This window comes from Nyctibius grandis, chromosome 26 (genome assembly GCF_013368605.1).
Source record: "Nyctibius grandis isolate bNycGra1 chromosome 26, bNycGra1.pri, whole genome shotgun sequence".
Lineage (NCBI taxonomy): Eukaryota > Metazoa > Chordata > Aves > Nyctibiiformes > Nyctibiidae > Nyctibius > Nyctibius grandis.
This window is the reverse complement of record NC_090683.1, coordinates 2,008,600-2,076,263: the sequence shown is the minus strand read 5'-3', so window position 1 is coordinate 2,076,263 and position 67,664 is coordinate 2,008,600. Positions and strand designations below refer to the sequence as shown.

General features: G+C 56.7%; 5 protein-coding genes across 6 annotated transcripts in view; 3 read left to right on the top strand and 2 right to left on the bottom strand.

Moving 5' to 3' along the window:
• The window catches only part of C1QL1 (complement C1q like 1), a 7,697-nt gene extending 4,216 nt beyond the window's left edge, over nt 1-3,481 (top strand). Inside the window, exon 2 of the mRNA XM_068418842.1 lies at nt 2,675-3,481. Within this exon, the coding sequence (XP_068274943.1) occupies nt 2,675-2,854 (180 nt within the window). The 3' untranslated portion in view covers nt 2,855-3,481. The remainder of the gene's footprint in view (nt 1-2,674) is intronic.
• Nucleotides 3,482-17,872: 14,391 nt separating this feature from the next.
• On the top strand, nt 17,873-22,648 carry GFAP (glial fibrillary acidic protein). The gene is made up of 9 exons (XM_068419028.1): nt 17,873-18,339; nt 18,993-19,053; nt 19,380-19,475; nt 19,542-19,703; nt 20,590-20,715; nt 20,930-21,150; nt 21,368-21,411; nt 22,205-22,290; nt 22,607-22,648. Exons 1-9 carry the CDS (start codon nt 17,873-17,875, stop codon nt 22,646-22,648), a joined length of 1,305 nt encoding a protein of 434 aa, XP_068275129.1.
• Nucleotides 22,649-25,994: 3,346 nt separating this feature from the next.
• On the bottom strand, nt 25,995-27,239 carry FAM187A (family with sequence similarity 187 member A). The gene has a single exon (XM_068419027.1). The coding sequence runs from the start codon at nt 27,237-27,239 to the stop codon at nt 25,995-25,997; it is 1,245 nt and encodes a 414-aa protein (XP_068275128.1).
• A 4,674-nt stretch (nt 27,240-31,913) lies between these two features.
• CCDC103 (coiled-coil domain containing 103) lies at nt 31,914-36,581 on the bottom strand. Its single transcript, XM_068418928.1, has 3 exons — nt 36,439-36,581; nt 34,402-34,534; nt 31,914-32,387 (listed from the first exon to the last, which is right to left on the bottom strand). Exons 1-3 carry the CDS (start codon nt 36,579-36,581, stop codon nt 31,914-31,916), a joined length of 750 nt encoding a protein of 249 aa, XP_068275029.1.
• A 620-nt stretch (nt 36,582-37,201) lies between these two features.
• On the top strand, nt 37,202-65,404 carry EFTUD2 (elongation factor Tu GTP binding domain containing 2). Of its 2 annotated transcripts, none has more exons than XM_068418482.1 (28): nt 37,202-37,225; nt 37,583-37,688; nt 39,001-39,166; nt 39,653-39,731; nt 43,656-43,731; nt 43,999-44,064; nt 44,319-44,354; nt 45,256-45,346; nt 46,985-47,067; nt 48,039-48,205; nt 49,836-49,960; nt 51,613-51,676; nt 52,048-52,138; nt 53,414-53,549; nt 54,289-54,416; nt 55,365-55,558; nt 55,702-55,813; nt 56,031-56,171; nt 56,565-56,666; nt 57,820-57,902; nt 59,008-59,094; nt 59,819-59,945; nt 60,416-60,503; nt 60,973-61,091; nt 61,571-61,665; nt 62,483-62,636; nt 63,613-63,720; nt 64,911-65,404. In XM_068418482.1, the coding sequence occupies exons 2-28, from the start codon at nt 37,584-37,586 to the stop codon at nt 65,004-65,006; spliced, it is 2,919 nt and encodes a 972-aa protein (XP_068274583.1). In that variant the 5' UTR covers nt 37,202-37,225; nt 37,583; the 3' UTR covers nt 65,007-65,404. The 2 variants fall into 2 exon arrangements, with proteins under 2 accessions (XP_068274583.1, XP_068274585.1); XM_068418484.1 differs by having other exon boundaries at nt 37,223-37,254.
• The last annotated feature ends 2,260 nt before the right edge of the window (nt 65,405-67,664 follow it).

The window sequence follows — 67,664 nt, the reverse complement described above, 5'->3', positions numbered from 1 at the left end:
AGCCTGGCGCCAAATGGCTTTTCCTGGTTCTCCTTCCCCCCCTGCTTCTCCCCCCGCTCCTCTTCCTCGGCACGAGGGTGAGGCAGCAGCCCCTGGAGGTTGGGGTGCTGGGACTGAGCTTCACCGTGTCCCCCACCGGGGATGGGGACCCTCGTGGTAGCGGGGTAGACACGGGGTGACTTTTAATGGGGTGACAGTGCTGGTGATGGCACGAGGGACATGGCTGCGTGGGTGAGAGCGAGCCCTGGGCTCACCTGCAGGGCCATCAGTAGGTTCCAGAGTTAACAGCGTCTGCCCACACCATCGCAGGCTGCCCGTGGGCTGGGGGAGCTGCAGCTGCATTCCCGGGGAGGAGAGGACCCCTGAGACCCCCATCTTGGGGACAAAGGACAGGAATCCATGGGGACAAAGGACAGGAATCCATGGGGACACCCCGCTGGCTCCGGGACCCCGCAGCCGCTCGGCGGTGCCTCCCCGCCCGGCGTGAGCCAATTAAGAGCCCATTCTCATCGGTCATAATTAGGAGCATCTTCTCCCCGGCGCGTCGCTTTCGCATTTCACTGGGGATTTTCTCCGCCAGCTTGTCACTGTCACCGTCCCCCAGCGCCGCGCGCTCTCCCTGCAAGGCGCCGGCGTAGATTTGATTACTCAAATAATTCCGCAGCGGCAGCGGGCTCCAGCCACGGAGCTGCTGTGCCGGGTAGTTACGGCACCTCCGGCTCTGCCGGCACCTCCCGGCCTCGTCCTCTGGCACCCAGGAAATATTTGTCGGGGGGAGCATCGTGCCCCGCAGCGGGTTGGGATGCGGGTGAGCAGTGAGGCTGGTTTTTGGGGGGGTTTGAGCTCAGCCCCCGCCACATGCTCGTGGTCCCCGTGAAGCTCGTGGGAAGACGCGTGGGGATGTGCCGGGTTCATCCCGTTGGTTTGGGGCTCGGCTGGGAGATGGGGTCTCGTGTCTGAGGTGTGGTCCTGCAGCTGAATCCGGAGCCAGGGTCCCGTGTCCAAGCCCTGGTCCCATGTCCAAGCATGTGAATCTGGAGCCAGGGTCCGGGGCTGAGCCATGGTTTGGCTTCTGAATCCAGAGCTGTGCTCCCATGTCCAAGCCGTGGTCCTGCATCCAAATCCGGAGTCGGGATCCCGTGTCTGAGCTGTGGTCCTGCATCTGAACCAAGTCAGGGTCCAGTGTCTGAGCCGTGGTCCCACATCCAAATAGCTGAGCCATGGTCCTACATCCGAACCTGGTGTCAGGGTCCCATGTTGGAGCTGTGGTCCCACATCCAAATCCAGACTCGGCACCCCCTGTCTGAGCCATGGTCCTGCATGTGAATCCAGACTCGGGACCCCCTGTCTGAGCCGTGGTCCTGTGTCCAAGACATGATCCTGCACCCGAATCCAGAGCCAGGGTCCCGTCTCTGGATCCGGAGCCGTGGTCCCATGTTTGATCTGTAGCCCCTCACTCAAATTGGGATGCAGGGTCCCATGTCTGAACCACGGTCCTGCACCCAAACCTGGAGTCAGGGTCCCGTGTCTGAGCCGTCATCGTGGATCTGAATCCAGAGCTGGGATCCCGTGTCTGAGCCGTGGTGCCCTGTCCAAGAAGTGGTCCTGCATGTGAATCCAGACTCAGGATCCCATTTCTGAGCCATGGTCCCACATCCAAATCCAGAGATGAGGTCCCATATCTGAGCCGTGGTTCTGTGTCTGAACACAGAGTCGGGGTCCCATGTTGGACCTGTGGTCCCACATCCAAATCCAGAGATGGGGTCCTGTGTCTGAACCATGGTCCCGTGTCTGAGCCATGGTTCTGCATCTGAACCTGGAGTCAAGGTCCAGTGTCTGAGCCGTGGTCCCACATCCAAATCTAGAGATGAGGTCCCATATCTGAGCCACAGTCCTGCATCTGAACCCAGAGTAGGGCTTCCATGTCGGAGCTATGGTCCCACATCCAAATCCGGAGGTGGGGTCCCGTGTCTGAGCTGTGGTCCTGCACCTGAACCAAGTCAAGGTCCAGTGTCTGAGCTGTGGTCCCACATCCAAATCCAGAGATGAGGTCCCATATCTGAGCCACAGTCCTGCATCCTGGAGTTGGGCTCCCATGTTGGAGCTGTGGTCCCACATCCAAATCCGGAGATGGGGTCCCGTGTCTGAGCCATGGTCCTGCACCTGAACCTGGAGTCAGGGTCCGGTGTCTGAGCTGTCATCGTGCATCTGAATCCAGAGCTGTGGTCCCATGTCTGAGCCGTGGTCCTGCGCCTGAACCAAGTCAAGGTCCAGTGTCTGAGCCGTGGTCCCACATCCAAATCCAGAGATGAGGTCTGAGCCGTGGTCCTGCATCCTGGAGTCGGGGTCCCATGTCAGAGCTCTGGGCCCCCATCCGACTCCAGCGATGGGGTCCTGTGTGTGAGCTGTGATCCCGTGTCTGAGTCGTGGCCCACGTCTGAGCCTACTGGGTCAGGGAGAGGCTCTGGGCAATGCTCGGAGAAGCCACGTCCATCGGGGCCCTGTTCACCCGTGGGTGGGGATCCAGGGCACCCCACGCTCCCCCAGAGCTGGCGGGTGGCCTCCCTGGCTGCGGGTGAGCTGGGACCTCGGGTGTCCCACGGGACCCGAGGGCTGAGCTGTCCCCTGAGCCCCCCGGGGCCGGGGGCAGGTAACGCGGGTGTCCCCTGCGCAGGTGCGGGCCAGCGCCATCGCCCAGGACGCCGACCAGAACTACGACTACGCCAGCAACAGCGTCATCCTGCACCTGGACGCGGGGGACGAGGTCTTCATCAAGCTGGACGGGGGCAAAGCCCACGGCGGCAACAACAACAAGTACAGCACCTTCTCCGGCTTCATCATCTACTCGGACTGAGCCTGGACCCACGGCATCGCCCCACTGCCCTCCAGCCCCACGGCATCCCACTGCAGATGTCCAGCCCCACGGCATCTCCCCATGGTGTCCCCCAGTGACTGTCCAGCCCCACAGCATCGCCCCAAGGCATCTCCCAATGACTTTCCAGCCCCATGGCATCTCTCTGACTTGGTTCGGCCCCACAGCATCCCCCCACAGATGTCCAGCCCCACGGCATGTCCCCATGGCATCCCCCTGCTGCCGTCCAACCCTATGACGTCCCCCCATGGTATCCTCCAAGGACCACCCAGCCCCATGGCATCCCTCTGCCATGGTTCGGCTTCCCGCTGCCATCCAGCCCCATGGCACCACCCCACAGACGTCCAGCCCCACGACATCACCCCACTGCCATCCAGCCCTATAGCCTCCCCCTGCTACCATCCAGCCCCACAGCATCCCTCTGCTGTTGTCCAGCCCCACGGCATCCCCCCACAGTGGTCCAGGCCATCTATGGGGCTCCAACCCCACACGCTTTCCCATTATCTCACCCCACAGTTGCTGATTTGAAGCTGGGGGGAGGCTGCAGGGGGCTGGGGCCCCCCCTGCGCTGCCCCACTGCACCCCCATCCCCTGGCTGCGCACCCCACTTGACCCCATGGCACCCCGCTCCCCGCTGCCTCCCCACACCCAGAGTGATGCCGGGGGGTCCCTGCTAGTGTGTACATATGTACAGGACGCGCAGATGAAGACATGGGTCCCCTGGGTGTCCCCTGTCCCCGGCAGCCCTGTCCTGGGGGGCTGCGCTGGGCGGGGGGACACACACGCTTTGCTGCCCGACCCCGGGGCGACTCCATGGTAAAGCAGAGCTGTGACCTCTCCCCGTCTGCTGTCTGTGTCCCCGCGTGGGGCAGAGCCGGTGTCCCCCACCCTGGGGACAGGGTCCTCCTGCCACGCCCCCACCACACACACACAGACCCCGCTTGGCTTCCTGAATCGGCCCAGCCGGGGGGTGCTGGGAAGGGCTCCACTGTCCCCAAGCGCTGGTGTCCCCTCTGCCACCTCAGTGGGGACACTGGGGGTGCCCCTGCTGCCATGTCCCTGCCCCCAGAGCCCAGGTGGCCCCATGGCAGGGGGTGTCCCCTTAGGGACATGCAAGGGGAGGGGACACGGTCAGCCATGGGGACCCTCCAGCACGCTCACCCGTCACTGCTGCCTCGGCGCGGGCAGGACGTGGCCCAATTAGAGCTGACAGCGGGTGCCCGGGGCCAGCGGCCGCCTCCCGAGCGTCTGCGGTGGAGTCAGAGGACAGGAGCCATTGGGGACGCACGGGTGGCCCTGGGGACAGGGCAAGGGGGTGGCTGTCCCCTGCCCAGGCCCCGGCGGGTGCTCGTTTCTCATCACTAATTAACGGGGACAAGGCAGCAGCCGGGCAGCGGGGGCTCGTTGGAACTGTCCACTCAGAGCTGTGAGGAGACGGCTGCCATTGAGGCCTGGTGTGGCTGCAGCCACCACCTGCCTGGCATCAGGGGGGACCCTGGGCCCCAGAGCCCCTCCGGGGCCCTCGGCCGGGCTCTCTCCGCCGGGCAGCGCCGGGGCCGCCGCTTCTGCCGCCCTCAAGGGCCGGTGCCCGCGGCAGGGCCGGGGCTGGGGCAGGGGCTGGGGCAGGGCAAGATGGCGGCCGGCCGGGCCCGGCGGGACTACAACTCCCGTGGGGCACCGCGCGGGGCGGGCGGGGCGCGGGAGAGCCAATGGGAGGAGGAGGCGGGAGGAGCGGCCAATCAGGAGAGAGGCGGAGCCAATGGGAGGAGGAGGCGGGACCAATCAGAGCAGAGGGCCGGGCCTGCGCGCCTGTTCAAAGCGGAGCGGCGGCAGCGGCGGGTCAGTGGCGTTGGGGGCGCTGCGGGGTCGGAGGGTGGCGTGTGGGGGCCCAGGGAGGGGGGCCCGGGTATCCGGAGGGCGGGGGTAGTAGGAAGGGCCCGGAGGGGGCTATAGAGGCTTGAAGGGGTCGGGGTCGGGCTGTGAGCGGGGCTATAGGGGCCTGAAGGTGGGGTATGGTGTGGAGGGGTGTCTATAGGGTCCTGAGGTGGGGCTATGGCTGTGGGGGGGGGGTATAGGGGCCTGAGGCGAGGGTACACCTGGGGGGGTGTTATAGGGGTCTGAAGGGGGGGTATTTCAGTAGGGGGGTGGGCTATAGGGGCCTGAAGGTGGGGGTGTGTCGGGGGGGGGTTATAGAGGTCTGAAGGGGGGGTATTGCAGTAGGGGGATGGGCTGTAGGGGCCTCAAGGTAGGGGATGGCTGGGGGGGGTGGTTGGGCTAAGGTGTGGCCCTATAGAGGTATGAAGGGCAGGTATGGCTTGGGGGGTGGGAGCTGTGAGAGGGGCTATAGGGGTCTGGAGGTGGGGTATGGCAGTGAGGGGGGTCTATAGGGGCCCTAAGAGGGGGTGAGGCTCTGGGGGTCTATAGGGGGTCTATAGGGGCCCTAAGGGGGGGCATGAGGCTCTAGGGGTCCAAAGGGGGATGTAGGGTCATTGAGGAGGCTGTGGGGGCGGTTATAGAGGTGGCTATAGGGGCAGGGAGTGGGGGTGTGAGCCTTGCCCAGCCTGCGGCTCCCCCTCAATTGATTTAACCCCCGCACTGACCCCGTCCCTCCCACCCCCAGAGTGCGTGAGGTTCCTCGGGACGTTCGAGCCCAGAGCCGTGTCCTCCAGCCAGCACCGTGCTCCCCCTGTCGCCATGGCACTGGGCCCCCTGCCCGAGAAGGGCACTGGCTGTCATGGCGTGCATGCGGCACCTCCCCCCGCCCCTCCCCCCCCCGCCCCGAGCGGGCCACAGACCCCGTCCTGCACGTCGTTCACCAGGATGTCCTCGTCTTTGACCCTGAGGAGCCCTGTGGCCCCCCCAACAGCGTGCTGCTCGCCCACGGGCCCAAGCACCAGGGCAAGGCCATGAAGTTTGTCTTTGACCCAGTTTTCAGGGAGGGGGCCACGCAGGAGGCGGTGCTCCAGCACAGCACCCAAGAGGTGTTGGACAGCGTCCTCAATGGCTACAGGTGCTCCAGTAAGTCCCGGGAAACACCTTTGATCCTTGCAGGAGCTTCTGCCCCATCTGCTCACGGGCTGGGTGGGCTCAGCAGAGCTGTGGATTTCTTTTGGAGGCCTGGAAGCAGTTTTGGGGAGGCGGGGGGAGAGACACACAACAGCAACGCAAAAACATTTAGATTTAAACTCGTTGGTGGCACCAAGCTGGGGTGATTGCAGGTGTGACCAGGACAGGGATGATCCTGACATGGAAATGTTGTCTGATCTCAGCAGGTAAATGAGGCGAAGCAGAACATGAAGTGCTCTTAGAGAGTCACAGGATGGTTTGGGTTGGAAGGGACCTTAAAGCCCATCCAGTTCCAACCCCCTGCCACGGGCAGGGACACCTTCCACTAGACCAGGTTGCTCCAAGCCCCATCCAACCTGGCCTTGAACACTGCCAGGGAGGGGGCAGCCACAGCTTCTCTGTTGTCTTGTCAAGAAGGACGTGGACAGAGAGGAGAGGGTCCAAGCAGATGATGATTCAAGGGCTGGAGAACCTGCCCTAGGAGGAAAGACTGAAGGAGTTGGGGTTCTTCTCCCTGGAGAAGGCACAGGGGCGACCTCATCAGTTTTTGAGTACTTAAGGGGTGGCTACAGAGAGGATGGGGTTTCTCTCATCGTGAGAAGACAAGGGGCAACAGGTACAGGTTGCACCAGGAGAGGTTTCATTCCAGGAGAAGACAGACATTTTTCACAGTGAGAACATTGACTGGAACAGCCTCCCTGGGGACATAGCGCAGTCCCCACGGCTGGAGGGGTTCAAGACGCCACTGGACAGGGTGTGAGATCATCTCATCCGGGCTGCCTTGCCCACAAAAGCTTGGACCAGATGATCTCCTCCAGTCCCTGCCAGCCTGGGCTGTTCTGTGGTTCTGCGACGCTGGGGGTCGTGGCAGTGCTTGGCACTGTAGGAGATGGGACGTAGAGGATGGAGGTGGGCGTTGGGATAGAAAATGAAGCTGGACAGGTGCTTTCCAGGCATGTTGAGGGATGAGGATCACTCGCTCTCCCGGGGTGGGAAGGATGGGAAGAAATGAGGTGGATCCGTGGCACAAAGAGCACCTTGGTTTCACCAGCCCTTCCTGGAATCGCTGCGATGGGCAGAGCTTCGGGCGGTCGCTGAGTTTCAGAGCGGGGTCTGGGGTGAAGCAGACGCATCTCGGGGTGCTTTGGGGGCTGCTGTGCCCCTCATGAGCATCTCCCAGGCTGGCAGCACCGCAAAACCAGGCTGGAAAGCTCCTTGCTGGGTCTGCAAAGCTCCTTGCCCCGTGCCGTTCGCGGGCTGTCAGCAGCCGAGCGCCTTAACGAGCACATCACTGCGGCGAGGCAGGCACCGAGCGGCAGACGACCGTGCTCACGTCTAATCATGTGCGGGGCTGGACGCCGGGACCAGAGGATGCTATTCCTGGCTCTGTGAGCCGCTGAAGGCTGCCTCTGTCAGCGTGCCCACCTGGCAGGCGCATCTCGTGTCTCTTTATCTGCATAAAATAACTCCAGAATCCTCAAATGAGAGAGGTGGGAAGCGCCGAGTGCTGCTAACGGGGAGAAGGGCTGAGGCTGTCTTGATTAGTGTGTCCTGCTCTGATGGTGATGCTTCAAAGAGGGTGTTGAAAGATGGGGAGGGGGAAAAAAATGAGATGAATTATGAGGTCTGGAAGAAGAAACACCTTCTGGGGAGAGATGGGGGAATGTGGCTGCTCGGCTTGTTAAAGGGAAGGTTCAGGGGTGACTTGAGCGTGGCCTCCGAGCGAGTGATGGTTTGGGGACTCGTTCTGTCTCTGCTAAATTAGGGAGGCTGAAACGAGGAGGAAAAAAAAAATGCACTGAAGGAATGTGCAGCCAGCACGGAGGGTAATTGGCTTTGCCTCGTCTGCGCGAAGGCTGGGAGCAACCCCCGCGCCGCAGGGGTTGCTGCGGGAAGCTCTCCTCTCCACTCCCCCGTTAATTAACGATCGTTTCAACCGTCCACCCTTTCTCTTCCCAGTGTTTGCCTGCGGCGTGACGTGAGCAGGAAAACCTACACCATGATGGGCTCGGAGAAAAGCCCCGGCATCATGTACCTCACCGTGGTGGAGCTGTACAAGAGGATCGAGGCCAGAAAGGAGGAGAAGAGCTGTGAGGTCCTTGTCTCCTACCAGGAGGTACGTTACGGCCAAGCCACGTCCCCTCCTGTCTCTGGGTCACCTTTGGTGAGATTTGGGGTTCATTCAGACCCTGTAGGGCCACGCTCAGGGTAGCTGCTGTGCTGCCCGGTGTTCCCAGAGCTGGACTGGAAGCAGGCTCATCCACCCAGTTGGGTGAACTGGTGCTGCTGGTTTTTCTCCAGTCTGGAGTTGGGGAGGTCTTCTCTTGCTGTGGTCCACGTAGCAACGAGGGCTTCCCGGCTGAAAGGGCTTTAGGGGAGCGGTGCTGCAGGACCGGTAAAGCCCTCCTGTTCTCTGCGCTTAGAGCATCATCAGCTGCTAACAAGGTCCTGGAGGTGGTGGTGAGGGGGGACACCAGGTTGTGCATGACCCTGGGGTACAAAGCTCCTCTCTCTGCGGGTGAACCAAACCTCAGCCTGACCTCGAGTTCTCTGCTCCAGGTGTACAACGAACAGATTCACGACCTGTTGGAGCCCAAGGGCCCTCTGGCCATCCGGGAGGATCCCATGAAGGGAGTCGTGGTCAGGGTCTCTCCTTTCACCAGGTGGGTATAAAAATAGGTACGAGGTCTGGGCAACGCTGCGCCTACACTAGGTCTGAAAGCGAATGTTGGGGGACATGGGGGTGTGAAGACATGGGGGTGTGAAGACACGGGGGTGCCACCTGTGTGGCAGCAGATGTGACCCCAAGCTGAAACCGAGCCCTGTGGAGCTGTGGATGCCTCAGCTGAGCCGCTGTGGCTGCTTGGTGTCGGGGTGTCTCGGTGCCCGCGTACAGGGTGTGCTGGTACCGACCCTCTGCCCGTTCTCTCCCAGCCCACGTCGGTAGAGCAGCTCCTGGAGATGTTGGCCAACGGCAACAAAACCCAGACGCAGCATCCCACCGACGCCAACGCCGCCTCCTCCCGCTCGCACGCCTTCCTGCAGGTGGGGGCTGGTGGTTGCGATGTTGCTCGGGATTTGTGCTGAGAAGGGGGTGAGGGAGCAAGGCTGTGCCAGGACCAGCATCGCCGAGTTCCTGCTGCTACTCCTGGTGTGCCACAGGGAAAATCAGAGTGGTTGTGGCTCTGAAAAGAGGGCTACGGGGCTGAGCAGGCCACTAGCCAGCACTGCAGCAGGCCAGCGCGTACTGGTCACGCTGGTGGCCGCGTCTCCCGGGTAGCCTTGTGCTCCCAGCTTGGTGTTACATCTCCCAAGGGCTGAAATTTCACTTGGTGCTTTTGATTCTTGTCGACTTAACGTGTGGGAGCCGGACCTAAAACCTGACCCAGAGCAAAGCGGGGCTGATGATCGCTGGCCCGTGCTTGTGCCCCCCCGCAGGTGCCATGGGCAGGCTCTCTCCTCCATCGTGTCCCCCTTGGCACTGAGCCGGGGATTCCACTCTCCCGGGGCTCTGTAAATTTGCTCCCCCCTTTCTCGGTGCTCTCCTACGCAAACCTGCCGGTTTGATTTCAATTCCAGCCAGGCCCTTCCTCGAATTAGCAGGGCCGTCACGGCTGCGTGGGGAGACGGAGGCCTTTGTAATTTCAGGCCGAACCTGGTGCCTTGCCCAGTTGCTGCTCGCAGGGGGAAAGTCCAGGTGTCTGGATGCGTTCCCGGCCGGGCTGTTGGTGGGTGCTGGATTCCTGCCGGCCGCGAATCCATTAGCTGGGCTGGAAACCTGCCCTTCTGCTGCCGGCGACGAGAGGCGGGAGAGGGAGAGCGCGGCCAAGCTGCGGGCCCTGCGCCAGCGTGTCCCCTCCTACGAGGAGTTCAGGTCCGACGGGGGATGCCGGGGGTGGGGGCGGATTCGGGGGCTTCCCTACCCCAAAGGGCTCAGTCAACGCCGTCACCAAAGCTCTACTGGGTGCCAGGTGCTCCTGCCACGGGGCCGACCCACTCCTGGGTGGTTCTGGGCTGTTTTGGAGCTCTTTTGGGACTTCGGTTTTGGGAGCCCTTAGAGACAAGGTCACCAGCGGGTTTTGAGCTCAGACCTTGCTCTGAGAGGGGCTTGCACCGGTCATAGAATCCCAGAGTGGTTTGGGTTGGAAGGGACCTTAGAGATCATCCTGCCACGGGCAGGGACTGATGGTGGATTTGAGATCCTGCACATCAGATAGAATCACAGAATCGTTTTGATTGGAAAGGACCTTTAAGATCATTGAGTCCAACCATTAACCCAGCACTGCCAAGGCCACCAGGGCTGGGGACTCCACCACTGCCCTGGGCAGCCTGTGCCAGTGCTTGACAACCCTTTCGGGGAAGACATTGTCCCTGATCTCCAATCTAAACCTCCCCTGGTGCAACTTGAGGCCGTTTCCTCTTGTCCCATCACTTCTTCCTTGGGAGAAGACACTGACCCCCACCTCGCTACACCCTCCTTTCAGGCAGTGGAGATACCCCAGGTGAGGGAAATGCTTTCCGTGACTTCACCCACATCTGAAAATTATTCCAGAAGAATTTGGGGATGATTTCAAAGTGCGAGAGTTTATTCAGAAATATCTCTATGTGTGATCAAGCCCTCAAAGTCCCTGAGAACGGAGGTGTTTAGACAACCACAGGGCTCGGTCTTGGCTCCTACTTCATGTCTGATAAGCTCTTGCACCGGTTGCTGCAAGAAGAGTCTGCTCCAGCCCTGTGGGAATCTAAGCCCAGCTGCACCACGTCGGACCAGAGCTCCCAATCCCCTGCCCCTGCTGGTGGCCAGTAACGATTCTTGGGGCAGGGAGCCCTCCCCTGCCTGCGCTCCTCCAGCCGGCTGCAGTTGAGAGACCGAGAGCCAGGCTCGTGCGTTGGGATCGTCACGTTCAATGGCCGCAGCCCGTGGGTCTGTGAGCGCAGCCGGTTCCTTGTCACCCCGCGGGTTATTGTGCCCGGTGTGGAGAAGCGCTGGTTTGTCTCAAACCTGCTGCCTGGTGAGTTCCCTGGATGCTCCTGAGTTCTTTGGTTGTGGGAAACAGTGACTAAACGTTTTCTACCCCGCTCATTTGTGATTGGGGTAACTGCTGTCCTGCCCCTGATACCAGACGGTTTAGTAAAAGCAGGCCTCAAAGTAGGCCCTAAAAGCCCTGCTCTGTGGCACCTTCAGACAGAATCAACTTTCCTTTCAGCAATTTTCCTTTCAGCTACAATAACGGCACGTTCTGAAGCCAACGGCATGTTTGCAGACAGGGTCTGCTTCTGGGACTGAGAACACTTAGAGTTATGGTCATCACTGACTCTTGCTTGTGCTTAGTCTTAGAGGATCCAAGGCCTCTGTTCAATTCCTCACTAATTACAAAGAAGGGCCAGAGACAAACCAGACTGTGACCCACCAGCTCTTTTGTTGTTATTTTAACTCAAACAGCAGGGCATGGGGTAAACCTCAGAGATCCTGTCACCTCATGGTCTTGTGATCTCGGACACCAATTTGCTGAAATTCCACATAAATTGAAATGTAGAAGGAACTGACAGACATCAGTCCAACAAGGAGACTCTCCAGAGCTGCCTAATGCTGTGTCTAAATTGAGTCACACAAACCCATTTTTTTAAATTGTGGTTTCAACATTTTTCATTGTTGAAGGGAAAAAAGCCATTTCCAAACGATCTGGTGGATTTCTTCAGAAATTTCTCTGGTTTGGGGTTTTTTTTAAATTTACCTGACTCAGCACAGACTTGTGAGTTGATATTTATGCATGACAAATGATGTCCTCCAAAGAGGACGGCATCTCTGCAGGGTTTGGGTGCCCACTCGCTCTCTCCTCGGCGTAGAGCAGGACTGCCTCCCGGGGCTCATCTCCGCTACTTTCTTCAAGGACGTGGCTTGGGGATTTCAACTTTCCCAAGAGAAATCCCACTGTCCAGGAGGGCAGCACTGAGGGTCCCAGCGATGCTCAGGCACTTGAGCCATGTAGGGGGTCTGGAGAAAAGGAGGCTGAGGGGAGACCTTCTCGCTCCCTACAACTGACTGAAAGGAGGGTGTAGCGAGGGGGGGGTCGGTCTCTTCTCCCAGGTAACAAGCGATGGGACTTGATGATCTTAAAGGTCCTTCCAACCAAAACCATTCCATGATTTCAAATGTGTTGTGAGTGCAGGTCAGGTATTTTCTTCCATTCTTGTTGTATCAGAAAGAAGCTGGGTGAATTCTTCCAGACCAAATATGACTGGGATTTGCTGGCTGCCCGTTCCACCTGGGCCTTTGGGCAGACGCCACTGGCCCGAACATCCTGGTAGACGATACGCTGCCCTCAGAGGTGAGAAACACGGGCAGGGGGGTTATTAGGAAGAAATTCTTTCCTGTGAGGGTGGTGAGACACTGGCCCAGGTTGCCCAGAGAAGCTGTGGCTGCTGGTAAGGATTTTTGGCTGATTGTTCCAGGTTCCAGAGGAAATGCCTCCCAGCAGCCCCAGAGCAACCCACCAGCTTGATCTCCTCCAGCTGGAACCGAAGAAACCAAGCCGCCTTCTACAGGGGTTGTCTGGCAGCAGGACAGAGACGTGAGTATCCTCGTGCCGTCCCCATCCCCAAATCCTCTTGTTTGCCCATGGAGGACGGGTTGCCCACCCTGCTGTTGCACGGGGCCATCCGAGGGATGGTCTGGGTGGCCGTGGGAGCAGGTCTTTGCTTGCAGACTACTGTAAAATAAGGGATTTGGCTCCCGGGGATCTAATCCCATGGGATAATCTCTCCTGGAAATGCCGACAACGAAGGTTTCCAGGCACAGCAACTGGGCGAGCCTTAAGTGCAGGTTGTTAGTCCTGAAATCACCTCGGCCAAGTCTTTCCTCCTGCCTCGGCTCCCCCAGGTCCTGCCCTGGCAGGGCTCCCGCGGCACCATCTGCTGATGTCTCTGCCCCAAACGTCTTGGCAGAAGGAACCTCTCTAGAAGAGGTCTCCTGAGGGAGGTTGGCCTTGATGTGTGCCTGGATCTCTGGCTGCCTCTAGCCGAGCTAACGAGCATCTGAAGTCTGGCAAAAAAGCCTGTGGCTGCCGTTTGGTCCTTGTAACCCCCGGGTGATGCACCACTCGCAGCTCAGGATCTCCAGGATGCCAGCTTGGGCATCTCACAGCTTGAAAGTTTTGCCTCTTTTCCCCCAAAACTCTTCTACCAGGCTCTGCCTCACCCGAGGAGGTGTCTCAGAGGTGATGCTGGTGGTGCTGAGCCTCTGTTACTGGTGACACTGGCTCAAGCTCACCTACTAACTGGTTTGGGGTCTGTCTGTCTTGATCCCAGGCTTGTAGCCACCGTCCTGAGCGTTGCCCGCAGGCGGCATTCCCTCCTGAAGGCTGCCAACCTCCTCACTCCTGACATGGTCTTGGAATTTGAGGACCTGGAGCGCTTGGTCTATCAGGAGGTTGGTGTAAGCCTGGAGCAAATGACATCTCCAAACAGACCCACCAAGCTCAGCGGGGCCACCCCAGCCCAGAGGCCGCAGCAGGACTGTGACGGTGAGGGTTTGGATTGGGGACAGTCGGTGCTGTCCCCTCTCCTTTGTCTCAGCGTGCGCTGGAGGTGGTGGAGGTGGGGGGCAGCTGCCAGCCGCGGGTGCAGGGCAGGGAGACGAGTTTCTGCTGATGTGGCACCCAGCGGGTTACGCCGAGAGCGGCTCCAGCCTCGGTTCAGGCCAGCCGGCAGCCCGGGGCCCGGCGGAGCCGCCAGCAGCCCCGGTCCCCGGGGAGCTCAGCGCGGGTGTGTGCGAGGCAGCTTCAACGCGAGGGATGTTTCTGCTCCAGGACACCAAAGCAGCAGTTTTGATCCTAATTTTTTCCTCATCTTGTTTACTCCTCCATGGTGCATTTGCCCGAGTCAGTCTGGCTGTAGCCTCGTCTGAGCTCGTCCTCCTCATCCTCAGTGCCAGCACACAAACCCCACAGCGAAGCTGTGCGCTCTGCACGCCCCATTTTCTGGGGGGACAGACCAGGCACCGCCACGGGGGACACTCGCTTTGGGGCCAGGCGGTGCCTTCAGGCTGGCGAGGCGCAGGAGTCTTTGTGCTGCCTCTTCTCCTCTGGCTTTAACGTGGGTTGATGGAAACACCCGACTGCTGTGGGGCTCGCTGGGCAGAGCTCTGCTGGGACAGAGGGGGATGCCCCGGGGTTTGGGGAGCTGCAGACACAGCAGTGACTGTTCCTTCTCTGTTCCTTTAGCAGAGGCGTATGTCGCCGTTCCTGGTGCCCCTCTCAAAATGCAGCGCAAACAGCAGAGAGGTGGGAAAGAAGCAGAGACCAGACGCTCCGTGTGCCAAAGCAGCAGCTCAGGCACCTCCTTCCTCCCTGGAGCCATCGTCCTGCACCCCCAAACCTGCCTGCTGGTGGGTACCACAAGCCACGTGCCCTCCATCCCGTGCCCTCCATCCCGTGCCCTCCATCCCGTGCCCTCCATCCCGTGCCCTCCGCGGCTTCCAGAGCATCTGCGCGGAAGCGGAGGCAGGTGAAGAGGTGAGAGGGCTGCGGGCACCCCCGTACCCCTGCGTGCGGGCAGCGAGGGCTGGCAGCTCCTGCCTGGCCTCCGCTCTGGGGACAACGGGGGGCCCTGAGCCTCAGGGTGGGGGGGGTTAAAATGCCCCTTTCTCTTTCCCAGCACCGCTACCCCCTCCCTGAGCGGCTCCGGAGCCACAGCACCCAACTCCCCAGCAGCAGCCCTCCCGCATCCTGGGTGAGCCCTGTGCCCCTCCGCACCCCCCAGCCCCCCTGGGAACCCACCATGATCCCTGCCTCAGGGCTAGCAGCAAACTGGTGCTGTGCCAGCACCATTCCAGCTCCAAGGGGGGAAAACATCCCTGGAATTGGGATGTTTGGTGCTGGTGGAAGGTGCTGTTTGGGGTTTGCTGCAGCCTCGGGGAAGGGCAGTGGGTACTTGGAGAGGGGGGAAAGGAGGAGGGAGCTCCATCAGGAGTGGACCTGGGTTTGCTGCTTTGACCCAGGAGCTGTCTCATCCCCTTCTCTCCTCTTTCCGTCCTCAGAACATCCTTTGGGCCCTCTGGCCTGGAAGGGTGGCAAGAGGACCACCAAACAGCTCCCAGCACTCGGCAGCGGCCCCCCACTCTCATCCCCCAACCCATGAAGCTTTTATGCTGATGGCTCCCTCCCCATGTCCAAACCCAGTTGCCCAACGCCTTCCTTTCCTCTGGTAGCCCTACCCCAGCCTTCCCACCCCACAGGGAGCCCCTCAAGTCCTTCTTGTACCCCTAAAGTCACACCCAGCCGCCTCCTACCTGGGGTCCTGGCTGTGTCCCCCTGTTGTTTGTAGCCCCTGTGGGTTTTTTTGCATCAGATGTGGGGGGTGGTTGTGGTGGTTGTGGTGGGGGGTGGTTGTTCTTCTAACAGACGGTTTTAATAAATCCCTTTTCATTTCAAACCCGAGGGCAGACGGGCACCTGGTTCTTCTCACCTCCCCCTCACACGAGAAGCTGGCATCGGGTAGCGGCTCCCGTCTGAGCGAGCCTGGGACAGGCTCTTGCTCCTGGGGGTGGGTTCCCTTGGGGTTCCCCCCTCCTCACCCCACATCTCCCAGAATCGGGGGGGCCCCAGGGCTGCTTTCTGCCCCTTTGCTGTGCTGGGGAGGGCTCTCAGGTGGTGGCAGCAGCCCGGGGGGCAGGCGAGGGGCCGGGGGGGCTGCCTGCCCATCCCGTAGAGAGGGGGGAGGGTGTTTCTGCCCTGGTTTCCCCCTGTCCCTGCCACCCCAGTCTCCTTGTCCCCCTTGTCCCCTCGCTCCAGCTGCCTGCACACCCCCCACTCCTGGGGCTGAGAGCTCTGAGCATCTCTCCATGGGGACTGTGACTGTTCCCTGACACCCCCATGCCCCCCCCCCCCATCCCAGGGCACATCTGGGGCACATCTGGCTGCCTGCACCAGCTCCTCGTAGCCACCCTCAGAGGTGACAGGAGCAGGATGGGGAGGGTGGCCCCAGCACCAGGCGTGCTGCTGTCCCTGGGGAGCGGGGTCACCAGCTCCTCCTGCCCCACTTTCCTCACCTTTGTCTTCTTGGAGGTTGGAAGCTTCTAATTAAAACTTCCAGCCGCCTCCTGCTTCGTTTGTCTCATTAAGAGAGGGCAGAGGAGGAGGAGGGAGGGCCCAGCTCTGCCTCCCCGCAGCCGCTGGCGGTGACAGCGTTCCCTGCTTTGATCCCGGCTGTGGAGGAGCCGGGAGAAAATAAATCCCTGGGGACCCCGAAGTCCCCGCTCTGTCCCCTCCCCGTCCCCACAAGGCTCCTGTACCGCAGGGGACTTCAGAAAGTCTATAGGGCCGGAGGTCCCCTGTCACCATGGGCTGTCACGCAGCACGTGTCCCCGAGGGCTGTCACTGTTCTGGCAGGCTGGGGAGGCCAAGCCTCACGTGGGGGGTACGTGGGTGCCCCAAAGCAGGGGTTTCTTTGGGCAAAACCCCTGCCCGCTGCTGGTGACATCAGTTGGGGACAGCACGGGGGGACACGGGGATGCCCAGCATAAGGACAGGTCTGGCTGGGGACGAGGAGCTTCTGGGGAGTAAAGGGGGATGTGGCAGCAAGAGGCTGAGCGCTGCCCCAGTGCCACCAGTCCCACCACTGTGACCCCCCCAGAGGCTCTGGGTCCCCACAGATAGCACCCATGGGGACGTGGCTGTTGCCACAACCCCCCTGGCCGGCCGCTGTTGGTGGCCCAGCGATGGTGGCCATGGTCCAGCGGGGCCTGGCCATGTGTCCCTGTCCCTTAGTGGGCAGGGAGCCTTTCCCAGCCATTGGCTGCCACGTAGGTGCCAGCCGGCGAGACCTGTCCCCACAGCACCCCCGCCAGCACCCAGGGACTCCCCTGTCCCCGGCTTCATCCCAGCTGCCTCTCAGGGCACCCACCCCAATGCCACCACGTGTCCCTTGTGTCTCTGAAACACCCCTGTTCCCTGCCTGGGCTGTCCCCAAGGCCTGGCCCTGCCCCAATTTGTGGCCACGGCACCGTGGCTCGGAGGGGACAGGGCTGGCGGTGGCCCCGTGCCTGGATCCGTCCCCCCATGTTTCCCAGCAGCGCGGTGCCCTGGCACAAAGCCCCTGGCACCCGGCCCTCGCTCCCCCTCCGCCATGGGCCACCTGGGGGCAAAAGACCCCCCAAACTCAGCGCATGTGTGACCGGTGACGCAGCCGTGGCAGGATCAGGCCCCCCCTGGGCTAAGGGGACCCGGTGCCCTGAGCCCCGGCTGGGCTCCAGTGGCCATGGGCCAGCGCTCGTACAGACCTGCCGGGCCGGGAAAGCCTTGGGAGGCTTCAGCCACTTCATTAGCAGCCTGCTTTAATTAGCAGACTGCCTTAATTAGCAGCCTGCCAGCACTGCCAGGCTGCCTGCAAAGTGCCTCAGCCCCGCGACAGGGCTTTAGTGGCCGGTGCTGAGCCGCTTGTGCCCCATGGCAATGCACCCAGCACCCACAGTGCCCCACGGCATCGCACCCAGCACCCACGGTGCCCCACGGCATCGCACCCAGCACCCACGGTGCCCCACGGCATCGCACCCAGCACCCACGGTGCCCCATGGCATCACACCCAGCACAGACAGTGCGCCATGGCATCGCACCCAGCCTCGCACCCATCACCCACCCACCGGCTGCCCTGTGGGTGCCCGTGGCCACCGCTCTCCCTCCCACCCTGGCGTGTGCCCCAGGCCCCCCCGGGCCCTGGCAGTGCCCGCCGGGGGGGCAGGCAGTGGCCAGGGCCGTGCCGCGGTGCCCAGGCTGGGTGCCAGGGCGCATCCGCCCCCGCCAGGCGCCACAAAGGGCGGCTTTTGTGCCAGCCCTCTGGCTCACTGGCCAGTGGCCAGCGCCGGGGTGGCCAGCAGGCCCAGGGGCTCCCGGGCTCCATAAAACCCCTGGGCCGGGCACATCGCGCCACCCCTTTGGCATGGAGAGCCAGCGACTGTCCTCCTACGGCCACCGCTTCGGCTCTGCCACCCCCGTGTACCGGGTGCTCCCCGCCAGCCCCCCAGCCCGGCTCCGGGCCCCCCACAGCACCCAGCCGGGTCCCCACGCGGGTGCCCGCCTGGGCTTGGGCAAGATGGACCTCTCGCTGGCTGCGGCACTCGACTCGGAGCTCAGGGAGACGCGCACCAACGAGAAGGTGGAGATGATGGAGCTCAACGACCGCTTCAGCAGGTACATCGAGAAGGTCCGGCTCCTGGAGCAGCAGAACAAGGTGCTGGTGGTGGAGCTGAACCAGGCGCGGGACCAGGAGCCCTCGCGTCTGGCCGACGTCTACCAGGAAGAGCTGCGTGACCTGCGGCACCACGTAGAGCAGTTGGCCACCGCCAAGGCCCGTCTGGAGATCGAGAGGGACAACCTCGCTGAGGACCTCGGCAGCCTCCAGCAGAAGTAAGGTGCTACCCTGCTTGGGGTAGTCCTGGGGACCAAGGTGGCCACTGTGACCAGGATGATGATGGGAACTGGGATGGTGATAGGGACCAAGGTGGCCACTAGGAGCAGGATGGCCCTGGTGACCAAGTTGGCCACCAGGACAGGATTAAGAGTGGCCACTGGGATGGGTGTCAGGGTGACTACCAGGACCAGGATGGCCACTGGAATGGGGACCAGGGTGACCAGCGGGACCAGAGTGGCAGCAGGGACCAGGATGGCCACCAGGATGGTGATCAGAGTTGTCCTGGGGACCAGGGTGGTGGCAAGGACCAAAGTGTCCTCTGGGCACCAGGATGGGGACTGGGTTGTCCCTAGGGATCAGGGTGGCCACTGAGAAAGAGACCAGGGTGGTGACGGGGCCATGGGTGGCAGGGCAACCCTTGGGGACGGCGTGGGACGGTGGCGGGGGGGTTGTGTGGGATGGGCACACGCATCGACACAGGGTGAGGGTGCTGGTGGTGTGGGGCTGCATCTGCCCAGGGGGGTCAGTCCCTGGGGCTGGGAGTGATGAGTGACGGTGCCTAATGAGTGACGGTGCCTAATGATTAACGGTGCCTAATGAGTGACGGTGCCTAACGAGTGGGTCCCGCTGTCCCTCTGCTCCGGCGCAGGCTGCAGGACGAGGTGACCCTGCGGCGGGGGGCCGAGAGCAGCCTGGCTGCCTACAGACAGGTGAGGGCAGGGGCCGGATCCTGCGTCCCCCATCCTGCACCCCAGGGGGCTCAGCCCCCAGCTCAGCCCCCTCAGGGACGGGGCAGGGACGGGGCAGGGACGGGGCAGGGATGGAGCAGAGATGGGGCAGGGATGGGGATGGGGCAGGGATGGGACAAGGACAGGCAGGGACGGGGCAGGGACGGGGCAGGGACGGGCAGGGATGGGCAGGGGCGGGCAGGGATGAGCAGGGGTGGGCAGGGGCGGGCAGGACCAGGCAGCTCAGGAGGGCACAGTCCCGGGTGACCAGCCCTGGGGACGGTCCGTCCTGTCCCCCGCGGTGGCAGGACGTGGACGCCGCCGCCTTGGCTCGCCTGGACCTGGAGCGGCGCGTGGGGCTCCTGCAGGCTGACATCGCCTCCCTCCACAAGGCCCACGAGGAGGTAACTCCAGTCGGGGAGGGGGGCCCGGGGCTCGGGGGGCCGGGCTGACCCCCGCTGTCCCCCCAGGAGCTGCGGGAGCTGCGGGAGCAGCTGGCCCAGCAGCGGGCGCACGTCGAAGTGGATGCGAGCCAGGTGGACCTGGCGGCCACCCTGTGCGACATCCGCGGCCGGTACGAGGCCATGGCCACCAGCAACGCCCAGGAGGCCGAGCAGTGGTACAAGTCCAAGGTGCGGTGGGAGATGGTCACCCAGCGGGTGGGTGGCCTGGCTGTCCCCTCCCAGGGTGGCCAGGGGGGTTGGCTGGCTCTACTCGGTCATGGTGCATTGGGGTTTGGTGTCCCTGCTCGTGTCCCCTGTCCTGGTTTGGTCCCTGTGGGGAGCAGTGACGTGTCCCCCGTGGTGTGTCACGCAGGCACGGTCCCTAAGGAGCTCTGTTCACAGTGACATGGCCCACGTGCACCGTCCCACAGGAGCAGGGACCTGTCCCCTCTGACATCCCACAGCACCATCCCTCCCACCCGCAAAGCAAGGACATGTCCCCAGCAACACCTGCCATCAGGGGTGTGGCCCGTGTCCACTGTCCCACACTGTGCCTCCACGACATGTGCCATCGGCCACAGCCCCACGTGCTCTGTCCCTTCCACCCACGAGAGCCAGGACACGTCCCCAGCACCACGTGCCATTGAGGGGACATCCCGCGTGCACTGTCCCTCCCTCCAGGATGTGTCCCCACGACACGTGCTGCTGGGGCCACGGCCCCCTACGGGAGCTGGGATGTGGCCCCAGGACACGTGCCTCCGGGGCTGTCCCATGTGTCCCTTCCTGCTGTGGGAACAGGGACATGTCCCCCAGTGCCACATCAAGTGCACGGCCCGTGTGCATTGTCCCTCTCCTGCCACGGGAGCAGGGACCTGTCCCCAGGGACACATGGCACTGGACACATGTCCCACGTGCACCATCCCACCGCCCTGCAGTAGCAGGGACATTTCTCCATGCCATGTGCTACTGGGGCCACGTCCCTCCCGTGGAGCAGAGCTGGGTCGTGTCCCCACGTCACGTGCCACCAGGACACATCCCTGCCACGTGGTCCCATCCCACGTGTCCCCCCCCCCAGTTTGCTGACCTGACGGACGCGGCTGCCCGGCACGCGGAGGCCCTGCGCGCGGCCAAGCAGGAGGCCAACGAGTACCGGCGCCAGCTCCAGGCCCTCACCTGCGACCTGGAGGCTCTGCGGGGTTCGGTAGGTGACGGTCATGAGGTGCAAGGGGGGGCACATGTCTTCGGGGAGCTGCCACCACCATGGGGTTCCCTGGCACAGGAGTGGGGACCACCACCCAATGCTGGGGGGGATGGCTGGTGCCCAAGGATGGGAGATGGATGGGCATCGTGGAGACCCCCCCGCTCCTGGGAGAAGGTGGCTGTGAAGGGTGTCACCTCCCCTTGTGGCCCCCCAGAATGAGTCCCTGGAGAGGCAGCTGCGGGAGCTGGAGGAACGCTACGCCCTGGAGACAGCTGGCTACCAGGACACGGTGGTGCGGCTGGAGGAGGACATCTGCAGCCTCAAGGAGGAGATGGCCCGGCACCTGCAGGACTACCAGGATCTGCTCAGCGTCAAGCTGGCCCTCGACATCGAGATCGCCATGTACCGCAAGCTGCTGGAGGGCGAGGAGAGCAGGTGATGGCAGAGCGGGGGTTCCATCCTGCCCCTCTCCCCCTCCCCAGCCATGTCCCAAACCACCCCCAAGTCCTCATGGTCCCTCTGGGGTGTCTGACCTGCTTGGGGACCATCCTCCAGCCCCCCTGCCCCAGCCCCGGGCAGGGCTGAGCTGGTGTGCATGGCAGGGGCGGCAGGACCCCGACGCTCTTCCCGACACCCACCATTGCTCCTGCAGGATCACCATCCCCGTGCAGAGCTTCTCCAACCTGCAGATCCAAGGTGAGGCCGTGGTCACGTGTTGGGTGGCTGGGCTGAGCTGGTGGCACAAGCAGGGGTGGCTTCTCGGGGCTCAGTGGGAAGAGGCATCTTCTCAGCTGTTCCTGCCCCATCCAGAGGGACCGGGAGGTTTTTCCTCCAAATCTCAAGGAACCAAGACTCCCAAGTTCTTCCAAGATGGAGGGAGGAGTGTGCCCTGGCCACGTCCCCAAAGCCGAGCATGTCCCCAAGGCCAATGATGTCCCTGAGACTGACGACCACATCACCATGTCCCCAGTGCCAACCACATCCCCCACGGCCAATGACATCCCCATGGCCAATTGTGTCCCCAGTGCCAACTGACCCCCCAAGGACAACCCTGTCCCCAAGCCCAATCACATCCCAAAGCCACTCATGGCCCCACGGCCAACCACAGCCCCAAGGCCAGTCATGTCCCCAACCACATCCCCAAGGCCAACCACGTCCTCAACTGCATCCCCAAGGCCAAGAATGTCCCCAACTGCATCCCCAAGGCCAACCACATCCCCAACCACATCCCCAAGGCCAACTATGTCCTCAACCGCATCCCTAAGGCCAAGAATGTCCCCAGCCACAACCCCAAGGCCAACCATGTCCCTGAGGCCAACAGTGTCCCTGAGGCTGGTCATGTCCCTGGGGCCACTGTCTCCCATGGTTCAGGGTTTTCCAGCACAACCTGTTCCCTTTGGGCCCCTCCACTTGAGTGTGGCTGGAGAAGCCATACCCTGGCCATACCCTGGGCACTGGGTCACTGCCACATCCTGCCCATGTCTCCTAGAAACCAGCCTGGACACTAAATCCATGTCAGAAGCCCACCTGAAGAGGAGCATCGTGGTCAAAACCGTGGAGACCAGAGATGGAGAGGTGGGAAGTCCTCATCTGTGTCGCCCACGCTGCTTCCCCTCCACCCCTGCCTCCCCATGGGGTGTCCCCATGTCATGCACATGGGGCCACCATCCCTCAGTCCCAGGAGCAGCCTGGGCAGGGAGCCAGTGATCCCAGTGCCCTGAGAGCACGGCATGAGCTGGCTCTGGACCATGGTGGAGCTGAGCCTGGCAGCTCATAGAGAAAACCATCCCCGTCCCTGTCCCTGTCCCCAAGCATGTTCAGAACCCAGGCAGGCTCAGCCAGGGAGGAGAGCCTGAGCCCAGGGTGACGGCCCCTCTCCCTCTGCCCCCAGGTGATCAAGGAGCCCAAGCAGGAGCACAAGGAGGTGGCATAGGGCGGGCGAGCTGCAGCAGCCTCACGCTTGTAGCCGTAGCTCCGTAGGTCCCGTCCGACGCTGCGAGGGAGCCCCGTGGCCAGGCGTGGGCCGCAGGAGGAGCCAGCGGTGCTTCGGTGGGTGGCATCTCCCTCCCGCCCAGCCCTTGCCTCTCCCACATCGCCCCGTGCTCCAGGGAGCTCCAGGGATGGGTGCTGGCAAGCACCCGTGCAATGGGCAATACACCGGGGGGGCAGAGCCGAGCTCCCCTGCCAGGATGCTGGAGGGCAGTTCCCATGGCACGGAGGGACTGGTGGTTTTGGGGTCGTGCCCACGCTCGCTCTGGGTCTCCAGCTCACCAGTGCCCAAGGAGAGCGTCCGTCCTATTGCAATCTCCGTGCACCGGTTGGACAAGGTGATGGTGCCAAGAGCATCTCTCCCTGCATCCCACCTTGCTGATCTCTCTCTGGTCCGGGAGGCCACCCCGAATGTCCCCAGAGCACCCAGGCCGTGAGCACCTTTGGGGGGAGCTGCAGGGGACAAGGTACCAGATGGTGAGGGACATTTCCCTGTCACCGAACATCAAGTGGGCTTAGCCAAGAGGCACAGGCGGGAGGAAGGGGAGGATGGAGAGGCAGGGTGCTGTCGGGGTGGTGTCAAAGGGGGATGAAATGGGGCTAACGAGGGGTTCCTGGGGACGCTGAGGAGTCCAGGATGGTTTGTGGGGCCGGAGCAGTGGTGGGCACAGCAGGCTAGGTGGCCTCAAGGGCTTCTCCTGGCACAGAGCTATGGGGCTGTCCTGACCCCCACTGGGTGTCTGCCACCAAGGTGTCCCTGTCACCATGGTGGGGAAAAACAGTCCCGAGGGGCTCATGGCAAGGGGTGACCCACAGCCGTGTGCCTGGCCCCTTGTCTGGGGCGTCCCATGCAGGTGAAAGTGGAGAGGAGGGGAGTGCAGAGGAGGAGAAGGAGGAGGGTGTCAGGGCACCCGTGGGTGCTCTCGCAGCAGGAGGTGCCTCCCGTGACCCAGGAGTGATGGGGGAGGATGGACGGAGCCATCCTCATCCTGCCTGTCCCCCCCAGGGCCTCACTAGGAGCCAGGGGGGCTGGGGACCGGGGCTGCCCTGGTCACAGTCCTGCCGCACATGGAGCCCAAGCCCACCCCCGCCTGGGCAGTCAAGATGGGGTTGGAAGAAATCCCTTGTCCCTGGGCTCCACGTGGCCCTGTTCCCCCATCAGTCCTCCCGTGCCCCCCCGGACCAGCACATGCCACCAGCCCCCCCAGCGCCATCACCCAGCCTGGTGCTCACCCGCAGCCCCTGTCCCCACCTTTGATTTAGCTACTGACCATGAGCAAAGCCTGCCCTGATGCCACCTAACGTAGGAGCAACGACCCAGCAGCACTTCTGATACCCCATAAGCCCTTTGGGATGAGCACACGGGATGCCACTCAGATGCCACCCCCCTTGTCCCCTAGCTCAGGTGCTGAGCATGCTTTGCAGCTACCGACTCCAGAAGCACCTTATCTGGGGCAGGAGATGTTACAGGAGACCCGGGTGCTGCCCAGGTTTGGGATGTGGGTGGCCCGGGGGGGCTCAGTCCCCTCTGAGCAGCCTCCGGCTGGAGCTTTGCAGCCCACGTCACTACTGAATTAATGCACTAACGAACGCTCGTGGCAGCTTGAGATGAGAAATAAAACTAACGCAAGCGCTGTTCCTCCATGGTCGTGCCCGCAATCGCCTCTCCACAGCCAGCGCCGGGGGTTACTGGGGATTCGCCGGGGCAGCGAGGCTCTTTGGGAGCACAAACCGAGCGCCAGGTCTCTGGGGGGTGCAAGCTCAGCGCTGTACCCCAGGGCATGGCCAGTGCTTCATGGGCCAACACACGTACAGGGCTGCAACGCAGGGGAGGTGGGTGCAGGAATAACCCCCCTGCAGCTGGCAGTCAGGCAGTGGGGTGGGAGAGATCCTCATCCCAGGAGGGAGGGAGGGGACGCAGGGATCTGCCTGGGGGTCTTCAGCCCCACACCCAGCTCCTTCCCCACACAAACCCAGGGAAGCTCCTGGGATCAGCTGCAGTGGTCAGGACTGATGGTGGATTTGAGATCCTGCACATCATATAGAATCATCTAGAATCACAGAATCATGGAATGGTTTTGGTTGGAAAGGACCTTTAAGATCATCGAGTCCAACCGTTAACCCAGCACTGCCAAGGCCACCACTAACCCATGGCCCTCAGCACCACATCTCCATGGCTTTTAAATCCCCCCAGGGCTGGGAACTCCACCACTGCCCTGGGCAGCCTGTGCCAGTGCTTGACAACCCTTTTGGGGAAGACATTGTCCCTGATCTCCAACCTAAACCTCCCCTGGCACAACTTGAGGCCGTTTCCTCTTGTCCCATCACTTGTTCCCTGGGAGAAGAGACCGACCCCCCCTCGCTACACCCTCCCTTCAAGCAGTTGTAGAGAGCGAGAAGGTCTCCCCTCAGCCTCCTTTTCTCCAGACCCCCTACATGGGTCAAGTGCCTGAGCATTGCTGGGACCCTCAGTGCTGCCCTCCTGGACAGTGGGATTTCTCTTGGGAAAGTTGAAATCCCCAAGCCACGTCCTTGAGGAAAGTAGCGGAGATGAGCCCCGGGAGGCAGTCCTGCTCTACGCCGAGGAGCGAGCGAGTGGCCACCCAAACCCTGCAGAGATGCCGTCCTCTTTGGAGGACATCATTTGTCATGCATAAATATCAACTCACAAGTCTGTGCTGAGTCAGGTAAATTTAAAAAAAAACCCAAACCAGAGAAATTTCTGAAGAAATCCACCAGATCCGTTTGGAAATGGCTTTTTTCCCTTCACCAATGAAAAATGTTGAAACCACAATTTAAAAAAAATGAGTTTGCTCCAGCTAAGGAGCTCAAAGGAACATTGAATGTTTTGAAACGTTGGCACTCAAAGTTCTCAGCACTGAAAAGAAGTAAAAAACCCAAAAAGGTAAGAAAAGCCAAGATTAATTGGATTTAAATAGTTTGGTGGATCTTTTTAGCAGCCTCTTAGAAAACCAGCTCTAATAAATCATGGATGTAGTTTGAAAACTCTGTAGAGCTTGGCCAGAAAAACCTGCAACAACTCCAAGTATTCTTTTGAAAAGGACTATATTGAGCTTAAAACCCTACTGCAAGCCAGCAGCAAGGCCAGGAACAAATCGTGGTGCTGTGAAATCCTCGCCCGTCCCTACCAAGGTGCATCAATCTGCAGCTCGCGGAGTTTTCTGCATCGGTCCTCACCATCGTGCTCTCGACCCATTCAGAATATTAGAAATTTCTAACAAGAATGATCCAAGGTGTAAGAGCGAGCTGTCGGGGCCGTGGTGGAGATGCTACATCGCGGCAGGGCCCCTCAACGCCCGATAGCAGCAGCGGCACACGTGGATGACGATGAACATGATGCTGATGATGGTGTAGCTCATGCCGATGACCTTGACGGCGTAGATCGTCTCAGGATCATTGAGCTTCCGCCCACGCTGGAGCCGGTAGGTCACGCTGACCCTCAAGCCGGCCACCATCTTGCCCTCCTGCCAGCAGAAGTAGGTGCCTCTATCGCTGACCTGGATCCTCCGGATGTGCAGGTGGTTTCCATGGTCGATGAAGACCCGCATGGTCTTGTTGACACCGATGAGGTAGCGGGAACGGTAGAGCTGGACGGAGTCCTTGTCCCAGCCCACGGCGTGCTCGGGCCGGGCTCCCGGGCATGCGATGACCAGGTCACTTCCAGTGTACTGATTGTGAAACTGCACGGGGACACGGGGCTGCCAGGACTTCTCGCCCAGCTTGGAAATGACATTGGCGATGGCCTGCGCTTCTTCCTTGGGGGCCTCCTTCTTTGGGCAAGGGGTCAGGCAGCTTCGGATGGCCACCTCGGGTCTCCGGAGGCGGACGGGGCGCCGGAAATGAGAAGGGACAGCCCTCGAGCCGCAGGATGTGACGTTGGGCACGGCAGTGCGATAGCGAGGGTTCAGCTGGGCGCTCTGCACGTAGCAGAGCCCGATCCGCCGCTGCTCGCCCGGCACCCCACAGCGGTCGCATGTGGTCCAGTCCCAGAAGGTGGTGAAGAGGCTGAAGTGCTTCCCCGTGAAGTCGTCCTGGACGGGCTGGCCTCTGTCCACAAAAGCCACCCTGATGCGATTGGTGGGCTGTATGTCCACGTCGTAGCCATAAAAGAAGTCCCCTTTCTTACTCCCACACATGTAGTGGCCCGAGTCCATCACCTGGGCTCGGAAGACGATGAGACTGAACATCCGGATACTGAAACGCTTCAGTATGTTGCTGCCCAGCTGGATATGGCCCGAGTCGACAACCACTGTGCCGGCGAAGTCCGTCAGGACTGTGGTTTCGTGCCTGCCCATGTTCTTTTGGAAGTACCAGACGACAGAAGAGACCTCTTTAGGCTTGCAACGGCAAGGGAGCTCGAAGGTCATGTCAGCCATGTAAGCAACGTTGTCGTACAACAGGAAGGCGGAACAAGCCATCGTCTTGAACACATCTTCTTTCTCTTCAGTCGCAAAAGCCTGGAGAACACCTACCAGGCAGAGGAGAATGGCAGCTCCCAGCAGCCTCTTATCCATCATGCCAGGCAGTCTCTGCAGTCAGCAGAACCAACCCAGCCACCGTGTCCTCAGTGGGGACAGCAGGACCCTGCGTGTGTGGCTAGCAGTGCCAGCACCAGGCAGGGCCAACACACACACACCAGCTCGCTCGCCAAAGGTGGGGTTTGCAAACGCCCCCCCCGCCCGCAGCGCCCGTGGCTGACAGCAGGGATCAAACAGCGGCTGAAATACCCCGTCCCAGCCAACCACCTGCAGGGAAGCGCTCTCCGTCCTGCTGCGGGGCAGGCTGCTCCCCGGGACACGGACTCTAGAACCTCTCCCCTAGTGCAGCTGCTCTAGAGCACTGTTACACGTGCGCCTGGCAACGAGCGGTGCCCTGGCAACGAGCAGGCGGGTCGCTCGTGCAGCACAGCCGCAGAGGGGAGACGCAGCGCTGGAAAGCGTGGTGGGGTCAAGGGAACCACCAATGTCTTCTTGAAACACTCACGTGCAGTAAATGTTATTTATTTCTCTGATCCCTCTGAGCACAGTGAATGCAGAGAAGACCCTCCTCTGGTGGCAGCTGACCTCTGTAGCCCAGAAGAGGTTTCAAACACGGTATTTAGACTTCTGCATCCTCCCTGTTGGCTTTCCAAGGGTTTGTGTGCTGAAGCCCCTCCTGTGTTTGAGACTCCCCCTCTCTGCGTGATCAAGTGAGGGTTTTTGTTCAGATCACCCTTGCCTGGGCTGGTGCTGGAACCAGCCCTGAAGGCCTTGAATGCATCTCTCCTACGGTGAAGGTGAGCTATTGGCTCCCCACTGACTCTGGCCAGACCTTCAGCTCAGCTTTTGGCACTTCTTGAGCAGATGCTCAGCTCAGACCATGAACTGATGGATGGGGAAACTGATCCCAGCTGATCTAACAGCCCATCCTCCCATAAAAGTTCACACAATCTCTCCTCTACTGCGTTTCTCCTAAGTCTTCTCACCAAACCACGGGGATTTTGCCCTTTCCCAAGCGATGGGGATGCAGCAGGCTGCTCCCATCCTTGACGTAGGATGCCAGCGCAAGCCCTGAGCCTCGGGACTGCTGAAAGCACTGCGGCTGTTCCCACCAGAGCTGTAACTGTCATGCCGGAGCTATTCCTGCCTCAACACCCTCTATCCTGACCTTGGGAAACTCCAGGATCTTGTTTTGTTTAAGACTTCAGCTGGCAGCTTTCTGCTAGTCCTCAGGTTTGCAAGGGTTACACAAAGAGAAGAGGAATGGCACCCACAACAGATTGCAGGGACACAGATGTCCCCAAGATAGGTGCCACAAAGCCCAACATTCAAGTGCCAGGCCTCAGAGAGGAATCAATTAGGTGCCCAGTGGTTTCTACAGAGAAGGTGGGAGACGGATGGTTATAGCCTGCCAGGGTGACTCTACCTCTTGCTCCTCTAGCTGGGGTTTGCAACAAAACGGACCTGACAGTTGTTTTTGAGCTGAATTCAAGGGATTCATAGAATCATACAATGGTGTGGGTTGGAAGGGACCTTAAAGATCATCCAGTTCCAACCCCCCTACCAATGGACAGGGACACCTTCCACTAGACCAGGTTGCTCCAAGCCCCATCCAACCTGGCCTTCAACACTGCCAGGGAGGGGGCAGCCACAGCTACTCTGGGCAACCTGGGCCAGTGTCTCACCACCCTCACGGCAAAGAATTTCTTCCTAACAACTCAACTCAATCTCCCCTCTTTCAGTTTAACACTGTTCCCCCTCATCCTGTCACTCCATGCCCTTGTCAAAAGCCCCTCTCCAGCTTTCCTGTAGCCCCTTCAGGCACTGGAAGGCTGCTATGAGGTCTCCCCGGAGCTCAAGATCAGAGCATCCCAGCAGGTAGGAAGTCAAGGAAGGGTACCAGGAGACCTGCATGGTTAAACAGGGAACTGCTGGGCAAACTCAAGTGGAAGAAAAGGGTGTACAGATGATGGAAGGAGGGGCTGGCCACTTGGGAGGAATATAAGTCTGTTGTCAGAGGATGTAGGGAGGCAACTAGGAAAGCTAAGGCCTCCTTGGAATTAAACCTTGCAAGAGAGGTCAAGGACAACAGAAAGGGCTTCTTCAAATACATTGCAGGTAAAGCCAACACTAGAGGCAATGTAGGCCCACTGATGAATGAGGTGGGGGCCCTGGAGACAGAGGATAAAAAGAAGGCGGAGTTACTGAATGCCTTCTTTGCCTCTGTCTATACTGCTGGAGGCTGTCCTGAGGAGCCTTGGACCCCTGCGGCCTCAGAAGAAGTCAGGATAGAGGAGGAATCTGTCTTGGTTGATGAGGGCTGGGTCAGGGACCAATTAAGCAATCTGGATGTCCATAAATCCATGGGCCCTGATGGGATGCACCCGCGGGTGCTGAGGCAGCTGGCGGAAGTCATTGCTAGGCCACTCTCCATCATCTTTGCTAAGTCGTGGGCAACAGGAGAGGTGCCTGAGGACTGGAGGAAAGCGAATGTCACTCCAGTCTTCAAAAAGGGCAGGAAGGAGGCCCCGGGTAACTATAGACCGGTCAGCCTCACCTCCATCCCCGGAAAGGTGATGGAACAACTTGTCCTTGGTGCTGTCTCTAGGCACATCAAGGATAGGGGGATCATTAGGGGCACTCAGCATGGCTTCACCAAGGGGAAGTCATGCTTAACCAACTTGATAGCCTTTTATGAGGACGTAACCCGGTGGATAGATGATGGTAAAGCTGTGGATGTGGTCTATCTCGATTTCAGTAAAGCGTTTGACATGGTCTCCCACAGCATCCTCGCAGCTAAACTGAGGAAGTGTGGTCTGGATGATCAGGTAGTGAGGTGGATTGTGAACTGGCTGAAGGAAAGAAGCCAGAGAGTGGTGGTCAATGGGACTGAGTCCAGTTGGAGGCCTGTGTCTAGCGGAGTCCCTCAAGGGTCGGTACTGGGACCAGTTCTATTCAATATATTCATTAATGACTTGGATGAGGGAATAGAGTGCACTGTCAGCAAGTTCGCTGATGACACCAAACTGGGAGGAGTGGCTGACGCGCCAGAAGGCTGCGCAGCCATTCAGAGAGACCTGGACAGGCTGGAGAGTTGGGCGGGGAGAAATTTAATGAAATATAACAAGGGCAAGTGTAGAGTCCTGCATCTGGGCAAGAACAACCCCATGTACCAGTACAAGTTGGGGGCAGACCTGTTGGAGAGCAGCGTAGGGGAAAGGGACCTGGGGGTCCTAGTGGACAACAGGATGACCATGAGCCAGCAGTGTGCCCTTGTGGCCAAGAAGGCCAATGGCATCCTGGGGTGTATTAGAAGGGGTGTGGTTAGCAGGTCAAGAGAGGTTCTCCTCCCCCTCTACTCTGCCCTGGTGAGGCCGCATCTGGAATATTGTGTCCAGTTCTGGGCCCCTCAGTTCAAGAAGGACAGGGAACTGCTAGAGAGAGTCCAGCGCAGAGCCACGAAGATGATTAAGGGAGTAGAACATCTCCCTTATGAGGAGAGGCTGAGGGAGCTGGGTCTCTTTAGCTTGGAGAAGAGGAGACTGAGGGGTGACCTCATTAATGTTTATAAATATGTAAAGAGGAAGTGTCATGAGGATGGAGCCAGGCTCTTCTCAGTGACATCCCTTGACAGGACAAGGGGCAATGGGTGCAAGCTGGAACACAGGAGGTTCCACATAAATATGAGGAAAAACTTCTTTACGGTGAGGGTGACTGAACACTGGCACAGGCTGCCCAGAGAGGCTGTGGAGTCTCCTTCTCTGGAGACATTCAAAACCCGCCTGGACGCGTTCCTGTGTGATATGGTCTAGGTAATCCTGCTCCGGCAGGGGGATTGGACTAGATGATCTTTCGAGGTCCCTTCCAATCCCTGACATTCTGTGATTCTGTGATTCTGTGATTTGGAGCACTGTAACATACATTGGGCTCCTCAGCACACTTGGGAGATGCTTGAGGATCCTCCCAGACCAGAACTGCAAGACAGCTTGGTGGGTAGGTGCTGAGCTGTGCCACGTGAGGGCCTCTCCGGTCTGCAGCCAAAACAGACGCGCAACTCAATTTAGACACAGTGTTAGGCAGCTCTGGAGAGTCTCCTTCTTGGACTGATGTCTGTCAGTTCCTTCTGAATTTCAGTTTATGTGGAATTTCAGCAAATCAGATAGTGTCCAAGATCACAAGACCATGAGGTGACAGGATCTCTGAGGTTTACCCCATGTCCTGCTGTTTGAGTTAAAATAACAATGAAAGAGCTGGTTGGATAGTCCCAGATACACCACCTTGCACAGCACTTCCACCTCCATCAGCCCATTCTAACTTCAGTGGTCGCATGGTTAAACATGAACTGTCACTGACTACATTTCTTAAATCGCCTGAGTGACAACGGACAGAGATAAAAAGGGGAAGGGACTATTTGGGGTTTGGTTTCTCCTTCCAAAATACCAGCCCAGTTTTATTTTGTTCTCATCTAAGAGATTCTCACAGAGCTGTTCTGTGAGGACACCCTGCCCCAGAGATCACAGCACAGTCCTCGCAGTAACTAACCTTTATTTGTGCACAACTATTGCTCTGGGTGGCTCCCAGGTACAGAGAAATGTATAGCAACACTCTAGAAGTATGTATCTAATGTAGGCGTCTCACACAGCGATGCCAAAGTCAAGCTTTGAGCCTCTTTTGCACTCTTGTTTCTGCACGACCGGTGCTTCTGCTCCCTCAGTTGACCTGGTAACATCTCATCAGCTCCATCACTATCTTTTCTTCCTCGGCTTCCTTTTGCAGGCTGGTGTTCATGACGTGGGCTTCCCCCTCTGCTTCGCAGCCGGCCGGGCCACTGGCATGGCCACCGGTCCAATAATCCCTGCTCATGCTCTGCAGCTTCTTAAACAAACTCCTGCTGCTCTCCTTCTCTGCCTCGCTCAGAAGATCCACGTTTAACCCGAAGCGCTTGGTGCCCGAAAGGCTCTGTAAGATCTGAAGGATGGCAGCTCTGTCTTCATGACAGACGTACTCTGCCAGCACCGTAAGGAATTCACCCAGGAGGCCAAAGCCCAAGTCAGCCTCAAAGATTCTGCCCAAGGCCTTGCCTCCGAGTTCAAGCAAAAACCGGTATTTTTCTTTTCCGCTTTTTAAGCATCTGCGCCAATCTCTGTAAAATTCCGCAGAGGTTCCAGGCAGCTGATCCAGTTCCTGTAGGAAAAAATAGTTACCCCGTTCCTTTTGTTTTGTTCCTACTTGAAGATTTTTATCCCACCCCCCCAAAAAATCAACCTGTGGATGGCTGAGATGGTTTTAATACAGGATTTGATAGCACAAAGGGCTGCTTTATGCCTGTGAGGTGGCAAAACATAAAGACAAAGAAATCCCAGGTACCTCAAGCCCCAGAGAAACCAGAGAACTTCAGGGGAAAATAATGGAAGAATGGATCAATTTATCAATCAATCAATCAATCATGTTGGCAGAGCCCTCTGGGATCATCGAGTCCAACCATTGCCCTGACACCACCATGTCAACTAGACCAGGGCACTAAGTGCCATGTCCAGGCTTTTCTTAAACACATCCAGAGATGGTGACTCCACCATCTCCCTGGGCAGCCCCTTCCAGTGTCTAATGACCCTTGCTGAGAAGAAATGCTTCCTAATGTCCAACCTGAACCTCCCCTGGCGAAGCTTGAGGCTGTGTCCTCTTGTCCTATCGCTGGTTGCCTGGGAGAAGAGGCCGACTCCCACTCTACTACAACCTCCCTTCAGGTAGTTGTAGACTGCACTAAGGTCACCTCTGAGCCTCCTCTTCTCCAGGCTAAACACCCCCAGCTCCCTCAGCCGTTCCTTGTAGGTCAGAACCTCCAAGCCCTAAGGATGAGACAGGAAAACTCAGTGTGGATGAACACAGACCAGCAGTGGAGTAACCCCAGCCCTAACCAGAACCAGACCCTCTGCCTGGTCTGGATCCACCATCACTGCTCAGGAAGGGATCTCCTGGAGGCCACGGTAGCTCAGTGAAAACCTCTGCTCCATCTCAAGCACCATAAGGCAAATCAAAGGTGTGAGGCGAGAAAAGATATGAGCTGTAAAACTCAGAAAATACACAGATGGCTCTAACACAGCGTCTCGTAACGTACTGCATTCGCCCGGGTCTGCGGCACAGAGCTTGCGCTAAGAGAGCCAAGCTCAATGTGGCATCTCCAGATAAAAGGAAATCCTGTTTTATACAACATGTAATTGAGCTGCTGAACTCATCACCGCTGACTAAACTGATGCACAGATTGAAGGAGGATTAAAATGTTCAGGCTTTTATACACAGATAGCGAGAACAAGGCACAGCAACTCCAGGCTGTGTCTAAACACAAAACGGAGAAGCCCTGGAGATCAGAGCCCGAGCACTAACGGGATTAGAACAGAATTTGCTCTGGGGAGATCATTGCTCAGTCCAAGCAAACACGAAGCTGCCTGGAAGAGTTGCAAAAGGATCTCATAATAAATGGGAAATTAAATCCAGTGTCAAAAAAAATCCATGACGAACATGCATGGGAAAGAACCCTGGCTACACGTCCGGTGACTAGGAGTCTCCAGCGTGGACAGAGTCCACTGGAGGGGGCAGGACAGATGTCACCCCAATCACAAATGAGCGGGGTAGAAAACGTTTAGTCACCGTTTCCCACAACCAAAGAACTCAGGAGCATCCAGGGAACTCACCAGGCAGCAGGTTTGAGACAAACCAGCGCTTCTCCACACTGGGCACAATAACCCACGGGTGACAAGGAACCGGCTGCGCTCACAGACCCACGGGCTGTGGCCATTGAACGTGACGATCCCAACGCACGAGCCTGGCTCTCGGTCTCTCAACTGCAGCCAGCTGGAGGAGCGCAGGCAGGGGAGGGCTCCCTGCCCCAAGAATCGTTACTGGCCACCAGCAGGGGCAGGGGATTGGGAGCTCTGGTCTGACGCGATGCAGCTGGGCTTAGATCCCCACAGGGCTGGAGCAGACTCTTCTTGCAGCAGCCGGTGCAAGAGCTTATCAGACATGAAGTAGGAGCCAAGACTGAGCCCTGTGGTTGTCTAAACACCTCCGTTCTCAGGGACTTTGAGGGCTTGATCACACATAGAGATATTTCTGAATAAACTCTCGCACTTTGAAATCATCCCCAAATTCTTCTGGAGTAATTTTCAGATGTGGGTGAAGTCACAGAAAGCGTTTTCCTCACCTGGGGTATCTCCACGTTGATGGCTTGCGGGGCCTTGGCGTGGGCTGCACAGGGGTTCCACAGCACGTTCCTCCTCTTGCCCATCTTGTCCTTTTTCTCGAGGGGCCTCAGGTGTGATGCCAGCACGAGGTTCCTGCAGGCAACAAGAAGGGGATGGGATACTTGGCAAGATCAAATACTCTGAGGCTTCGAGCTTCTTCTCTGAGGCAATTTCTGAGTTTGGGGCGTGTGTATCATCCAGAGGGATCTGGAGAGGCTGGAGGAGTGGGCCTGTGTGAATGTCATGAGGTTCAACACCCTCAGTTCCCTCAGCCGCTCCTCATCAGACTTGTGCTCTAGAATGCTGCACCCACAGAGAGAAGCTGCTCCATTACCTCCCTCAGATGACTTCTACTGTTACCAATACATGGATAAAACAGCTTAAAATCACTCGGGAATCCTTTTATGGAGCTGGTGAGAAAGTTGGGGCATTTTCCTGCCTTTCAGGGATCAGATGGCACGATGGTGGGTATGAGGCCGTGAATGGAATTTGCTCCAGTCCTGAATTCTCCACCTATAGTTTTGGGCCCCTCACGACAAGAAAGACCTTGAGGTGCTGGAGTGAGTCCAGAGAAGGGCAATGAAGCTGGTGAAGGGTCTGGAGCACAAGTGTGATGAGGAGCGGCTGAGGGACCTGGGGGTGTTTAGCCTGGAGAAAAGGAGGCTGAGGGGAGACCTTCTCGCTCTCTACAACTGCCTGAAAGGAGGGTGTAGCGAGGGGGGGGTCGGTCTCTTCTCCCAAGTAACAAGTGATGGGACGAGAGGAAACGGCCTCAAGTTGTGCCAGGGGAGGTTTAGATTGGAGATCAGGGACAATGTCTTCCCCAAAAGGGTTGTCAAGCACTGGAACAGGCTGCCCAGGGCAGTGGTGGAGTCCCCATCCCTGGGGGGATTTAAAAGCCGTGGAGATGTGGTGCTGAGGGCCATGGGTTAGTGGTGGGCTTGGCAGTGCTGGGTTAATGGTTGGACTCGATGAGCTTAAAGGCCCTTCCCAACCAAAATGATTCTGTGATTCGAGGATTCTATAGATCTGTTTGTGGATGTCAAAGGGTGGGGACTTCCCCAAGGTGGATCCAGGACGTTGGTCGGCTTTGGGAGTGCCCTGCGCTGCCTCTGCAGAGCATCCTTGCCATCCCCAGGCCACAAACCTGCTCCCAAACCACCTTGGACAAAGCAGCGACGGGTTTGGGAGCACGAATACGCTGGGTGGGGTGCATGGGGACACGCATCACCCTCTTCTTCTGCAGCACCACCACGGCATGGGGTGTGCTGGGAGGAAAAGGAGGCAGGGCAGGCTGGCAGGGCGTGAGGGTGGGTGCTGTGCCTGGGAACAGGGTGAGAGGACAGCACGCAGGGAGGGGACAGCGAGCCATCCCACCGCTCGTCCACAGCTTGGCCACCATGGGCACCTGCCCTGGAGCCAGCCATTCCTGGCAGGAACATCTGAGATCTTACCCCACACACGTCAACCTTTTATGGGGGGCAAATCTTAAACAAGGGTGGGTTTCTCTCCCACAGGCGCTCTGTGCCACGGGGCTGTGGCCTTTTTGGGAACCCCGAAGGTGTGTTTGCTGCCCTGTCAAGCCATGGTCACGGTCACCTGGAGCAAAAAGCCCAGATGAAGTGTTCAAGGCCAGGTTGGATGGGGCTTGGAGCAACCTGGTCTGGTGGAAGCTGTCCCTGCCCATGGCAGGGGGTTGGAACTAGATGATCTTTAAGGTCCCTTCCAACCCAAACCACTCTGGGATTCTATGACCGGTGCAAGCCCCTCTCAGAGCGAGGTCTGAGCTCAACACCCGCTGGTGACCTTGTCTCTAAGGGCTCCCAAAACCGAAGTCCCAAAAGAGCTCCAAAACAGCCCAAAACCCACCCGGGACTGGGTCGGCCCCGTGGCAGGAGCACCCGGCACCCAGCAGAGCTTCGGTGACGGCGTTGACTGAGCCCTTTGGGGTAGGGAAGCCCCCAATCCACCCCCACCCCCGGCATCCCCCGTCGGACCTGAACTCCTCGTAGGAGGGGACGCGCTGGCGCAGGGCCCGCAGCTTGGCCGCGTTCTCCCTCTCCCGCCTCTCGTCGGCCGCCACGGCCGCCCGCAGCTCCCGCTCCAGCACCGCGAAGTCGAGGGCTCCGTCCGCCTCCATCCCGGCCCCGCCACCCCCCGGAGCGCGGGCAGGGGGCGCGGGGACCCCCCGGCGGGGACCTGAGGCCTGTGGGGACAGGGGCACCCCTGGGTGCACAGGGACCCTACTGCTGTCGTGACAGTCCAGCCAGGGCTGGCCTCGGGGACTCTGCTCCTATTGCGATAGTCCTACCAGGCCACGCACCCCACCAGCCCCAGGGACCCTCTCTCCTGTTGCGACAGCCCTGCCAGGCTGTGGCACATGGACGGCAACTGGGAACCCCACTACTCTCACGACAGCCCTACCGGGCCCCGACACACTGTCGTCTGTGGGGCCCCTCACACTATCGCGACAGCCCCACCGCCTCCCGCAGAGTTCCCGCCGCCTCCCGTCGCCATAGCGACAGGGCAGCGCACGCGAGGCCCCGGCGGGGCTGCCCCGGGCCGCGCCTGACACAACCGGCCCCACCGCCCCGAGAGGCCCGACCCGGCCCGCGGCCACCGGGACCCCGCAGGGACCGTCTCGTGCCTCGCCCGCCCCGCCCGCCCCTTCCCCCGCGGCCGCTTGGGCTGACGGCGGGCGTGGGGGGGGCTCTGTCGCGACAGGCAGCGGGGGCAGCCCGGGGTCCTTCGACGGCGGTGTCGGCGGCGAGGGCAGCGCGGCGGGTGAGAGCGGGGCCGGGGCCGGGGCCGGGGTAGGCCCGGGGCGGGGCGAGCAGGGCCGGGGAGCCCGGGGAGGGGGCGGTGAAGGCGGGGAGAGGGACCTGGGGGGGGCGGAGAGCGCTCGGCGGGAGGGGCGGGGCCCTCGGGGCGGTGCAGGGCGGCGGTGAGGGGCGGGAGGGCCGGGGCCGGGGCCGGGGCCGGTATCGGGATCAGGGTCGGGACCGGGGCCGGGATCGGGATCAGGGTCGGGACCGGGGCTGGGCAGGGACCCCGGTGCGGGCCAGCCCTGGGTGCTGTGGGTGGCTCGGGCAGGGAGCGGTGGGTGCGCGGTGCTGAGTCCACCCTCTCCTCCGCCCCCAGCATGGACACCGACCTGTACGATGAGTTTGGGAACTACATCGGGCCGGAGCTGGACTCGGACGATGACGATGACGAGTTGGGCAGAGAGTCCAAGGATCTGGATGAGGTGAGCGGTGGGGATGGGTGGAGGGGCAGCGTCTCTTGGGAGCCTGGCACAGGGCCTCATCCTGCCCCGTACCCCCCAGGGGAGCAGGGGCTGAGCGCCACGGTCTTCACAAGGTGCTGGTGATTCCTTTCCTGTGCTGGGCTCTGGTTCTGCCGTGAGGCTTTGTGCAGTGGTGGGATTGTGACTCGTGAGGGTCAGAGTGGATGTGGTTTTAAAGTCTTCAGCACAAGCTGCCGTCCTGTGCCTGTCGTAAAGGGAAAGGCAAAGTTTCTGCTTGAATCGCGGTTAGAACCGGGAGCTCCTGTAGCTCAATTCATATTTGGCTTTTTTATTGGTGTTCAATCAAACGCAGGAACCGTATCATAGAATCATGGAATGGTTTGGTTGGAAAGGACCTTTAAGATCATCGAGTCCAACCGTTAACCCAGCACTGCCAAGCCCACCACTAACCCATGGCCCTCAGCACCACATCTCCACGGCTTTTCAATCCCCCCAGGGATGGGGACTCCACCACTGCCCTGGGCAGCCTGTGCCAGTGCTTGACAACCCTTTTGGGGAAGACATTGTCCCTGATCTCCAATCTAAACCTCCCCTGGCACAACTTGAGGCCGTTTCCTCTCGTCCCATCACTTGTTCCCTGGGGAGAAGAGACCGACCCCCACCTCGCTACACCCTCCTTGCAGGCAGTTGTAGAGAGCGAGAAGGTCTCCCCTCAGCCTCCTTTTCTCCAGACTAAACACCCCCAGGTCCCTCAGCCGCTCCCCATCACACTTGTGCTCCAGACCCTTCCCCACCTTCGTTGCCCTTCTCTGGACTCGCTCCAGCACCTCAAGGTCTTTCTTGTCGTGAGGGGCCCAAAACTGCACCCAGGATTCGAGGTGCGGCCTCACCAGTGCTGAGTACAGTATCCATCCAGTGAGGTCTTCGGCCTTTGGTAACACACGCTAACGCTACAGCAGCACTGCAAGGAGCTCAGCTCCTGCGTGGTGAAGGCAGAGTGAGACTCCACAGACACTCGAGGAGAGCGACGAGGGCAGGGAGGACAGCAGAGCTTGTGTCTCTGCAAGTCTTTCTGCTGTTCATTTTCATGATGCTGTTAATTTTCAGCGGGAAGAGGTGTGTGGCTTACAGAGGGCACCTCCACAAGCTGCTCTGCTGCTGGATGTGAGCTGTCAGGGCCGTGTTCATGGTTCCCTGGCTGGGTTTGTAGCTCTCTTTGGCCGTACGGCGCCGAGCCTGTACCTTCTGGGGTGACTGGGGGTTGTAAAGCACTTTGGTGCCGGCAGCAGCTAAATGTGAGCGTCGGTTGCAGCTCGAGGATGATGACGATGATGACGATATGGGGGAGCATGACGAGGACCACCCAGGGATGGAGGTGGTGCTGCATGAGGATAAGAAATACTATCCCACCGCCGAGGAGGTCTACGGGCCCGAAGTAGAGACGATAGTACAAGAGGAAGACACGCAGCCTCTCACTGGTAAGTGGTGAGGAAGCAGCGAGTTGGGTACGGAGGGAGGAGAAGACTCTTCATGGATCCTTGGGGAAATAATATTCCCTTCCCCTTCTCCCCGTGGGTTTTAATGCCTCTTTTGAATTCCCTCGCAGCCCCAGGAACACGTAGACTCTTCTTTTTTGTGTAGCAGCGCGCAGATTTTGGCACTGCAGATTATGACAAATGCCAAACTATCTTTAGAAGAACAGATATCTGCTGGAGAGATACTTGAGGAGAAATAAAAATGTGTTTAAGTCATCTCATTTGATCCTTCTGGAATAGAATAGTTCAGTTGGAAGGGACCCACAACGATCACCTTGTACAGCTGCTTTTATAAAAGCTACAAAAATCTGTCAGCCTGAACATTGTGGTTTTGTCTGCAAAAGCCCCTGTTCCCCACGACCGTTCCTGAGCCTGCTGGGTTCAGAGTCTCTGGTAACAGTGTTTTATTGTTCTTCCTCTTGTTTTCAGAGCCTATTATTAAACCTGTGAAAACCAAAAAATTCTCCCTGATGGAACAGACGTTACCGGTCACCGTCTATGAGATGGAGTAAGTGATATGTCGGGGTTTTAAGTGTGTATGTTGGCTCGGGCCATCTGTGCTGTGATTTCCTCACTCTTTGTTGTTTACGGAGGGGTGTGTACTATGTGGAGGAGGCAGATTTTGGGGGGCATCGGCTTTGTGTCTTACTGACACCAGCAACAGAACTGAGTTGCAGCCATTTCCCGGATTTTAAACCAAAAAGAAGAGGAAGAAAGTACAAGACTAACCATTTTAGATATTTTTCCTTCCATATAATGCAGCATAGTGCATAGTTTTGTGACACTAGAATGTAAATCTTACCTCAAAAGCTGATACAAAGCTTGATAATCAGAAACCCTTGTGGTGCAGATTTGCTGAAAGCAAGTTTTCTTGACTGGCTCAAGAAATATTTATACGGTCAGTGTGTGGCACACCTCATACTGGGACATTTTGGGTTGATCCCAGCGACCATTGGCCTACTCCAGTATCAAATGAATTCCCATCTATCGTGGAAAAGTTTCCAGGGGGAAATTTTTATGATGTTGAGGTGTTGGAGCGAGTCCAGAGGATGGTGACCAAGCTGGTCTGGTGAAGGGTCTGGAGGGTCTGACCTATGAGGAACAGCTGAGGGAGCTGGGGTTGTTTAGCCTGGAGAAGAGGAGGCTCAGAGGTGACCTTAGTGCAGTCTACAACTACCTGAAGGGAGGTTGTAGTGAAGCAGGAGTCGGCCTCTTCTCCCAGGCAACTACTGATAGGACAAGAGGATACAGCCTCAAGCTTGGCCAGGGGAGGTTCAGGTTGGACATTAGGAAGCATTTCTTCTCAGCAAGGGTCATTAGCCATTGGAAGGGGCTGCCCAGGGAGGTGGTGGAGTCACCATCTCTGGAGGTGTTTAAGACAAGACTGGACATGGCACTTAGTGCCATGGTGTAGTTGACATGGTGGTGTCAGGGCAATGGTTGGACTCGATGGTCCCAGAGGGCTCTTCCAACCTGATTGATTCTGGGATTCTGTGATTCTGTGACACTGGTTGTGTGCAAAGTTGTGTCGTAGGTCAGCATGAGGCTGCAGCTAAGCTGTGCTTATGCTGTGCTTAATGGTGTCTGCTGGTTGTGCCCTGCGAGGCAGCCGCTGAGTTGAGAGAAAACCCTGGAAAAAAATCCAAGCGAATTTAAAACCTGAGATATAATATCTCAGGGTATAATACCTTCAGGGCGGGTGTCAAGGGGATGGGGCCAGACTCTTCTCCATGGTGCCCAGTGACAGGACAAGGGGTAATGGGCACAAACTGAAACATGGGAAGTTCCATCTGAATATGAGGAAAAACTTCTTTGCTGTGAGGGTGCCAGAGCCCTGGCACAGGCTGCCCAGGGAGGGTGGGGAGTCTCCTCCTCTGGAGATATTCAAACCCGCCTGGACACGACCCTGTGCGACGTGCTCTGGGTGACCCTGCTTTGGTCTGGGGTTGGACTGGATGATCTCCAGAGGTGCCTTCCAACCCCAACCAGTCTGTGATCCTGTGATCTCACACAACTTTGGTAAGGCATAAAAACAGTTGGGTGCTTCATTAAAAACCTGTAATCTTAGCATCAGTGTCTACATGTTGTCGATGGGTGGAGGGGCTCTGCATCGTCGTGTGTGCAATGTTTCTGTGTGTTGCCTTCTATTTGAGGATGAACAGATTGAGCTGCGTGAGTGTCGTTAGGCTCATCTTTCCATACGCCACTTCGTGGCTAAGGCAGAGCTTTTTCCAATTTTTAATAGTCCTCTTCAAATGTAGATCCCAGAACCAAATGCAGACTGAGTAGCAGTTCCCCGTGTGCCAAACAGACCCCAACGTGAGCAGTCCCTCTGCGTATCATCAAGGGTCCTGTTATTTTCTGGCAACAGAATTTCACTGGAGTTTGTATTCAGTCAGTTGGTTGCTTGGATCCCCAGGACCATTTTGGAATGGCTGCTCCTTGGGGCTGTCCCCTGATACTGTCACAGGATCCCAGCCTGGTTGGGGTTGGAAGGCACCTCTGGAGATCATCCAGCCCAACCCCAGCCCAAAGCAGGGTCACCCACAGCACATTGCACAGGGTTGTGTCCAGGTGGGGTTTGAATATCTCCAGAGAAGGAGACTCCCCACCCTCCCTGGGCAGCCTGTGCCAGGGCTCTGGCACCCTCACAGTAAAGAAGTTCCTCCTCATTTTCAGGTGGAACTTCCCATGTTTCAGTTTGTGCCCGTTGCCCCTTGTCCTGTCACTGGGCACCACTGAGAAGAGTCTGGCCCCATCCCCTTGACACCCACCCCTGAGGTATCTGTGAGCATTGATAAGATCCCCCTCAACCTGCTCTTCTCCAGCTGAACAGCCCCAGCTCCCTCAGCCTCTCCTCGTAGCAGAGATGCTCCAGCCCTCTGACCATCTCCGTACCCTCCGCTGGACTCTCTCCAGTAGCTCCTTGTCTGTCTTGAACTGGGGGGCCCAGATCTGCACACAGTTACTCCAGGTGTGGCCTCACCAGGGCAGCGTAGAGGGGGTGGAGAACGTCCCTCGACCTGCTGCCCACACTCTTCCTCGTGCACCCCAGGACACCACTGGCCTTCCTGGCCCCAAGGGCACATTGTTGGCTCATGGGGATCTTGTTGTCCACCAGGACTCCCAGGTCCTTCCTCTGAAGAGCTGCTTTCCAGCAGGTCACCCCCAGCCTGTACTGGTGCGTGGGGTTATTCCTCCCCAGGTGCAGGACCCTACACTTGCCTTTGTTGAACTTCATGAGGTCCCTCTCTGCCCAGCTCTCCAGCCTGTCCAGGTCTCGCTGAATGGCAGCACGGCCTGCTGGGGTATCAGCCACTCCTCCCAGTTTGGTGTCATCATCATACTGGTGGTGTGGTCATTTTCATTGATCAGAGAGATTTTTGATATAGCCAGATAGAAACCAAAGACCCACCTGGTTCTTACTTTTCTAAGCAGTCCATTTTGCTCTTAGTCAATGACCTGTACTCTTGGTTATCTACCACTCTCCTGATCCGTGTGTCCTCTGCTCGTTCCGTCTGTAATGAATTTCCCTTCGTCCTGTTCATTGATAGAAATGGTTAGGATGGGACCAGGAGAAATTCCCTGTGGGACTTAACCAGAAACCTGCAAGCTTGGTATTGATTTCCCATTTAGCCTCATGTTAACACCAATCAGCAAGCTTTTAATCAGGATTATTATTGATTTTTGTATTTTTTAGCTCTTAATCAAAACGTTGTACGTTAAGAAGTCTACTGCATCAGTGAAAACGAAATCTTCTTAAAAAGGACATTATTTGACAGCCCTTATCTTCTGCAGACCCGTACCAATGGATACTTATTTTCTAGCCTGCCATTATTTTTTAGAGAAGTTGGTAATTTAAGATGTCAATTATATTTTGGACAGGATCCACACAGAAGTGACCGGCCCGTCATTACCCAGCTCAGTTGCTGATTCTAAAAAGATGTAAATTCCGTTACTGTTTCCTCACGTCCCTGGGAACATCAGTGTTTTAAGACCTGAAAATCATAATTAATGGTCTGCGGAGCCCCGTGGTTACCTTTTAAAACTGCGTGGGGGGCTTGTTATCCAGCTCTGTGGTTTACTTGACTGCCTGCCACTATTTGAGTGGAAGCATTTCATCGTCTGAGTACATGGATGTGACTTTTGCTCTAATACTGACTAAAAAAGAAGAAAAATATTCAATAATATTCCGTCGCTGGCAGTTTTACCAGCTCCGTATCCTCCCACCCACTGCCATCTGTCTAGGACTCCAACTCTCATGTCCTCCCCATCTGGGAAGTGGGATTCTTCCTCCGCAGGGCATTGGCAGACTGAAAGTTTTGGAGAAGATTCAGGGGGCACCTTGAATAGAAAGCGGAGCTGAAATGGCACCTACTTTTCTTAGACGCGGCAGAAGCTTCCAACAGTCTTTTGTGTTTCTTTCCTCCAGTTTCCTGGCAGATCTGATGGACAACTCGGAGCTGATTCGAAATGTGACTCTGTGTGGGCACCTTCACCACGGCAAGGTAGTGTGAACAGCCGACGTGGAGCGGGTAGTAGTAACGATCCGTTTGGTGCTTGCTTTCACGTTGCTCTTGACCCCTCGCTCTCCGCAGCAGCGGGCTCTCTCTCTGCTCCTCTCACTAGTGCAGTTATTGGTAGGTTTTCTTTCAGCCACGCAGAAAAAACGTGCCCAACTTTCTCTGTACTGCTGCTGGAGGGATGGGGTTGGATCTGTATTTATCTATCTGAACATCATCACCTCCTTTCTCTTGTGCTCTGATATTTTTCAGACGTGTTTTGTTGACTGCCTGATAGAACAGACACACCCAGAGATCCGGAAGCGCTACGACCAGGACGTAAGTGAGCTTTAGGTGTACTCCTGACCTCGGGGAACACGGGTTGGCTTTTACACTCGGAGGGAGCGTGACTGTACGGGGGGAAAACGTGGTGTAGTGATTAGAGCGTGGGATTGGAAAGCCAGAGCTCGGTCCTAATTCTGTCTCTGTCGCTTACTTGCCACCTTAACTGTGTGTAGAGTTGTTGTGTCCTGCCTCACACTTAATGTTTGATACCAAAACGGGGGATTCTGACTCTTGTTTTGTCTTTGCAGCTTTGCTACACTGATATATTGTTCACAGAGCAAGAGGTGAGTGAGTCTGGTAGAAAAGGCGGTGATTTCTATCCAGTCGTCTCGTGCTTTACTCGCAGTCACTTACTGTAGGCAGTTTCCTCTTCCATTTTAACATCTTCTTGTGCCTTCCACATTTTGATCATTTTCTTTATAAATAAAATGATCTATTCCTCTTGTTTCCCTCAGTAAGATCCCTGTTCCAACTTTATTCTATTTCCTGCACCACTCATCACGTATGATTTTACTTATCTGAGATGATAACCTGTGCAATGATGAAAACCTACGGCAGAGTTATCCCAGCATATGGGTAACTCCTGTTTTCTTTGAGAGAAAGAGGTGAAAGGGGTTCACAGCAATGATGGATGGGGAGAAAAACTCTGATTTCAAAATAAACATGTTTCTCCCCTGTTTCCTTTGACGGGAACTCTTAGCTGAGTGCTCTGACTCCATGTGGTCGGGCGTGAATGAGAAGCTTATTTCGTCCTACTCGCTAAATATTGTCATGACCAGAACATTCCTATGAAGCTTTTCTTCCTCTTCATCTTAATGCTTTACTTTATACTCTGGGTGATCAAATCTTGTGCTTTGAGGTATAACTTGATAGCAACAGAAGGGCGAAAGCACAGAAAAACATACATCTTCTGTCTCTGGTGTTGCATATTATACTTCCTCAGCTGAAATGAGGCGTGGATTGTGCAGTAGTAGCTCACCAGTCTGAGCCAGTGTGGGTGGGGGAGCTGGGCTGGATGCTGCAGCGATGTGAGGTTGTTCCTCCTTCCCTGGGAATAACAGGCTGTCCTAGATGGATATTTACTTTTTTCCATCTTTCTGATTTTTCCTTTGGTCAACTTTTGCATCTTTACATGGTGAGGTATTTTTTTGTTTTAACTGGTAATCCTGGTTTCCCGTCTTTCAGAGGGGAGTAGGGATCAAGAGCACACCAGTGACGATTGTTCTGCCGGACACCAAAGGAAAATCTTTTCTCTTCAACATCATCGACACTCCAGGTGATTGTGGAATCCTGAAAATCACGGTTTGGGATGCACTTAGCTGGAGGCAGCTTGATGGAGTTTTGGGCCCCTCACGACAAGAAAGACCTTGAGGTGCTGGAGCGAGTCCAGAGAAGGGCAACGAAGCTGGGGAAGGGTCTGGAGCACAAGTGTGATGAGGAGCGGCTGAGGGACCTGGGGGTGTTTAGTGTGGAGAAAAGGAGGCTGAGGGGAGACCTTCTCGCTCTCTACAACTGCCTGAAAGGAGGGTGTAGCGAGGTGGGGTCGGTCTCTTCTCCCAAGGAACAAGCGGTGGGATGAGAGGAACCGGCCTCAAGTTGTGCCAGGGGAGGTTTAGATTGGAGATCAGGGACAATGTCTTCCCCGAAAGGGTTGTCAAGCACTGGCACAGGCTGCCCAGGGCAGTGGCGGAGTCCCCATCCCTGGAGGGATTTAAAAGCCGTGGAGATGTGGTGCTGAGGGCCATGGGTTAGTGGTGGGCTTGGCAGTGCTGGGTTAACGGTTGGACTTGATGATCTTAAAGGTCCTTTCCAACCAAAAGGATTCCATGATTCTGTGGTTCTGTGTGTGGAGCAGATGCATGATCATATGAATCAAGATTTCTCTCATTAATAAATCTCTTTGGTCCTCTGGATATTGCTGATGTCAGGAGTAGTGCAGTAAAAACATGCCCAGTGATGGTTAATGAGGGCCTTCAAAGAGCTTTGATGTTGGATTGTGGTGGGATTGTGTAGCATTGGCTCTCAGAAAAACAAAGGAAGAATCTGGACCCTGAAACCTCACTGATTCATCTGGAAATGTCACTTAGGTGCAATGAAACCCTGGGAAGTTTTCTTTCACAGACACAAACCCATGGTTTGTTTTGTGTTTTTTGTAGATGATTCCAGCCTAGTCCTGAGCCTTCAGCTAAGTTCATTCTTCTGAAATCACTTCCAGCAGTAATGACAGTGCAGCTGGCTTTTAGTTATGCTTATGTTTCTGATTAGCAGGCCTAATTGAGGGCTGACGGGGCTGAAAATATGTTTCACTGAAGTATATGAGAAGCACATGTAGAATTGGATTTTCCAGGTATCACCATGCGCAGTGAGGACTGTGCTTTTCTCAAATGCTGTTGCCCCAGAGTGAGACTCTCAGCCCGTTCCCTCGAGCCTCTGACAAGCTCCTGTGGGGGGGAACGTAATCACAGATCAACTTCTTGTAAGAAACCAAGGCCAAACTTCAGGGAAGGGGGCCTTGGGACACATCTGTTGAGTTACAGCGCAAGATGAAGGAGGTTAGAGTGCAGGAGGAGGCTGGAGGGAGAGGCATCTGCTGTTTTTTGGTGAGAAGTAATCTTCCTCCTTTTCCTGAAGTATTTGCAGAGAGCTGTGAGAAAAACAGTAACAAATGTGAGGAAAAGTGCCTGTTAAATGAGTTGTTGTGTTTATTCTCAAAAAATAGAATTAAAGCTGAAGCGAATCCATATACAGAGCTCTGGCAGCTGCTCCCGGGCCCTTGTCTGAGGAGGAAGGCGTTCTGCCTCGCTGGATACCAGTGACCAGAGCAAGCTGCAGAGCGGAGGGATGGCTTTCCACCCTCTGCGCTGCTGGTGTTGGGGCTTACTCTAGGTCTTACTAGTGTTTTGTGTTTTTGAAGGTCACGTCAATTTTTCTGACGAGGTGACAGCTGGCCTTCGTATTTCGGATGGTGTTGTGCTTTTCATTGATGCAGCCGAGGGGGTGAGTACCAGGTTCTCCTGGGGCTTAACTTCAAAATCTCTTCCTCTTGAGTCTTGATCCTACAATACAGACCTTGAGGTGCTGGAGCGAGTCCAGAGAAGGGCAACGAAGCTGGTGAAGGGTCTGGAGCACAAGTGTGATGAGGAGCGGCTGAGGGACCTGGGGGGGTTTAGTGTGGAGAAAAGGAGGCTGAGGGGAGACCTTCTTGCTCTCTACAACTGCCTGAAAGGAGGGTGTAGCGAGGTGGGGGTCAGTCTCTTCTCCCAGGTAACAAGTGATGGGACAAGAGGAAACGGCCTCAAGTTGTGCCAGGGGAGGTTTAGATTGGAGATCAGGGACAATGTCTTCCCCAAAAGGGTTGTCAAGCACTGGCACAGGCTGCCCAGGGCAGTGGTGGAGTCCCCATCCCTGGGGGGATTGAAAAGCCGTGGAGATGTGATGCTGAGGGCCATGGGTTAGTGGTGGCCTTGGCAGTGCTGGGTTAATGGTTGGACTCGATGATCTTAAAGGTTCTTTCCAACCAAAATGGTTTTATGTTTCTATGATCCTGCCTTAGCATGACGGCCTGCGATGGGTTCAGCTTTCTGGCGTGAAGGGTTTTTGGAGGACACTTTGGGAAGCAAGAGCATTTTCCAGGCAAAACAGGGAGTCAAGCCTCTGGCTTCTGTATCCAGGGCTCACGTGATGCGTGTGACCTGTTGGCTGATTATCTAACTTGTTTACATCTCCATACCCGTGATATGTAAAATTGAGCAGGTTATTTCTATCAGAGATGTCCAAGGGGTAGGATTCAAGGAATTTGGTTGGGTTCTAAATTTCAGGAGGATGAGCTGATCGCTGGTGGCTGAGCTTTGGCTTTTCTACAGGCTTGCAACCCTGCGTGTCAGGGTCGCTGCTTTGCCTGTCACGCCCTAGATAGCATTTTGTGGAGGGCTTTTGCTGGGAGTGTTTGTGCTCATTATTCCCCTCAGGTGATGCTGAACACGGAGAGGCTGATCAAGCACGCGGTGCAGGAAAGGCTCGCGGTGACCGTGTGCATCAACAAGATAGATCGCCTGATCCTGGAGCTGAAATTGCCCCCCACGGATGCTTATTACAAACTCAGACATATCGTCGATGAAGTTAATGGTCTGATCAGGTATGAGGGTTGGGGTGATGTGTTGTTAGTTCTTGCTGTCCCTGTTCCATCGCAGGCGCTTTTCTCTGTGAGCCCCGTGCGTGCCTAAAAACTCAGGAGTTTGTCTCTTAATATGTTGAAACAGAGAAAATGGGGCAGGAATAACCACTGGAAGTTCACCTCAGCCAGTATATTGAGTTATATAGGAAGGGCCAATCCTGCTTGAATTCTGTCAAGCTTATGGGATCAGCTCTTTTTCCCCCATTAAAAAGTAGGGAAAGTGGACATATGACCAGAGCAGGGAACTTCTGAGCTACCAGATGTCTTAAAATACACAGAGATTGTCCAGACTGTATCACAGAATCACAGAATCAACCAGGTTGGAAGAGCCCTCTGGGATCATCGAGTCCAACCGTTGCCCTGACACCACCATGTCAACTAGACCAGGGCACTAAGTGCCATGTCCAGTCTTTTCTTAAACCCCTCCAGAGATGGTGACTCCACCACCTCCCTGGGCAGCCCCTTCCAATGGCTAATGACCCTTGCTCAGAAGAAATGCTTCCTAATGTCCAACCTGAACCTCCCCTGGCGCAGCTTGAGTCTGTGTCCTCTTGTCCTATCGCTGGTTGCCTGGGAGAAGAGGCCGACTCCCACTACGCTACACCCTCCCTTCAGGGAGTTGTAGACTGCACTAAGGTCACCTCTGAGTCTCCTCTTCTCCAGGCTAAACAACCCCAGCTCCCTCAGCCATTTCTCGTAGGTCAAACCCTGCAGACCTTCACCAGCTTGGTCGCCCTCCTCTGGACTCGCTCCAACACCTCAACATCTTTCTTGTTGTATCCTAGATTGTGGGCTGAGACATCTCAAAGCTGCTAAACATCTGTTAGAAAACTAATGGGAACTCGCTGTCCCAACCCCTAGATAGAGACTAGGATTTTGCTATGGTCAAATCTCCTTGCAAGACTCTGCTCCGGGAAGGGAGGGACGTCTTCTCTAGCTTTCACAGTAGCGATGCATCGTTTCTGTGGGTTCTTCTGCATCCAGGTGATGTTCTTAACCGGGTTCTTCCCTCAATTTGTGTGCGTCTGCACCGCAGCCTCGATAACCCCAACCTGAATTTGCCCAGGAGCTCACTTGCATGTCTCTGTTCCATTGCTACTGGTGTTGGACTCGATGATCTTAAAGGTTCTTTCCAACCCAAATGATTCTATGATCAAGCAGCTCAGAGCAAGATAATTTCTCCTGTCTATTATGCTTGTGAACTCATTAAAACTGTTTCGATTCAATTCTATCCCTACGTTATTTGCCTTGTATTATTTTTTCCCTTGCTTGGTTGACCAACTTTATTTAGGGGAAGAAAAACTCTACCTGACAAAAAATACAAAGCACGGGTAACTTTGAAGTTCCAGATCTTTAAATATTTCTTTGCACACTAATGCTTTGAAGTTCATGGTCATAAAATGATACTGACCCTGAAATTCCGACGGCAAGTGTGCCGCAGCCCCTTTTAAGATGCTATTTGGCAATGTTGAATCCTTGCCTGTCACATACTGCTGTTTGGTGTGGGAAGTGGATGTAAGTGTCTTCTTTGGTTCATAACATTGATTTTATATTTTTTTTTCCCTTGTCTCTAAAAACTCTCTCCTCTCAGCATGTATTCCACCGATGAGAACCTCGTGCTGTCTCCCCTTCTGGGGAACGTGTGTTTCTCCAGTTCACAGTACAGCATCTGCTTCACGCTGGGATCTTTTGCAAAGATTTATGCAGACACATATGGTAAGGATTATCCAGAAACCTTGTACACTTTAACATCTCATTTCTTAACCTTTTTTTTTGTTGAGGCTTTTTAAGCCATTCAGCTTCGACTTTCACTGCACTTACACAGCCAGTTTATGCGCTCTTGAATTTCTAGGAGTTGAGAGGTGCTGCAGATCTGGGTGATAAAAAGCAAAAATACAGTTCTAAGTTGTTTTTAGCTAGATCCTTTCTCCTGATAAATGTTTCTTGAGTCAGAAGCCAATATTTTATACATACCCTTAAGCAGAAAAAACAAGTCCTGCTCTGGCAGCTGAAGGCAAGCGTACGTGTTGTGCTTCACCTCCTTATCAGAACAGCTCAGAAGCGAAGCTTTTAAGTTCTGCCTGCCTGTTCACAAACATCTCCAGAGTCGTGAGACTCAGCTGCAGCCGGGTGCAAGCTTGGCCCACAAGGTTTTGCACTCTTGCCCTCTTTCTTTTTTAAGAAACTCTCTTTTTCTGGCTTTGATTTAATTTTCTGGTCCCCAGGTGCCCACTCGAGGCAATCTGTCGCTTGTAACAGTGGGCCTTTTGCTGGCGTTAGCCAGCTGTACAGCCAGGATTTTTTGAAGTCTGACACTGGGGAATTCGGGGTGAGCTGTGAGCAGGAGAAGGATGTTGTAAAGCAGCTGGCCTGGCTCTTGCAAAGAAGTTAGCCTGAGGGAGGGTGAAGTTGTAGAGGTCAGGGGCTGATGTGTCAGGACTATCAGCATGTCCTCGTGAGTTTGGAGAAATAAATGAGCTCCCTGGGCGTCACAGCATTAACTCAACGCCTGCTAGGATGATACCCCTTCTTTGGGGGACCGATGAAGATGCAGGCACCGGTGGCAGGAGATGTCATCCATGCGGGGCAGACGGGAGCTGAGCGGGTACTTGAAGTCAGTAATATGGATTGTGGCCACCAGAGATTTTATGTGCAGCCACCACACTTCAACTAACGTGAGTTATAGCAGTTTAACTGGCAGAACTGCAGCCACCATGAAATTTCTTGTGCTTGCACATCTGCCCACAGCAAAAGCTTGTTTGGAAACTGCGGTAAATTCTCCCCGCTGTCTTATTAGTTGTAAATCTACCGTGACAGCCACGCACTACCCTGTTCCTTCAGCACTTGGGTGTTTGTCTGCGCGCTTGGTGCAGCAGCTGAAAAAGAAAAAGTAACCTGGAGATGTTTAGCAAGGCCTGAAATGTTTGCGATAAGCCTGTGGGGTGGGTGGGGTGGAAGCCACCTTGGCACTGCGGCGCCAGGGTGCAGCGTTACCGCGTGGAAAATGAAGCAGATGTAACAAGGTTCCTGCAGCGCGGCGTTCGGCAGGGTCAGCTCTTCTCAGCTCTAACCTTGTGTGTAATTGAGAGAGTTGAAATGTTCCTGAGAGGCAAGTGTGCGAGCCCACAGGGTGCCTGGGCTGCTGGTGGTGTTCTCCGTGGGCTGTTCTCTGCTCGCCTCTCTGCCTGCTCTCCCCAGGTCAGGGCTGAATCGTTTATTCACATTTGGGACTAAGCGTTCACTCGCCAGCACTGGTCCATTACATCAAGTCCCCAGGGTTGTTTTAAAAGCTAAAACCCAAAGATTTCCAAGATGAGAGAACTACAGTGTCATCTGAGAGGCTTCTGTCATTTGCTTTTTCCCTTTAGGAGACATCAATTACCAGGAGTTTGCAAAGCGGCTTTGGGGTGACATCTACTTCAACCCGAAGACGTAAGAAACCTGTTTCAGTGTCTATTAGTTTATTGCAGGTTTTTCCCTGTAAAACATGAACTAGGTGACCACCCAAGGTCCCTTCCACCCCGAGTTGTCCTGTGATGGAGCAGTATCTGGGAAGCATTGAGTCAGGCCTCCTGCTTGGTGTGAATCCCTGTGGTCCTCCTGATTCCCCTAAGCAGGAGCAGAGGAGCCTCCTCTGGCCTTCGTTTGGAGTGAGCGTGGCTCCTGTGTCTGTGACTGCTTCCCAGGAGGGTTGGGAGGGAGAAGAAGATAACTAAGGAAGAGCAGAGGCTGTGTTTGCAGTAGGGGTGCTTGCAGGCTGCAGAGTGCTTGCTCCTCATGCCTTTCTTTTTGTCCTCCAACAGCCGCAAGTTCACTAAAAAGGCCCCGACGAGCAGTTCCCAGCGCAGTTTTGTGGAGTTCATTCTGGAGCCCCTGTACAAGATCTTGGCTCAGGTACGTGGTGGCTCATTCCTCTTCCCATGGTTCCAGGTAGGAGCAGCCAAGGGCTGAACACTGCATGGTGGTGTGTCTGGTGCCTGGGGACTCACCCATCCCGTTCTGCTGTGTGATCTTCACTGATTGCATTTGGGGGTGCAGAGCAGTACTGAGCAGCTCCTGAACCGTTGCTCCTTGCCAATATAGCCCTGTATTTGCACAGTTAATAGAACTACCTTTGCTCTTTCTAGTGTGCTCTGATGTCAGCCACGTGATAATTAGAACCAGCCAGCCAGTTCTTGTGTGAGCTCTAAACTAGAGCAGTTCAAGAGCCCTGAGGGTGGGCAGGAGTGTTGATCTGGAGGGCAGGAAGGCTCTGCAGAGGGATCTGGACAGGCTGGATCCATGGGCCAAGGCCACTGTATGAGGGTCAACAAGGCCAAGTGTTGGGTCCTGCACTTGGGGCACAACAACCCCCCGCACTGCTACAGGCTGGGGGAAGAGTGGCTGGAAAGTGCCTGGTGGAAAAGGACCTGGGGGTGTTGGTCGATGGCCGCTGAATATGAGCCAGCAGTGTGCCCAGGTGGCCAAGAAGGCCACCAGCATCCTGGCTTGTATCAGCACTAGTGTGGCCAGCAGGACTAGGGCAGGGATCGTCCCCCTGTACTCGGCACTGGTGAGGCCGCACCTTGAATCCTGGGTGCAGTTCTGGGCCCCTCACACCCCTTGAGGTGCTGGAGCGAGTCCAGAGAAGGGCAACGAAGCTGGTGAAGGGTCTGGAGCACAAGTGTGATGAGGAGCGGCTGAGGGACCTGGGGGTGTTTAGTGTGGAGAAAAGGAGGCTGAGGGGAGACCTTCTCGCTCTCTACAACTGCCTGAAAGGAGGGTGTAGCGAGGGGGGGTCGGTCTCTTCTCCCAGGGAACAAGTGATGGGACGAGAGGAAACGGCCTCAAGTTGCACCAGGGGAGGTTTAGATTGGAGATCAGGGACAATGTCTTCCCCGAGAGGGTTGTCAAGCACTGGCACAGGCTGCCCAAGGCAGTGGTGGAGTCCCCATCCCTGGGGGGATTTAAAAGCCGTGGAGGTGCGGTGCTGAGGGATATTGTTTAGGGATATTGTTTAGTGATTGACTTGGTAGCATTAGGTTAATGGTTGGACTTGATGATCTTAAAGGTCCTTTCCAACCAAGACCATTCTGTGATTCTGTGATGGCTGGTGTGTGAAGCTGCACCTGGGAGTTACTGCCTTGGACCCCTGCAGCAAAGCTGAGTGTGGTGCTTCTTGTCTTGCAGGTGGTGGGGGATGTGGACACGACCCTGCCCAGGACTCTGGATGAACTTGGCATCCACCTGACCAAAGAGGAATTGAAATTGAACATTCGGCCCCTCCTGCGGCTTGTCTGCAAGAAGTTCTTTGGAGAATTCACAGGTAAATGCTGTTTGTCTTCCCCTCCACAATCTTCCCCATAGCCTGGGGTCTCTGTTTAGCCAGAGCACCCGGAGCTAAACAGTAACCAGTTGTTCTATCACCCAGTCTCCCCACCCCAACCAAGAAAAGGGAATTGGGAAAAGGAGGGAGACTCGTGGGTTGAAAAACAGATTTAATAAAATAAGAAAATATTGATACTAATACAAAAGACACAGAGTTATACTCAGCCGGTAGAGTGGTGGCAAGTCCCTCCAGATATCACAACCATTGAGAAGAGGGAGAGCAAAGAGCCCCCCTGTCCCCAGCAGCTTTCCCATTTATAGTGAACGTGGCGTTAATGTCCCAGCACACACCTGTGGGCCAGCCTGGGGCAGCTGCTCTGGCTGTCACTGCTGAGGGCCTCGATCACCAGCCCACAGCTGGGCACACACTGAAACAAAACGTAACAGAAAAGTGATTCTATAAATTTTACCCCTGAAAAACCAGGACACCTGGTCTCACATCACAGAGTTAAGGGCTGTATTACTGCTGTGGAGCGCTCACTTGCCCGGATCCCTCCTCACCTTTCCACATGCAAAATATTAAACCATTTGCCTAAAGGGCAGCTTGACACACTGCTCCCATCTCCCCCTGGCTGTGGGTGCGCTGAGGTCAGAATGGCTTTGCCTTGTGTTTGTTGCCATCCCTTTCTCTCCTCTACACCGCTTCACCCCGTTCTCATGCAGTGTTACCTTTCCAGGCTTCGTGGACATGTGTGTGCAGCACATCCCCTCCCCGAAGGTGGGAGCCAAGACGAAAATCGAACACACCTACACTGGTGGCGTCGACTCTGATCTAGGGGAGGCCATGAGTGAATGCGACCCTGACGTAAGGAAACCCTTCTGCTTTGCTCCCAGTGTCCAAAAGCGTGGCGAATGCGCCCTCCCTTCGCTGCCTTGACAGGGCAGCTGCCTCCCAGACAGCCCATCTGCACAGATTTGACTTCCAGCAGTTTGAAACCTCTCATCCGATACTGAAACAAATCTCTACACTCTGAGAAACTTCAGCTGCCTGCCAGGGCAGCCCTTGAGAGAGAGAATTGTTTGACAGTGTTCAGAGCAGAACAGGACTAGGTCAGGACTTCAGAGCACGTGGGAACCGCAGGGTGGTTTGGTGTCCTTTTGCTGCCTTTTTGTCCTTTTTCCTGTGAAGTTTGATTCTCTCTCCACGCTCTGAGAGCACTGATCAGGACTATACTGATAAAAATAACCCTCCGTTAGTTAGTCAGCACCTTTCCTATCAAAGCCTTGCAAAAACCTTCCTCCTCAAACAGCTTGTGCTGAGCTGTCATTCAGAGTTGTCTAGAGCCACCAACGCCAGCCAGCAGCTGGTGAGGAATTTGCCCGTGACTTTTGTTCTTAATCTCTGTAGAGAAAATGAATCGCTTGTTTTAATGAGCTGTGATTACCCACAGAAAATTATACAGTGGTGACCAGATCACCAGTTGTGGGGTGACCTTTTGGGACTGAGAGCTGTCATCTGTGGAGGCTTGGGTGCTCTGCCCTGAGCTGGTTTGCAGGCCAGCAGATGACATTTCTTTTCATGGCCTTGTTCCAACCACTATTTACTACTCCAGAAAAGTCCACCAAAGGGGTCTCCATACAGGGGAAGGAGATGTAAGGCTTCCAGGGGAAGGAAATGAAGGACTTGGCGAGTCAAAAGAAGTATTTCTAAATTCCAGCCCATTAATCCCTTTGTATCCACGAGTCCTACCAAGTCTGTGTCTGTTTTTTGACTGTATTTTGAAAGAGGCTCATTTCTCTGTCTCCTGCCAAGGGTCCGCTGATGTGTCACACGACGAAAATGTACAGCACAGACGACGGCGTTCAGTTCCACGCCTTTGGCAGAGTGCTCAGTGGTACCATCCATGCTGGGCAACCTGTGAAGGTCCTTGGAGAAAACTATACCCTGGAAGATGAGGAAGATTCCCAGATCTGCACCGTCGGACGCCTCTGGATCTCGGTTGCGAGGTATGGAAAGCTCTGGCAAGATGTTCATTTGGGAGAGGAGTTCCCTGGAGTTGTTGCTGTCGGGGACAGGGAGGAGGACAGAGCTGCAAGGGGCCTGAGGCTGGCAGCAGCGAGCGCTGCAGTGATGCTCCCCTGCCTTTTAGGTATCACATTGAGGTAAACCGGGTTCCTGCTGGCAACTGGGTGCTGATAGAAGGAGTGGACCAGCCCATAGTGAAGACGGCAACTGTCACGGAGCCGCGGGGCAACGAGGAGGTACTGGGCATAGCTGGTGTTGCTCAGCCTGGCAGGGAGGCAAGGTGATGGAGCACATCCCAAAAGCTCCAGGGGTGAGGTTGAAGAAACCTTGTCTGCTGAGGAGCCAGGGCACAAGAGCCGCTAAGGCAAAGAGAAGAGCATCAAATGTTGTACGTAACTCCAGTGGCCATCGAACGATGCAGAGATTCAGCTCTTTGTCCTGCTCTGATTTCAGGCTCAGATCTTCCGTCCTTTGAAGTTCAACACCACGTCTGTCATCAAAATAGCTGTCGAGCCAGTCAACCCCTCAGAGCTCCCCAAAATGTTAGATGGTCTCCGCAAAGTCAACAAGAGTTACCCCTCGCTTACTACTAAGGTATTTCTGGTGTATGTATGGCTGGTTGCAGCTCACGCTGTGAGCTACCTTGTAGCCTGATTTTAAAAGTAAATATTTTTTTACTGGGGGTTGTTTTCTTTGTTATGGGGTTTTTTTTTCATGCTGTTGCAGTTGATCTCATAAATCAAGTGGAAAGAGCAGAAAACTGTAAATCCAGCAGAAAAACACACACCTTGCTGTGCCGGGGCGGCAGCTTTCTGCAGAGCACATCAGCACTTTCTGCTAGAAAAAGCTGTGGGAGCTTTCCTTGGGGTGCTCTGATCCTAACCCATTTATTTCGAGCTGATATTTCCTCAGGCTTGTGTAGGAGGCTGGAAGGCAAGAGCCTGTGAGCAGTAACGCTGTCAGTTGAACCCCTTTCTTATTTTTCAGGTGGAAGAGTCTGGGGAGCACGTGATCCTGGGGACAGGGGAGCTCTACCTGGATTGTGTGATGCACGATCTACGGAAGATGTATTCAGAGATTGATATCAAGGTGAGGAAATGAGGGATTTTCCTAGCTGGGAAGGGGTTTTGTCTCCCTGTCTCAGAAGAATGGGAAAATAATCTGAGCTGAACTTCCAGCGTGGATTTTGTCACGTCCCTTTAAAAGGGAAAATTAAAAAAAAAGGACTGTTAGGATGCAATAGTAACTCTTACAGCCTGACTCTGTCACAGAATCACAGAATCACAGAATCAACCAGGTTGGAAGAGCCCTCTGGGATCATCGAGTCCAACCATTGCCCTGACACCACCATGGCAACTAGACCGTGGCACTAAGTGCCATGTCCAGTCTTTTCTTAAACCCCTCCAGAGATGGTGACTCCACCACCTCCCTGGGCAGCCCCTTCCAATGGCTAATGACCCTTGCTGAGAAGAAATGCTTCCTAATGTCCAACCTGACCCTCCCCTGGCGCAGCTTGAGGCTGTGTCCTCTTGTCCTATCGCTAGTTGCCTGGGAGAAGAGGCCGACTCCCACTCCACTACAACCTCCCTTCAGGTAGTTGTAGACTGCACTAAGGTCACCTCTGAGCCTCCTCTTCTCCAGGCTAAACACCCCCAGCTCCCTCAGCCGTTCCTCGGAGGTCAGACCCTCCAGACCCTTCACCAGCTTGGTCACCCTCCTCTGGCCTCGCTCCAACACCTCAACATCTCTCTTGAAGTGCGGGGCCCAGAACTGGACACAGGATTCAAGGTGCAACCTCACCAGTGCTGAGTACAGCATTGTGACTGAGAGCCTGAAAATTGCCTTGGAGAGGGGTGTGTGACCATGTTCCAGCCTTTTCCCGTACTTCAGCCATTGCCTGGCAAGCATCAAATATAGAAATTGAGCAGAATTTTTCATACCTGGGATTAGATTTAAATGTTCCTGTCTTGTTTGAATGAAGAAATTAGTAAAGCCGCCTGTGCAGACCTCGGTGGTTCATACACAAGGCTGATTAAAACACCGGCAGATGAACCAGCTTTTTCTTGTAGGTGTTCAAAGGTTTCAATGCCATGGTCTAGTTGACATGGTGGTGTCAGGGCAATGGTTGGACTCGATGATCCCAGAGGTCTCTTCCAACCTGGCTGATTCTGTGATTCTGAAACAGCTCTTTAAAAACAAAAACGTACTTGAAAACCTTACAAACCCGTTGTCCTTATTCCAGGTCGCCGATCCAGTTGTGACGTTCTGCGAGACAGTGGTGGAAACGTCCTCCCTGAAGTGCTTCGCTGAGACACCCAACAAGAAGTAAGAGCTCGTGGGCGAGCTGGGCGTTGGAGACAGGTGGATGGAGGGTTCACCAGAGACTTCATCCCCTCCGAGGGGTCTGTTCTTGGTGGCTGTTGTCCAGACAAGTGGCTGAGTTGGCAGCAGCTCTGCTGAACTCAGTAACACCCCTGAGTCCCAGGGATGTTTCTGTGCTTTGTAGGAACTCTCAGAATGGGGGGAACAAAGAATGATCCACATCCTCTTTTTTTTTTAGCTAAATTTCACACCTTCTCAGCAGTTTTGTGGTGTTCCCAAACTAGGAGGTGCATTTGGATCCTAGAGCAGGTGCCAGAGAGCCCACTGCTGCCTTCATTAACTCCCCAAACATTTCATGAGCAAAAGCTTTGTCTTCTCTTATTCATTCTTAATCTTGAAACAGATTTTTTCCTTCCTGCTGATGCACTGGAGTCTTACAGCCTCATCTCATCTTCTTCCTCCAGCAGTGCATTGTGAGATAGACATGTTTGAAAGAGGGAGGCCTGGGAGGGAACACAGGCTGGATAACCAGGATGAAATCTAGGAGCACAGGGCTTTTTAATGCCTGAATTTTCAGGGAAATCATCATCTATTGTGTGCTGAAGACAGCTTTCCTGTGTTCCCTTGTGGTTTCTGGTTCTTCTTGCCCTCCTCTGTTCTGGTGTGCTCTCTTCCATGGTTGGCAACCTTATTTTTGGGGACACAAAGGTTCCAGTCTTAGGTCAGTCTTTGAACTGTTGGGCAGGTTACTCGCGTGGATGGGCTTGTCCAAGGCAACATCCCCTGTGTCGGACACAGTGAGTGCTGGCTCTGATAGAGGCATGTTGCCTGGCCCATGGGCTTCCTTCTGCAGCCCGGATGAGCGCTGGACATCTGGCAGGAGGGATGGAACCACACTGTCCCTTAGCAATCTGCTTCTGGAGATGAGCAGCCTTGGGAGAGCAGTTGTTAAGTGCCTGGGCTGTCTTTACAAGCAAGACAGTAACAGCGAAGGTCACGGATGGCTTCATCTCCCTCGCTGTGTTCGAGGCAATGCGCAGTCCCTGAGGTCCTGCCAATTACTCCCATTTCCATCATTCTGCGGACTAATTGCAACTGTCTCTCTTAGGAACAAGATCACGATGATTGCTGAGCCTCTGGAGAAAGGACTCGCGGAGGACATTGAAAATGAAGTGGTCCAAATAACATGGAACAGGTATGACTGATCTGGGGAGAGCAGGAATCCATCTAGAAGCAAATAATTAGGAGAAAAAAGGGAACGCTGGGATCTGCAAGGTGCACAGTGTCAGCCAACAGCCTCTAGGCCAGGGTCCTGTGTCCAATATTGCTACCAGGTAGTCTGTGAGCATCCCTCCCCAGGAAATGAGTTGCCCCAGGTAAAAAGCTGAAGCCATTTGATGCCTGAAAGGAACAGGGTGGTAAAAAAGGGCAACAAAACTGGTGAAGGGTCTGGAGCACAAGTGTGATGAGGAGCGGCTGAGGGACCTGGGGGTGTTTAGCCTGGAGCAAAGGAGGCTGAGGGGAGACCTTCTCGCTCTCTACAACTGCCTGAAAGGAGGGTGTAGTGAGGGGGGGGTTGGTCTCTTCTCCCAAGGAACAAGCGATGAGATGAGAGGAACCGGCCTCAAGTTGTGCCAGGGGAGGTTTAGATTGGAGATCAGGGACAATGTCTTCCCCGAAAGGGTTGTCAAGCACTGGCACAGGCTGCCCAGGGCAGTGGTGGAGTCCCCATCCCTGGGGGGATTTAAAAGCCGTGGAGATGTGGTGCTGAGGGCCATGGGTCAGTGGTGGGCTTGGCAGTGCTGGGTTAACGGTTGGACTCGATGATCTTAAAGGTCCTTTCCAACCAAAACAATTCCATGATTTCAAATGTGTTGTGAGTGCAGGTCAAATAGTTTCTTCCATTCTTGTTCTATCAGAAAGAAGCTGGGTGAATTCTTCCAGACCAAATATGACTGGGATTTGCTGGCTGCCCGTTCCATCTGGGCCTTTGGGCCAGACGCCACTGGCCCGAACATCCTGGTAGATGATACACTTCCCTCAGAGGTGAGAAACACGGGCAGGGGGGTTATGTTTCAGTGAGACCTTTGTCCTGTGGTGCCAAGAGGTGACTGTTCCTTCCAGAACCTGCAGCAAGGTCCTCATGCTGTTGGAGTGCTCGTTGGTTTGCCAGATCTCAGATCTGCTGTACTGCTTCCATCAGACTCCTACACCGCCTAGCAAATCCCCTCGTATTTTTCAGGCATTCGATTTGGGCCAATGTCCTTTAAATTGGCAACTAAATGTCCTGCCTTTCAGGATTGCCAAAATATGGACTTTTAATTTATCGCTCTAGATGCCAAACTCTGCAGATGATGCTCCTGAGCTGTGAGAGGGAGGGATGGACAGTGGGGGTATAAGGGGACGTTGCTGCTCTTTTAGGAACTGGCTTTGAAACACTGGGGTCTCTCTGTTACTGCCTCGTGGTGCAGATTTGGTCCCTGAAGCGGTCTGTCTGTCTGTCTGTCTGTCTGTAGGTGGACAAGTCGCTGCTGGGCTCTGTGAAGGACAGCATTGTGCAGGGCTTCCAGTGGGGGACCAGGGAAGGGCCTCTCTGTGACGAATGTGAGTAGGAGCTGTGGAGAAGCGGAGCTGATAAGATCGATTCAATTCTTCCATCTCCAAGCATTGAAGTCATTTTGCTGGTGCAGTCCCTCAGTGGCCGGTTCCCCTCTCACACCACAGCTGGGGACAGCTCTGGGGGTGGGTGACAAGGGAGATGACAGAACCTCCCCCTTTTTCCTGGCTGCAGATGCCACCCAGGCACTGGCACTTGCCGTCTGCCTACAAACCAGGGCCTGTTAGTGGGCAAGCTGGCTCCCCCTGCCCTTGGCTCTACTCGTACAGCTCAGGTGCAGACCACTGAGCATCCTGAGTTAGGACGTGGTCCTGCTTTCCCTGCTGGAATTAAATTTAGGAGAACTTCTTTGGATGTTTGCTATGTGCTCAGGGTCTCTGGGGATGCGCGGGTGGAGCTGGTGTGGCAGCGAACATCCCCCTCGAGTCACTTGCTGTCATTTCTGCCCTTCCTCAGTGATCCGCAACGTGAAGTTTAAGATCCTGGATGCGGTGATTGCTCAGGAGCCCTTGCACCGGGGTGGAGGACAGATCATCCCGACGGCCCGCAGAGTGGTCTACTCCGCTTTCCTGATGGTGAGGGCTATGCTGTGCGTGGCAAAGACTGAACCTAGCGCTGTGCCGGCTCCTGTGGGCTCCAGGGAGCGTGGCTCACACGTGTGCTGCCCTATGTGCCCCAAGGATGTCAGTTTAAACTTGACTCATTCATCCATTAACGTTTCCAGCACCCTTGTGGGCTGGCAAACGGGTTTTACAAGCAATCACGTTCCAGTCTGGCTGGAAACTTGTGTGCATCTGCTCTGTCTCCCCTTTTTGCTGCTGTTTGGCTTGCTGGGAGTGGGGGAGAGGGAAGCGTATGACTCATGGCCAGAAGGAGAAAAGCTCCTTTCAGTGTTTGACGTCGGTTTGGGCAGCCATGGGGCAGCAGGAACCCTTTCCTCCCCAGTCAGGCGCTGTCTTTGACCAAAGTATGTCAGTCCCTGCCTCTTACTTGAACCGAATTGTGTTGGCGCTGAGCTGGAGGCTCAGTGGCTTGTGTCCCTTTCTCCTCACAGGCCACCCCTCGCTTGATGGAGCCGTACTACTTCGTGGAGGTGCAGGCTCCTGCCGACTGCGTGTCTGCAGTGTACACGGTCCTGGCCAGGCGCAGGTGAGCTGCTCTGACCGGTGGCTGTCAGCCCCAACTGCTCACTGGGGATCTGGGCTGCTCGAGACGTTCACAGTCCCAGCACCGCTTGTAAAGCGAGGGGAGAGGGTGACATCTGTGTGAAGTGCCAGCTGAAAGCTGCCTTGGCTGATCCCAGCCCCTGTGCTGCGTGGGGAGAGGATGTCCAGGAGCACACGCAGCCTTTGGCGTGTGCCTTGGTTCCTCTTGAGTGTCAGAGAGGAGAATATATAAAGGGACATGAGACCCCCCCTGCAGTGCTGGGTCCAGCTCTGGGGCCCCCAACACAAGAAGGACGCGGAGCTGTTGGAGCGAGTCCAGAGGAGGCCACGGAGATGCTCAGAGGGCTGGAGCCCCTCTGCTATGGAGACAGGCTGAGAGAGTTGGGGCTGTTCAGCCTGGAGAAGAGAAGGCTCCAGGGAGACCTTCTAGCGCCTTCCAGTACCTGAAGGGGCTACAGGAAAGCTGGAGAGGGAGTTTTGACAAGGGCATGGAGTGACAGGACGAGGGGGAACGGTTTTAAACTGGAAGAGGGGAGATTGAGATGGGATCTGAGGAAGAAATTCTTTGCTGTGAGGGTGGTGAGGCACTGGCCCAGGTTGCCCAGAGAAGCTGTGGCTGCCCCCTCCCTGGCAGTGTTCAAGGTCAGGTTGGATGGGGCTTGGAGCAACCTGGTCTGGTGGAAGGTGTCCCTGCCTATGGCAGGGGGTTGGACCTACATGGTCTTTAAGGTCCCTTCCAACCCAAACCAGTCTGTGATTCTGTGACATGCAGGAAGACTAATCTTTTGATGTGTTGGCAGAGGCCACGTGACGCAAGATGCTCCGATCCCAGGCTCCCCTCTCTACACCATCAAAGCCTTCATCCCAGCCATTGATTCATTCGGGTTTGAGACAGACTTGAGGACCCACACGCAGGGACAAGCCTTCTCACTCTCTGTCTTCCACCACTGGCAGGTGAGTCCGTGTCCTGGCGAGACTGGCAAGAGGGACATAGTAGGATCAAGCACCAGGGAGATGCTCTCAGTAGAGCTCAGGGCTGTGGCTCACACAAGGCAGGACAACTTCTCTGGAGAACATCCTCAAAGGGTCTCGAGTTGGGGGGGCTTTGTACGGCAGCTGTTACGTGTCTGCCAGAAGCTCACGGCTTTGGTCCAAGTCACATCGTTCCTATCGAGGGAGTGCTGAATGCTGCTGCTTGCTGAGCGTAAGGGTCCTTCAGGGCCTGGAGAGAGGACATCCTCATCGGGAGATGGGAAGCTGTTTGGGTGCGCTGGGTGCTCCACAGCTTGGGGAGCGGAGGGCTTGGAGCAGGGCTCGGCCTTGTTGGTCTGCCCTAAGACGTGGGTTGCCACACTTCGGCTTTGCCTCTCGCAGAAGGCTTTGTAAACCTGTGGCAAACAGGGTTTGGGACAAAACACTGTCGTCTGGCCACCCCCCTGTCTGGGGCAAATCGAGTCTTGTGGGAGCTGCCACTGTGGGCCTGTGAGGTGCAGAGCTACTTGTGGTACAGCCAGGTGGGAGCAGCCGCAGCCGCCTGAGCCCCAAGAGCTGCCTTCAAGGTCAAGATGTAAAAGCCCGAGGCTTGGCTCTGAAGAGAAGAAACGTGGCTGATTTCTAGAGGGGGTTGCGCTGATGGGACCCACGTGGGTTGTTCTGGTTAGCAGGTATTTAGAGGTCTTTTAAGAGCACACTGGCACGTGGGGAAGGTGGGACGTGTTCTTGGCTTGGGTTAGTGACACCGTGTTAGTGACGTCTTGCAGGAATGATCACCAGTAGTGATCTGTGCCAGGAGAACAGATGGGGTGTTGGGGCTGTCACACCAAGGCTCGGGGTGTCTGCAGGGCCCAGGGGTTACCCGTTGCAGTTCAGGCTCTCCAGGAGATTGAACCAGCCCCCAGCATTGCTCTCAGGTCCTGACCCTGTGTTTCAGATTGTGCCTGGTGACCCCTTGGACAAGAGCATCATCATCCGACCCCTGGAGCCCCAGCCAGCCCCACATCTGGCCAGAGAGTTCATGATCAAGACCAGGCGTAGGAAGGTATGTCTGGGAGTAGTCCCTACAGCGTCCTTCTGTCCATCTGTGCCAGCAGCTGAGCTGTTGCAGTGTTGTCCCTTGGGCATGCCACATCCTGTCTGTGTTCCCAGAGTGTCCTTTGTGCCACGAGATGTCCCTCACTCTTGATCCTTCGTGCTGCTTGTTGGTGCCTGGGATGGTCCCGGTGCCTGCGGTGGTCATAGAATAGAATCATGGAATCGTTTGGGTTGGAAAGGACCTTTAAGATCATCGAGCCCAACTGTTAACCCAGCACTGCCAAGGCCACCACTAACCCATGGCCTTCAGCACCACATCTCCATGGCTTTTAAATCCCCCCAGGAATGGGGACTCCACCACTGCCCTGGGCAGCCTGTGCCAGTGCTTGACAACCCTTTTGGGGAAGACATTGTCCCTGATCTCCAATCTAAACCTCCCCTGGCACAACTTGAGGCCGTTTCCTCTCGTCCCATCGCTTGTTCCCTGGGAGAAGAGACTGACCCCCACCTCGCTACACCCTCCTTACAGGCAGTTGTAGAGAGCGAGAAGGTTTCCCCTCAGCCTCCTTTTCTCCACGCTAAACACCCCCAGGTCCCTCAGCCGCTCCTCATCACACTTGTGCTCCAGACCCTTCACCAGCTTCGTTGCCCTTCTCTGGACTCGCTCCAGCACCTCAAGCTCTTTCTTGTCCTGAGGGGCCCAAAACTGCACCCAGTATAAGATGGTCCCAGTGCCTGTGATGGTCCCATGAGCAACTCATCTGTCAGTGACTCCAGCCAAAAGCAGGGGGTCCTGTGGCACCCGCTGAGCCCCGCTCCCTCCCCAGCACCCAGCTGACCCCTGATTTACCCTGTTTGTCCTGCAGAAAAAGCAACAACTGGTTTCTGTGCTGGTTTAGTGAGCTGGACCGAGGGGTTGGAGAGGTACCTGGGACCACAGGGGAACCAAACTCCGCTTTGGGAGGGCAGTGAGCTGGTAGATACGCTCAGCAGCAGCAACCACACGTTTGCAGCTTCCTGAGAGACTGTTTGATGTCTTCAAGCCGCTGAGCAATGCCTGATCCCTTACAAATTCTCCTGCCTCCTCTGGAGCCTGAAAATTTATCTTACTGCGGGACAGTTGGTGGGGTCTCTGCCACGACGGCTGGACGAGCACCGGCAGAGGAATAACCTCTGGCTTTGCTATTACCCTTGCAGGGCTTGAGCGAGGATGTGAGCATCAGCAAGTTCTTCGATGACCCCATGTTGCTGGAATTGGCCAAACAAGACGTCGTTCTCAACTACCCCATGTGAACGTGCTGCTGCAAGCGTGAGGGCTGACCTGAGGCCTGGCCGGCGTCCCTCTGTCCGTCCCCGTCCCTGTTTGCCCAGCCCTGGCTCCTGGGGCTCCAAACGACTCCTCACGTCGCTCTTTCATGGTTGTAAAGTCTCCCTGGGCAGTCGTAGACGGGGCGTTCAGGGCCTGTCCCGTAGAGGGGCATGAATATCACGTCAGGATTACTAAGGACTGAGCCTAAACATGCGTCAAGCGTTGGAGCGTTCTGCTGCCCCTCTCCTGGCTGCCGGGGGGTGTTTGTGCCTCCGGCAAAGCACGGCGTCGGGCAGCTGAGGAAGGTGGGAAGAGGCAAGTGTGGCTTTTACCTTTTTTCTCCAGCTTTTTTGAACCCTGGTAAACATTTCATACAAACTTCCCCGCAGGGCTGAGTCTGACAGCGCCGAGAGAAGGCAGCGCGGGGAGAGGCTCAGACCTCGCCGGTGCTCAGAGCATGCGCTGCCCCAATTTTCCCCATCTTCAGCCCCGGTTCCCCCTGTCCTCAGCGTGTCCTGCAGGGATTAACTCACTAGCCAGCCCAGGACAATCCTGTGCCACGCTATTTCCTTCCCTTCTCGCTAGGTCTTGGCCTCCTGCCGTGTTTTCGGGGGATCTTGTGCTCTGGATGGTTTTTAGTGCTCCCTCTCCCCTGCCCCAGCTCCTCACTCTGCTTCTGAACTTGGCCCCGGGTCCGCTCCCAGGCGTGTGCTGTAGGTTGGGGCTGGTTTCCATCTCCTGGGGACATCTGCGCCCTCGCAGTCCCCTGACCCTGCTCCTCTGGCGCGGCTGCTCCCCCACACTGAGCCTTGCCTGGGCTCGCCCCGGTGCCGCCGGGCTGGATTTGGCCTCAGCAGCCTGGTCCAGCGCCGGATTCACGTCCCCGGGCTCGGGACGGCTCGTGGGGACACGCAGCACCCCGGGAGCAGCAGGTAAAGCAGAGAAGCCCCTCCTAAACCTCCCAGCCACTGGTGGAAACTGGGAGGCACTGGGCTAACGTAGGCATGGGGGATAGGAAGTGTGTCAGGCGTCCTGCCGCGAGCCGGGTCTGTGTGGAAACGGGATAATTCTGGGGCACCCGGCTTGAAACCGGGGAGGGGAAGGGTTTCCTGCTGGTGCCGGCCGATAACACCGGCCGGAGGGTGCCCGGTGCTGGGGGCTCCAGCCCTGCGCCTGGGCTCAGCCTTTCCTGCCGGGCAGTGCCGGGAGCTTCCCCATCGCCTCCGCCCCAGCACCGCGGCCCCGCGGGTGGCACGTTCCCCCTCTGCCCTGGGGAGAAGCGGGGTTCAAGGCCTTACGCCCTGGCCACCTCCCAGTACAGCCCAGCACCAAACTGGGCCCCTGGGGACCAGGCCAGGCATCTGGGGCTGTGCAAGCCCTGAATTGCTCACGCCAGGGCTGCAGCAGGGTCGGTGCCCGCGGGGCCGGCAGCGCGCTCGGTGCTGCACGGCACGTCCCAGGGCTCGGGGGATGCGACCTCGGCGCTGGAGCCAAGCGCGTGGCTGCTCTGTCCCATCACAGCAAGAGGTCTTGTCCCAGGAAGGGGACATCTGTCATCCCCCGTGGTGACTCTGATCCCAACCCCGGGCTCTCCAGGGCCGGATAACGGGGCTGGAGGGTTTTGTGGGGTCACCCATCCACCAACGGGCATCGGTGCCGGTCACCCGTGTCCTCTGGAGAGCAGAACCACGGGGCTGCGATGCCCAACGGGTCCCTGCAGATCAGTGTCACCCCGGCTGTCACCCCGGGAGGGGTGGCAGGGCAGGGCCCGGGCAGGCGTGGGAAGGAGCCGGTTCTCACGCAGGCTGTTCCCAGCAGCTGGAAAACGCTGACCCGCGGCGAGGCCCGAGCGGCCGCGCGAGCTCTCACAGCCGAGACCGCGGCCCCGCGCGCGGGCTGGGAATTTTCCGCGGAAGCGGCTCTTCCCTGGGAACGGGGCTGAGCGCGCCGGCCCCTGACCCCGGCCCCTGCCCAGCCGCTGGGATTTCCCCCCCCCACCAGCAAAGGGGCTTTGCGGGGTGCCCCGGGGATGCACCCGCGTGGGGGGGTGGGGAAGGTAAACTGAGGCACGCTGGCACGGGGCGCCGCTCGCCAGGGTAGCGGGTGCTGGGGGGCTCCATCCTTGGCACGAGTTCATCAGGGCTCAGCACTGGGACACGCCAAGGGGACAAACGCCCCCATCCACAGCGGGGTCATCAGCTGTGCCGACCCCTCAGTCGTCCCTGTTGGTCCCCCATCCGCAGTGGCTTGACAGGTCCCCTGGGGACACGCTGCCTTGAGCACCCGGCTCCCAGGGGGGTGAGTCCCCAGCCCTGCTCCTGGTGACCCTGGCTGCAGCCCTGCTCCTAATGTCCCCATCCTGCTCCTCGTGCCCCCGTACTTGTCCTGCTCCCTGTGCCCCCATCCCCCCTCCCCTCCCAGTGTCCCTGTCCCCCTCCTACTCCCAGTGGCCCCATCCTGCTCCTGGTGTCCCTGTCCCCATCTTGCTTACAGTGACTTTGTCCCTGTCCTGCTCCCAACGTCCCCATCCTGCTCTCTGTGTCCTTGTCCCTCTCCTGCTCCTGATGCCCCCATCCTGCTCCTGGTGGCCCTGTCCACAGCCCTGCTCCCAATGCCCCTGTCCCTGTCCTGCTCCCTGTGGC

Coding starts and splice junctions, on each gene's coding strand:
- GFAP (XM_068419028.1), top strand. CDS start 17,873: ATGGAGAGCCAGCGACTGTCCTCCTACGGCCACCGCTTCGGCTCTGCC. Junction 18,340..18,992: donor CTCGGCAGCCTCCAGCAGAA/GTAAGGTGCTAC, acceptor GCTCCGGCGCAG/GCTGCAGGACGAGGTGACCC. Junction 22,291..22,606: donor TGGAGACCAGAGATGGAGAG/GTGGGAAGTCCT, acceptor CTCTGCCCCCAG/GTGATCAAGGAGCCCAAGCA.
- FAM187A (XM_068419027.1), bottom strand. CDS start 27,239: ATGGATAAGAGGCTGCTGGGAGCTGCCATTCTCCTCTGCCTGGTAGGT.
- CCDC103 (XM_068418928.1), bottom strand. CDS start 36,581: ATGGAGGCGGACGGAGCCCTCGACTTCGCGGTGCTGGAGCGGGAGCTG. Junction 34,535..36,438: donor CCCTCCTACGAGGAGTTCAG/GTCCGACGGGGG, acceptor TGTTGCCTGCAG/GAACCTCGTGCTGGCATCAC. Junction 32,388..34,401: donor TCAACGTGGAGATACCCCAG/GTGAGGAAAACG, acceptor TTTTTCCTACAG/GAACTGGATCAGCTGCCTGG.
- EFTUD2 (XM_068418482.1), top strand. CDS start 37,584: ATGGACACCGACCTGTACGATGAGTTTGGGAACTACATCGGGCCGGAG. Junction 48,206..49,835: donor GAAGTTAATGGTCTGATCAG/GTATGAGGGTTG, acceptor CTCTCCTCTCAG/CATGTATTCCACCGATGAGA. Junction 56,667..57,819: donor ATTCAGAGATTGATATCAAG/GTGAGGAAATGA, acceptor TCCTTATTCCAG/GTCGCCGATCCAGTTGTGAC.